At 46.5% G+C, this 60948-nt stretch overlaps 1 long non-coding RNA gene across 1 annotated transcript; it reads left to right on the forward strand.

Moving 5' to 3' along the window:
• The first annotated feature begins 36266 nt into the window (after nucleotides 1-36266).
• LOC138120852 (uncharacterized) lies at nucleotides 36267-60264 on the forward strand. Its single transcript, XR_011155981.1, has 3 exons — nucleotides 36267-36376; nucleotides 47233-51013; nucleotides 51366-60264. It is a non-coding gene; the product is annotated as an uncharacterized lncRNA (long non-coding RNA).
• Nucleotides 60265-60948: the final 684 nt, after the last annotated feature.

The raw sequence follows: 60948 nt of genomic DNA on the forward strand, positions 1-60948 counted from the left end.
GAAGCCACTTGACCAGAGATGTTGGTTGAATCGGGACCGAGACGGGGAGGGGGAAGAGCTGAGGATCCTTTTGAGGCCGCCACCTGGGACTGGCGGCACTTCTACTAATGCACAGTGAACAGCTAAATCATACATTATTGATTTGTCAGATGTATTTGCATATAAATAAGCATGATCATTCATACAAACCTTAATGTTGTTGTTCTCCCTTTAGTGTTGTGATCACAGATGAATGACTCTAGTTAGACACAATTCAGGAAAGCTTGTACCACTGCAGCAAAGTAAGCTGCTGATTTAAAACTACATTTATTGGAGCATGTAAGTGTGACAGTCTATTGGTGAATTTGGGGATAATTAGTCTAAAAGACAAGATAAATGAATCCTGAAAGTGGTATTGTGATGAAGAAATGATCCCTCCATGCTAGTAAAGCTTTGATGCCAGAAATATTGTAAATGATAATTAACTGGGAAACACAGAGGAATTATATTTCAATTGTGTTTTCAAAAGGACTTAGAATTTTACAGGCAAATTGATTCGGTTCTCCCCTTCCCCCAGCCCTGTGATTATGAAAGATTGTCTAATTTACAACATGAACTATGAAGCCTATGACAAATCACTGGCTTGCTTTTATGCATCTTGTTTGTACGTTTCTCCCTGGTAGATATCTGCTTATTGTTTTTAAGCAAACCAAGACATGTATTTTTCAATTAGTCTTTCCCTAGGCCTAATCTAGACAGATCTGCAGGCCAGCACAACACACTGACCCATGAAAATTATATCTGCTGTATTAATTCATTAAGCATTGCAGGATCGAGCTGTAAGATCTCACTCCCTGATAACATCAGCAGCGTGAGCAGGGTTAGTCTGCATCCCTCCCCTGAAAAGAAAATATTATAGATTGTGCAATGCAGGGGAAACATTGCTTGCTAACACTTCATTTTAATTGTCCTAAATTAGAGCTGAAGACTTACAAAACTGTGCGTGACAGCCAATGAATACCAAATGAATTCATTAGGATCAAGGCTGTTACAATGAATAACTAACGAATCTATAACAACAGCTATATCCTTTATGCCTCGGCTGGCGGCTGCAGCAGGGAGCCCTGGAGGGAGCTATCCTAACCCTGAGGCCAGCACACTTTGCCCCATCCCAGCCTCTAATTGCAGCTCTCAGGCAAGATGGTGTCACCTGGATTGCTCAGGGTCAGGGGAACAGTGCAGGTGGATGGAGAAGGGGAATCAAACAGGAGGTTGCAGGTGAATTGCAGGAGCAGGGCACAACCACCAACCCCTGAGCTTCAGAACATCCTGCCTGGACTCCAGAGGGCCAAGATGCAGCTTGAGCCACATCCTGCCACTTGTTCCAGGATATCCCAGCATTGCTGCTATTGAGTCCTGCCTTCCTGATGGTATTATCAGACTGAAACCCACCTATTATCACCCCTAACTGGTGCATCAAGTTCAGCACAGGCTCTCTGATCCATCCCACAGGATGCCAGCGTCCCATGATGGTTTGGACTGTCCCTGGTGAACACAGAAAGGTGTTGTTAAAGGTGGAAAAACAGGAAAAAGGTGGAAAAACTCCTTCATCTGCAAGGAGTTTGCACCTTGTGTTTCTCTGGAGGGACTCACCATAACTCATACAAGATTCCATGAGTTGGGACTCTGAATGAAGTGGGGGGAAAGGGGTTTTTATTACTATGGAGAGGTTTTATATGGTATTGTCTTCCTTAGCAGAGGATCTTAATTTTTGGGTGGCTATTCAATGAAAGAAAATACAAAAGACAATGACTCAGCTAAGTTGCCTCTCAAACCACTGCAGCTGTGTCAGGGAAGGGAGCCTTGGAGCAGGAAGGCATGAAGACCACCCTGCCAGGGAGCATCTCAGGACACTGAAGATGATACCAAACCACCACCAGGTTTCTACCAACAAGAAAGAGGAAAACACTGCACAAAAGAATTTCTGCTAATTGGATGCTCAAAGAAACACGCAGAGAACCAGGGGAACGCTTCGTTCTGCATCTCTACATCAACGCTGTTCGTCCTCCAGAGATGCCAAATGCTCCTTCTTCTGGTCAAGGTTCCCATGTTTTTTGCAGAGACACAGTGGTTGTGAGGAGGAGGGAATATTTCTGAGTTGAAGAAAGATTTCCAAGGGGCCCAGAAATTTGCCAAAGGTCACAAGCTAATGGCGTTTGTTTCTTTTGAAAGAGGTGTCCCAGAGTGAGTAGAAAGGTGCTCAGCCTCACTGCCCCTCTGGGCTTGGTGCAGCCTCACAGGTAGAGGTGATGAAAGCTGGCAGGTGAACTTGAGCTCTTGCCTCCAGCTTTCTGCCCCACTCCCTAAATGATGGTTCCCTTCCTCAAAAGGGAGCGTGCTCCTGACATGAACTCCAACATGGCTTCGCCAGCACTTTCCACTTTCCATTTGTGGGGAAGCTGCAGGGATTGGGAGACAAGTGTCTGCTGCTTGGACATGGAGCAGGATAGACTGCAAGGGGCAACTGCTTCTTAACCTCACTTCAGCAAAGCTTCCTGAGCCAGCACATCTTGGTCAATGTTTTGAAATAATTTTGAGGTCTTGAGACAAAAAGCCTGGGTTTTGTATGAAAAATTGTTTGGATTGTAAGGAAGAGACTATTGAAACCCTGGGGAATGAGTTCTAGACAGGAGACAAGCAGAGCTGGGAAAAGGAGGGACAAGCAGTAATCATACTCTGAAATCCAGATAGCAGGAGCAGGGCCCGTGCCCTTGCTGATGTGCTTTTGGGAAATGTAGCTCATCCTGGAAAAAGAAAATAAAAGCCAAGCATGTGCAGGGAGCCTCTCTGGTGTGCAGCCTCCGCCTCCGTTCAGGCTGTTTGCAAACTCTCTCTATGCTTATCATCATGTAATTGAAATAATGTGTATTGACAGAGACTTGAAAACAACTGCTCAATTTTCCTGAAAATTCAATTAAACTTCGTTTATTCTGGGGATCGATCCAATTAAAAGGGGGGAAATTTCAGATGGTCCGAGCCTTACAATCCATCTTAACACACTGTGTCTATCACCGTGATGTAATAATTCCCCCAATCAATGCTTTAAAAGCATTTAGCAGTCTTGATAATGAACTTTTGTCAAAATAGCCTTACAAAGCAATAAATGAGAGCAGATTAATATGTAGTCATAAAGCTATGAATGGTTTAACGCTTTGAAAGGTTTGCTTCATAAATTAGACTTCTTTATTTTTTTCTGTATCATAATCTCTCTCTCTGATACTATTGCCCAAGGTTTTGGTAGACAAGAGTGACCTGGGCTTGTGGGGTGAGTCCTTGTTACGAGAAGATGGATGGATATGAACTAAGGATGCCGTATCCAGGCCTGGTTTATTGACATTACAGACAACTCCCACAGCCACCATGGGCAAAACCAGAGCAACTGTAAGTAAACTTGTCATAGCACTGATTTTCAAATCCTGAACAAAGGGATCTCTGTTCAAACTTCCAGCAAGGCTGATTCCCACCCATTGAAGCAGCCCCATTTGACCGCCTTAGGACTACCATAACTGTGTGAGAGCCTTTTCACAACCACTGAGGATTGAGAAACAAGCCCCATTCTGACACTGGGAGAAGTTATGCAATAACTCTTAATTGTGGCACTTCTTCAGGAAGTGCCCAGTTTCAATGTCTGCCTTCCCTGGTACTGATTTAAGATATTAAATCATCTTCCTAATACTGTAGCTTCAGGCTGACCCCAGCAACTCCCATCCTACTTTATAACATCTGTGGATGCCATGCATTTTAATTCTCAGCTAGAATGGGTTCTTGAACAGTTTTCTTCTTCTTGCACCTAACTGTGCTTAAGAGAGTTACCCCCCTACTGCACTCTCAGTGTGCTGTTCACAACAAGCAGGTTTTCTTAAATGCCTGGTACTCACTAGAAGAACCAAAATCAGCAAAGATACAGCTTAGAAATGGGAACCTCAAAGGTTTAAATATATTACTGCTGGAGACAGGAGCAGGGAAAATGCTTCTTCTCCAAAAGAGGGCATGAGGTCCTAGTTTAGAAATGCAGATTTCCGTTTTAATATTAATTTTTAGTGCCCTGGCTAAAACTCTCTCCTGGTAAAGTCTAATAGAGAGTAACCTGGGTGGAAGACCATGCTGCTGGAGAGGGAAGATGGTTTCAATCATTTTTATTCTATTCAAATGCCATGAAAAGTTGCCTGCAGTGTGTATGTGGTGTTGGAGGGTGACAGTTTACAGGAGACAGGCAGAGAACAGCTTTGCCCCTTCCTCCTCAGGCTCTTTAGCACATTGTTGATGCCCTGGGCAAGCTGCCAGCTTCTGCAGAAGAACCCATGTGTCACAGACCTTCAGCTGCACCAAGGGTATCACCATGCTGGGGTTCAGAGTCCCTCTGGAGCTGAAAACACTGTGAGGAGAACCGGTCTGCAGGATCTTCACCAAATTTTAACAGCATCCCACCTTTGTGAGAGAACTGATCTGGCTTTCTAGGATGCTGTGGGCACTCTGCTCTCCCTGTGCTTGCTGTGCAAAGACAACTCTCTGCCTCTCATGAAATGTGCCCTTCTCTGCAGGGGCACAGCAGCCCTTCAGCATCTCAGAGCAGCAGCCTGGTATTTTTGGAGACACCAAAGGGAGGGAGAAAAACCCATTGCACTGAGTGGGAGAGCAGGGAGAGCAGAATCCGCATCCATCTCTCCTATGCTGTCAGTCAAACAGGTCCCATACTATTCCATTAATCCCTGTGACTTGCTAGCTCCTGCAAACTGGATGTATGCCGAATCCATACAGTGTTGATTTACAGACATTTTGCTGGGGCTCAATAACTGTAAAGCACACCAGCACCACATGAAAAATGCTATCTGCAAGAAACCTTTTAGCTCAGCAGAGATGGGAGTAAGTGGCAGCATTCCCTTTTTGCAAACTTCCAGTGGAAACATTTCATTTGCATATGATATTAATTGCAGAAGAAACAGGCATGCTCCTTCCCATCTAATCCACACGGTCTTTTACGTGCTGTTTTCCTACAAGAGTAAGGAGCTGGGATGGATTGTGTAGGTGCAGCCCGTTCTCTGAGCAATCTGCAAAGGAGGTGACCTGCTCAAATTGTTGCTTTCTGAAATGAAACAATGCTAATTGCACCCAGTGCCCTGCTTTTTGGCTCACTTTAGACAGCAACTTTTTTTTACTGCATCAGAAAAATGTGTGTCTTTTCCTCAGCATGACCTGGAGTTATGCAGATACTTGGTAGAACAGCTCCTGAGTACATGCCCAAAATTAATGTGGGGAAATTATAACCCAGGGAAGATCATGGCACAGATATATGGCCTGTTGACCTGGATGGATCTGACAAAATTCTGCTATGCCCTTGCTATGTGGAGGATTGATATTAATGAGGTATTTTATACTTTTTCTGACCACCCAAACCTATAGCTGGGCCCTTCATGCCAAAAAAACTACAAGACAAATATCTCCCAGATTTATCCCACCAACCAAGGCAGCCACTTCTCCCCACAGACTTGTTTTCTCTACAGCCTGGACATGCCCCATGTCATTCCCTCAAGACCTGTTTCTCTCTAGGGATTTTCAGCAGTTCCTCTTCTTTTTCTTGTGGCTGCTGCTGAGAGATCAGCCCAGTTTGGGCTCCAATGGGCACCACTACAGCAGCAGCAGGAGGGCTGGGGCAGCATCTCAGGCCAGAGCTGCCTCAGGGCTCACAGAATCCTGCCAGCAGCTCGATGCCACAGTACTGATTTTGCTCTTGGGCCCTTCCTTCCTTCACCTCAAAGAGTTTCTATTTCATGTTTTCATTTCCAGTGGCTTGGTATTTTGGGGGTGGATCAGGGAGGACTACACCCTGTTTCAGGAGTAATCTGTTCCTCAGCATTCAGTCCCTCATGTCTCTTCTGCTGGTGCTTTGAAATAAAGTATTATTCAAGCAGAAGAGAAGAAAAAAAATTATGAAAGAATCCTACTAAATCCCAGATAAACACATGTAAAAAAAATAATTCCAGGTGGAACCATTACAGGTTAAAATTAAACTTATTTCTTCTGAGTGTCACTAAAAAAATTAAGATACCTCTCCTTCCTGCCCCCCTTAATAAAAAAGAGATCATTTTGATACTAAAGGTATTGCAGCAGCTTTAAGGGACTCACAGATCAAACATTATTTGGGAAATTTCAAAGGGTTGTTTCAACAGTATCACTTTCTACCATTTCCCACTCTGAATCCCTTCTTCTTATATTTTGGTTCCTGATGAAGTTTCAGCTGCTCCTGAAGTCAGTCCTTGTGTTCTCAGCTATCAAAGAGCATTGCAACATCAACGTCAGAGTTAAACTAAAAAAAAAAAGAGCCTCTAAAAAAAAAGCATCCCTTTTCCTTTGGAGATCAGAAAGTCAAATAAAAAGGATGCTGATTTGTGGAATAAAGGGTGGGATTCCCTGCTGAGACGATAGGAATCTTCTGACTTAACTGAGTTAAGATTTGAATACATTTGGCCCAGAGAAGGAGAAAAAAAAAATCCATTAGTTTTGAGAAAAGCCTCACACAGTTTCAAAAGGAAATATGTTAATATAAAAATATTTTTTTAAAAAAGAGAGATTTGTATGTGTGTTTCAGAGGCCAGGAGTTTAATACTATCAGCCAGAAGCAAAGAGAGAAATTAAATTACATGACTAGCACGAAGTCTCATCTCCTGCTGCCAGGACATGGATGAGGGAACAAGAGACTCCTCTGCAGCCCTGCTGGATCCAGGCCATGCAGCCACTGGAAAGCCACTCCAGCCACCGTGACCTGCCATGGCCATCCCTGGGACACTGTCCAGTGCTCCATGGGGCAAAACTGACCACTGGTCCTTGCTTTGGGTTGGGGTCCGGTCCCAGGGCTGATGTCTGAGTCCCAGAACTGCCTCACACTGAGGGGCCATGAACCTCCCCCACCTCTGCCTCAGTTTCCCCCTCTCTGCAGGGACCCCAAAGCGCTGTTCTCTACTGTGAACCACCCCAGACCCCCTGATCCCAGGGGGAATCTCAGTCCCTCCTAACACATCAACGTGACTTACACCAGCCTGATGCCAGACTGCCCGTCCTTCAGAATCCCCATGGTGAATGAGCAAGAAACCCCAGATAACTGACTTCATAGAGCTTCATGAAACAAATTTCCTGATGGTCCAGGTGCTTGTTCCTCTGGCATGTTCCTGGTGAGGGCAATGGACTCTCTGTGTCCGAGGGGAACTGGCAGGACTCTTCTGCATCCCAAAACACTGCTGCTGTTGCTGCCCAGGAGCAGAGCAGGAGGCTTTCACAGCCACCAGCCACTCCTGCCTCCAAAAAATGGGATTTTTCTACTCTGCAGCAGCCCAGGAGAGCAGATGGCAACTCATGCTGGTTGTGGCTTCATAGCACTCGAGATGTGCCGTGTTCATCAGCAGCCTGGGAAAGACACGGCATATGTGTCGTGTCCTTTCTTCCCCACAGAGCTTTGCTGCTCCTCCCTGCTTGAGCAGTGCTGAGGCTTGTGAGGACTCATCCCAAAATAATTATAATAGTGTGAGACTGCCCTTCTTAATGAGGCCCTGGGAAAAGCTGGTGGCTGGGGAAAGGTTCAGTCCAGCCATGGAGTGGCTGCAGGCTGTAACGCGGGGTTGTCAGAAGAGCAGCTCAGTATTAAATCCTTTTGATGGTTCTCCTGCTGAGAGAAGAGATGATATCTCATCATTAATGGAGTTGAATTAATATAAATTAGCCGAACAGCTCCTCGCTGCTTCCGTTCAGGCAGAGAAAAGGGGTTTATTGGGGAGGCAAAAGCAACGATCCCTTTCACCTCACATTCACTCTGCCATCCATAAAGATGCTGCTGACCTCGCAGTCTCATCCCTCCTCCTCCCCTCCCCTGGCAGGGCCGAGGAGATGTAAAATAAAATGATTATGTGACATCCCAGGAACGTGGGGACTGTCCACAGCACAGACCTCTGTTGACCTTTACACAAGTGACAGGTGACCTCTCTAAATCAGCCCTGGGGAGACTTGAGATTGCCAGGAGGGCTGGAGCCATCACACACTCTGCGGCAGCAGCAGCATTGCCAGCTCAAAGGCTGTAACTTCTGGGCAGATCAGGCTGGGTTAGAGGAAACACATCTCTGGAGTCCCAGGCAGGGCTCTGAGGGCTATTTCATCTCCTCACTGCTTTGTATCCTCCTCCTGCTTCCACCTGGACTGTGAGCTTCATCCTTTTACACCCCTCACACACAGGCAGGAGCAGCACCGAGCAGTTTCTGCAGCTCTCTCTAGATTTACTCACAGGTTTCCAGCCTACATGGCCAGCAATGAACTCCAGAGAAACAGCCAGGGAAACTGCCTAACTCCGAGAAACAAAGGCTAAGAAATTATTACTGCAACGTTTTGAAGGCAAAAGGGGTTATTTCTTTACTACACAGGCGATAATTATTTAAGAGCAAACCTAAACCTTACAGAGTGTTTCAGCAAGTGCTGGAAGGTGGCAGGGTGTCTGTCCATGTGTTGGGGTGGAATGGATCCATATGTCAGAGCATATACCTGAGTCGTTTTTTAAAGCTATAAAAGGCAGACAGGACAGACAATGTATATTATATTATGCACTTTTAAAAGCTACATTAAAAGTACATCATTAAGGCTGCAGAGCCAAGCACTCAGACAGGAGCTATGTCATGCTCAAGGCTGCCTGCCCAGGTTCATTTGAATCCCTCCAGACTATGAATGTGACATGGCATAGCCTAATAGTATATTGTCCAGGTATTTTCTCCTTCTCCCCGTGCTGGATATGGGATGGATGACTTGTGCTATCTTAGAGCTTTCTCTAGCCTGTTATTGTCTTATTGCTGTAGCCATGGACTTGCTCAACCACAGCCCAGCAGCATCAGCAGCTCCAACCCTGGATGCGAATGGTGGGTTTGTGCTACCTCCACACCTGCACAGCCAGGAGCTCTCCTCTGTGAGCAACCCCACTGCCTGCTCTGAGTCCAGGCCTGGGTCCGAGTTCTCTGGGAGAGAACCCCCCCAGCCAGGCACCCACCCTGCACAGTCTCCAGAGGCAGAGAGACAAACTCTGGCTGGTACCACAAACCACCCCCACAGTACGAGAGGAGGGAGAGGCTGTTTCTGTCTGGCTTGAAGAAGGAAAAGAGAGAGAGAGGGAGAATTCAAATGAACTAATTTCTTGTTCTAAGACCTTTTTGCCCCTTTGCAGCTGCTTCTGATACAAAGGCAGAACCTTATCTCCCTGCTGCACGGATCCAGCGCTACAAACAACTGCCTTGTTGTAACGCGCAGAATGTGTGGCATCTGACAGCAGCCTACACAGAGCCAGACGTGAGCAGGAGCCACATTCCCTCACCGTTTCTGACCACCTTTTATTTCCATTCCTGCTCTCGTTTCCTCCTGGAACCTGCAGCAAGCTGGTTTGCTTTCAGCATCCTCCCCCTGCGCCCTGCTGAACCGCAGCCCCACGGTCCGTGTAGGCAGCAGCAGCGGAAGGAGCCTCATCTTTCACTCTGCCAAACCTCCTCATCCCATGCCACGCACAGCAAGTGGCCTCTTCCACCCTGATCCCAGCAGGGAACAGAATGGACATCTATTCCTGCATCACTGGCCTCAGTTCAGGCAGTGTTAGGGGAGGAGGAAGATGACAAGGTTATAATCCGTCCCAAAAAGCAGATGCTAATCAAAGATGCTGACATTTGAGCTTGGACTCTAGAGTCCTACCCTACCAGCAAGCTGTCCAGGCCTCTAGCACTATAAAGTCCCTAGGCCCCTGTCACAATCTCATCATCTTTACAATTTTTAATGTGCTTGTATTCAAGTTTCACTTCAAGGCAGAAAACTGCTAGGTTAAAAGAGAGGGGAAGAGTATTGTCAAGCCTAGATGTTCAAAGCAAAGACTGAGCCTCTCAGTATGCACCTGAGCAGAAGACAAATAGCTATTTTTGCTCTTTGTTTTTACAATCTCAGTTTTTGCCTACTATACATAATGTCCTACAAAAAACTGCTGTAGTTCTCTGAGTAAACTGTGTATTTTTTTTAAAAGAGAAGGAATAAAAGAGCCTAGACAAATATAGGAAAATTGCTGAAGTTTTGCAGTCGTGCAAGGCCTTAGAAGAAAGTTTGGAGGAGAGAATAAGTTAGTACTGGAGGTAAATGAGAAGTTCAGAGAAATTCAACATGATTTTACACTGCAATAAGAAGGAAAGGAAATGTGTTAGAATTTGGGTGGATTCCAGGACTACTAATACTGAGAGCTTCAAATTTAACCCAGCAGTTGTCCGTGGAGGAGAGAACTGGGCTCTCAAGCTGGCCCTACAGGGTAATGCAGGGACTAAATGAGAGGAATTCCCATTAGAGAAAAGCTGGAGTGTACATAATATTACAGAGCATTTCAAACCTCATCAGTTATTGCTCTTCAAGAAGAGAAACTGAAGCAGAGACAGAAGAAGAAAAGTTTACTGGGATGCTGAGGGCCATCAGGAATGTTTCTAGACAAACACAAAGAGGTTGATTTGCTCAACCAGGATTAAAGAAAAGAGACTAAGAAGTGATACAAACATCCCAGGATCTATCTGAATTAATGAAGTTGAAGGGGAAACCTGGCAAAGATCAACTCCACAGGAAGTGGATATGAATACATGTAGAGCTGGCTTCCAGCCATCAGAGCAGGGATGCTTTTGAAGACCTTTCAAACATAAATAGTGGAAGAGAGAAAACATGCTGCTCACACTCAGTTTGAAGCCAAAGCCCCTGTAATACTGGGCAGAACATCCCTGTGTGGGACCAGCAGTGCTGCAGGTCACAGCACTGCAGAGAAAACCCTGTGATCTGGCCAACGTGTGGCCCATGAATGCAATGGGATCCAAGATCTCCATGCCTGCTGAAGTCGGAAACACTCACCAGGAGGCATCTGGATGGATTCTCCTGAGGATCCTTTCATTCCTGGCAAAAGAATGGCAATTCCCTTCAGAGAATTAAATGGGAGGTTGTCACCACCATGTCCTCAATTCCATTGTCAAGCTCCCACAAAAAGCTGGTGATTCTAAGGCAAGAGGTGGGAGGCACTTTTCTCCTCAAAGGAAAGGGAACATTTTCTTGAGTTCATGTTTTCCAGGTAGTTTGACAAAATTGTCGCGTTTCCTGCCAAAATCACACAGCTGCCACAAATACTTTTCATGCCATACAAAATTCTTTCTAAATGCCCCAGGGGGGGGACAGAGAGAGAGAGAGAAGGAGACAATCATAGCTCCAACCCACTCCTCCGTGTTGCAGAAGCAGGAATTTGCTTTCCAGCTGGAATGTGGCTGCTTATTAGGGCCACAGAAGCGAAGAGGCTGCATCTGTAATGTTTCTGTCAAAGCAAATGAGGTCATTAACAGACGAGTTCAGTGATGGAATTGTCTCTTGTAGTATTTATTATATGGTCCTTTTCCTGACACCTCCCACTGAGAGAATATTAAATATTTAATGCACACCAAGGCTCTGCTCATTTTTCATTCCCACTTCAGCATTTCAAGTTGGCTCCAATCTGCTGCTAGCTATAAAGTTGACTGGACAATGGACCATAATGAATTAACTCTTTGGGAGCCATTGTAGCATTTACAGGACTGCCAAAAGACTGGGTGCTTTATCATCTCTGACTCAAGCGTGTGCTCTAGAATTCAATCCTCAATTCATTAAAACAAAGCAGGGGGAGGAGGGTGAGGGTGGAGAATTTGGGAAATAGGTTTCAGGAGCCATACATAAATAAATAATGAAGGGGGAGATGGAAATGTTAGCCTGTCAAGGTGACAGGGTTTATTTACTCATTATTTCAGGAGCTGCTATCTTCAAAAATGAAGGTTGTTCCTGTGTAACAGTCTTCAAAATCCTGAATGAACCACTGATCCTGGGATAGAGCGGAAGCAAGACCTTTGCAAAACAGCTCATGGTCATTACAAATCTAAAACAGATGATCAAGAAAAGTAGAACAGGATGTTTCCCACTGTATGGTGCTTGCTGCTCATCTGGTCAAGCAAAGACAAAGTTGGTCTTGCCTGGTAGCAGAACTCTCCCAGGATGTCTTTACCTTAAAATGTCTAAACTTCCAATTGTGTCTCCAAAAATCCATGTTAAAAAGTTTACTTGGGTGGTGCTTCAAGAGGAGAAGGTCTGTCTACTAAGGACATGTTGCTCTGTGAAGTTTTCACTGGATAGTTCTGGTAGTTACAACACCTAGAACCCTTTACCACCCCTTATCCCAAAAAGGGAAAGTCTAAGTACAAAACTATATGGACATTGTGTCTACAGGCTGCTGAAGATTCAGTTGTGTGTACAAGGGACTGCCAAGGTGGCATCTGTCAGGGCTTCAGCTGAGAGATGAGGCTTCAGCACCTCAATTCCCTCCCAGATAAAGGTATTTCCAAGCAATATTTTTCAAGAAAAAATATTGAATTAATTTACTGCTCCTCTCCCAACTTCCTACAGCATCAGCAGGTCTGCAGAAACTCTCATGCCTGTGGTACCAGGACCACACTGGGCAGGACAAGACACAGAAGCACAGTCAGGCTGTTTTCATCCACAGGGTAGAAATGTCAAAGAAATCTAACCACCGCACACTTTTCCTTGAAAAGAGATCCCCTGGCAAATTACTCCTGGTTTTAGCCTTACAAGCTCCCATTTCCTTATCTGGTTAACGCTATCTGGCACTTTTACTGAGATACCAGGAAATCTGATTCCCACTCATGGTGTGAAAGCAACCTGTATGCGCTTGACCTTTCTAATGTTTTTTAATTTGATTGGGTGGCTGTTCCCATATTTCCTTGTCACCAGCCCTAGTAATCCGAGAGGCAGAAGTGGAAAAGACAGCCAGTAAAAGTACAAGCAAACACAAGTGGGAATTACTTGAGGCCTTAGGATGCCAGAATTACTCAAAGCTACATCCTTGCTCAAAGCCAAAGCTCAGCTCAGCTCACAGCCAGGGCTCTCCACTGTGACCTTTCAGTGTCACCCCAGTCTTCATTCCAGGCTCAGTTCCTGGGTTCAGGTTGGAGCTCTTTGCTAATGAGCTTTCAGAAGTGTGATTTTTAATTCTTTTTTTTACTGTTGCTCTGCCCAGTATGAGCACAGTTACACCAGTATAACCCTGTATATCCCTTACATCAGGGATTAATCCCATAGGAACTGTGTGCTGGTAGCAGCATGTTAATACAACAAACTGCCAGTTACAGAAGTGCCTTAGGTCTGGTTTCTGACCATTCTGCTTTAAAACTGGGACTGTTTAAAGGATTAAAACAAACTTGGACAGGAACAGGTATGTCAGTAAAAACACTTCTAGGCTTCTCTTGTTCTGCCTGCAAATGCTGATGAAAGCTTGAACAAGTGCACAGTCCTTCTGCAGAAATATTGCTCTTCTCTGTGTATTTTCCCCACCTATGGAATACGAAGAGTGATGAGGGGAAAGTATAATTTGGTAGCTGAAGGCACAAATGACAGGTTCATAGGAGAGGAAAGTAAATTCAGAAAGTTCATTTCTAAACTATCTTGTCAGTGCTTTCTGCTCTCAGACTCTGAAAACTCAAATTCCCCGGGTGGCTTTATGCTGAATAAATCAGTTCTCCATAATTAACATTCTTTTATTTCCTGCACCAGGAATGCCACACATTTTCTCCTAAGCCCTTGTGCCACACAGGCATTTTGCTTCTTACAGACACAGGCTCTGGGTCTGTGTTTAACAGCATCTCCTGCTGCCCCTGGCCAAGGGAGGACACAGCCAGTTGTTCCTGACAACTGAGCAGTGTCATCCCAGAAGCAGAAGCCCCATTTGTTTTTGTTTCCTTTCAGCAAACCTATCCCCACGGATCGATTCCAGCCGGGCACAGAGTGCTGGTAAATAAGCCTGCAGTAGCTGTAGCAGTTGGCATTTTCAAATATTCATCTTTTCAGATGACGGCTTTTTCTCCCCCAGCCCCTTAGCAGAGAGCTTTACACTTCCCTGTACCCAAATTGTCTGCCATAGACACTTTTTCTGACTTAAAATATCTCCTTTTCACTCCAGTGGCTGTATATAGAGAGACAACAACACAGAACCACCCAAATTAGTGCACGTCATGGCAGCCGCTCAGTTTTATTTATTTATGTGGATTTGGCCATTTCTTTCTCCAGTCATTAATAAAGTGCAGTGATTTTGAATGTGTGCAACTGAAAATGGCTCCTAAAGGGAACCTTCTGCTGGTGGAGAGGCTGCTGGGCTTCCACTGCCCATCACACAATGCTTAGAGTGAAACAGCAGTGAAAAAGCTTCTTATCTTATGGAGACAGGATGAGACAGTTGGGATTGTTCAGCCTGGAGAAGAGAAGGCTCCAGAGAGACCTTAGAGCCCCTTCCAGTGCCTAAAGGGGCTCCAAGAGAGCTGGGGAGGGACTTTGGACAAAGACATGGAGTGACAGGACAAGGGGCAGTGACTTCAAACTGACAGAGGGCAGGTTCAGATGGGATATCAGGGAGAAATTGTTCCCTGTGAGATTGCTGAGGCACTGGAATGGGTTGTCCCAGAGAAGCTGTGGCTGCCCCATCCCTGGGAGTGTCCAAGGCCGGGCTGGACAGGGCTTGGAGCAACCTGGGATAGTGGAAGGCATCCCTGCCCATGGCAGTGGGGTGGAATGAGATGAGCTTTGATGTCTTTTCCAACCATTCTATGATTCTATGAAAAATAAGTATTCTTCTTCATTTCACTCTAAACTAGCCTCTAGATCTGTCCTGCCAATGAGGGGCAGGGAAGTGACCTGTTCTCCCTCAGATCAGCAGCACATCCTTTCTCCTCTCTTCCCCCAACTCCTTTTTTGCCTTTTTTTTCCTCTCTGGCTCTTGAGCACTGATGCAAGGATTTCAAGCAACATCAAACCTGGTGCAACTCCATTTGATTTACTGGCAGCTGGAGGCTATTCTTTGCCTGCCATCATCTGAATGGCAGATGTTATGAAGGTTCTGTTCTCGCCTTGACAAATCTCAGGTTAAAATAAAGGTAGTGGAGACCTTTAGACCCAAGAGCAAGCCACCAGGGAGGAAGAATCTGGAAAGCTCCCCTTGAATTTAAACAGTAGGGACACCGAGCACATTTACCACGGGCTGGATTTCAATAAATAACAACACTTGTTTAGTAATAAAGTTACTAAAACTTGCCATAAATTTTGACCCAAATATAAAAGTCCACATTTAAGGGGGGAAAGGAACATCCCTAATTAAAGACAAGAATATTTCCACTTGAAATACTCTCTTATTTGCTAACAGGCTTGCTCCTTGAAACTCACTTTCACAGGTAACCTTATTCATGATCAGCCCTTCCCATCTCGGTGTTCATACAGCCATTTTCCAATGGATTCTGGCAGGGTCAGAGCTGAAGTAATACAGATTTGTTACTAAATATTGTTCCTGCTTCTTTTCCCATGGAAACCTGCAAAACGCTCTGCAGGACTCATTTTCTTTGGGTGTCTGTAACAGAGACAACAACCAGGGGCTGTGATGTGGCGATTTTCGGTCCTGTTTGAGGAGTCTCAGGGTTGTCCCCACTGAGACAGTTGCATTTGGAAGCTGGCTTCTCTTTCTGTTTCATTTGGACAACACCAGGACAGCTGATGTTAATGGTCAGAGCTCCACTCCAAACCTCAGCTGGCATTGTGCTGGCTGAGGATCTGCTCCCACATCTGCTGTCTGGTTCCTCAGCATCCTAAAGCATTGCATGGAAAGGTGGCAAAGTACAGGACTTGTCACATGTGATAGAGCATTATAAAGTGATTTGTGGCTGCTGAAGAGCCCTTCCAGGATTTCAGGGCTGTGGCTGAAACCTTTGATCAGCTGTATCATTTCTCAGCAAAGAGGAACTGGTGCAGAGGTGGGGAAGGTGGCAGCTCCAGTGCTCCCAGTCCCATGGGTCCACATTGACTTTGTCTGAGTCAGATCTCGGTTGTGATGGCTGTAAAAGAGTGATAAGACAATTTACTGTAAGGTGCTTGAATATGGCAAGTGTCAAGGATCACCCTGATTAATGGCAAGGTGATGTCAGAGGGGATATCACTGCATATAATAAATCAGATTTTTTCACATAGGTTCAATTGGGTTACAAGCTGCAACCTGCCCAGAGCCCTTTTGTGATTTTACATGAATGGAAGCGCACGTTGAGCTGCTGAGCTTTATAGAACAGGTGCTCAGTCACTGCTCCATTGAATTGGAGAAAAAATATTAGGACATCAGATATGGCAGGAGACTGCCCAGGGGCTTGCACACCTAATCCCCTTTGGATCCTTGTAGAGTCAGAGGGACAGAGAACACCTTCCAGTGACTGAGAGATGAAGCTTTGGAAAACCAGGCAACCAGCTCAGCAAATGGAGGGTGGATATGAGATGTGAGTAAGGTCAAACAGCTTCTACAAAAATCAGCTGTAGTCCAGATGGAAAGCAAGCAGGGCATTACTGCTGGGAGCCCAGGCTGGCATTGGCTACAGTGCAGCTCAGCTGGGTGCTTCCTCTGTAAGAAGATTTCCAGACCTGCTCTCCCCAGCCCCAGTGAGATGTGATGTTTGGGTTGACCTTGCCTTGGTTTCCCTGCTGTTCCCACTGCCATTTGCTCCTGGACCAAGTGGAGGCAGAACACCACTGGGGGGGTGTAGCAGCATTTTGCATCCACCCCAGTGAGGATGCACAAAGTGTTTTACAATTTCACCCACCCAAACCCAAACCTTGGGACTTGTCAGAGGGGATGTGGGAGCAGTACTTGGTCAAAGCTTGCTGGAAACCAGCTAAACCCTCCAAATGTACTGGAAGGGAGGGACAGACCCACCCAGAGCATGAGCCCATAAGGGCTTGCAGGAAGAATGACTATTTTTTATAAGTCCAGCTGATATTATCAGAGAAAACTTTCAGGAACGCAACTGCTCCTATTGTGCACAAAGCAGAAAATGTGAGGCTTTAGGCTATGGAATCAAACCTTATCCTTAGGGCAGGATTGGGCCCCTGAGCATCCTGCTGTGCTCTGAACTGGCTGTGTGATGGTTCATTGTTTGCCTCAGGATCCCAGTAACTCAGGGAACCATTTGGCTTTGCGGACTGAGAAGGGAATCAAATAGTTGAACCCTTAGTAAACATGCGAACACAACTGGTTGTCTTTGATGATTTGTTAGCTTGGACCTGAGCCAGGAGACCTGGGGATTGCAGTCCAAGTTCCTAGAGCTTCACGGCTGACATGCAGAGCAGCAGATCACAGCTGGGATGTGTGAAACTTGTTATCAGTTGGAGAGGCAGCCAGCAGGTGGAATCTTCCTAAAATATCTCCTGCCCATTTCCAATCTGGCAATCTTGGCTGAACCTGGATCACCTACTTAATAAAAATTCCATATTCGGTCCATAGAAATGCTTCCAGCACAGCTAGATCAATTTCCTCTAAGTAGCAATAAATGTGTTTTCCTTTAAAAGGCCAACACAAGCACATTATCACAGCCTATAATCCCCATTCTCTGTATTAGCTCAAAGTACATCCCAGAGGCCAAGGGTCGCAGCTAAAGACTAATCAGTCTCATTAGCCTGTCTAATTTATCTTAACTAGGGGGACACAAACACAGTAAAACTGTTTGGGAGACTTTTTGATCAGGATATGGGAGTCATTCATCAGGGTCCTGCAGCTTCCAGAGACAGGAGGGAGAGAAACGACCCGGGGACAAAGCCATTCTCCAAGGAAGTCCTGCAGCAAGACACACCCAAGCAGGCAGGACGGGGCAGAAACGCTCCCAGGGGCACCTGCTGTCCTACCAGGCAACATCCCAGCAGGATAGGGGGAGAGATATGGAAAAGCATCTCCTTCTCACCCACACACCATCCAGCAGCTCAGCGTCTTCCTTGCTCGAGCTCCGCTTTGACACTGCAGGTGCTCGCTGGCCCTGCAAAGGGTTTGAGCCCAGCTGGTTAAAGTTTAACCTCTCCCCAGCTGTGTCAGCCACCGCTGTGGCTTGGGAACACGAGCTGCCCCTCCTTCTCCCATGTGCATCACTCTCCTGACAGCTCCCAGCTCACCCCCTCCCTGCTGCCCCGCCAGGAGGATGGATAAGGGTGGTAAGGGACACGGTGCTCAAATCCAGCAGGAAGCAGCATGAAAAGGAGAAAAAATGAAACAAAAAATGAACTCCGATGGAAGCAGTTTTCTCTCTGGTTATCCAGATGGGTGTTTTAGATGCTCCAGCCCAACAGCAGAGTCCTGTTCCTGAACCTCACTGTGACCATTAGCAGGCAATGTGCATGCCCTCGCAAACACTGCCCAGAATTATTGCCCAAGCTCTGGGCTTTGGTAGCCCACAGCAACAAAGCAAACCCTGAGGCTAATTTCCAGCCCCAAGACTCCAAGCCACACTTTCATCCTGGAGGCTCCTGGCTGGGAGGAATTTCAGAATTTGTGTTTCCTGAACATCTTCATCAGATATTAAAAGACAAGAAGGTTTTCTGCTATGAAAAGAAGGAAAAGTAGATTATTTAAGGACTTTCAGTAGGAGGAGGCTGACCAAGGTCTAAATCAAAGCCACCTCTTGAGACTCCCCTGAGAGAAAGGAAAAGGTTATACCTCGGATCCCTACTTCTGTCTTGGAAATAAATGCCTCCAGAACAGTCACATTTGCAGAGACAATCAGCCATAGAAAAGAAAGAATTGCTGTTCCAAACCCTTTTCCTCGTGCCCAACCCTTGTTTCCATATCCCCCGTGTGTCCTCACCCTGCCCTTTGTGTCACTGCGACGTCACAGCGCTGCGGGACGCAGGGCTGAGCTGATTAAACTCGACCCAAGTCCAGCTGCTGTGCAAACCTTCCAGCAGCCAGGCCAGGGGCTGCTGCCAAGGACAGTGGGCACGGCAGAAGCACTCCAGGGCACCCATCTCCCTCCCTCTCCATGCATGACCCGCCGTGCACGGGTCACAAGCACCGAGGATGAAGTGGTGGAGCTCAGGGGCTGCCAAAGGGTTCATGGCCTGGGATTTCACCAGGGGAGGGGAATTTTGTGGTTTATAACATCATAAAAACAGGTTAGACTTTGAAGGTGCAATGACTCCAACAAGAGGATTTAGAAAGTGTCACAACAGTTCGTGTCACCCTGTCCCATTTCTTGTCAGGCACTTTCTCACTTCCAAGATACTTGAATGGGAAATATTTATTAATGGAAAATTAGCTTTGCACTGCCTTTCACTGCAGGGAGTGTGTGTGCTTTCATTTCATGTTACCCATTGAAGCTAATCTGGGCAGAAGAGGGGTGAAGAGAGGGGAATAGGTAGTGGAGACCCCCAGTACAGCTCAAATGCTGGAGCCATCTCTAGTTTGCTGTTTCTTTAGTCCTGTTGGTGAACTGACACAGGATTTTTGTAGGACAAACTGCAGTTCATGTGCCTCAGCCCCTGTGGGTAATCTCCCCCACAGGTACAAGAGTTCCTCATTCAAATGAGTATCTTTTCCAGACTTATTTTTGGAGAAACTGGGATCACCACAATTCCTGTGCATAGAAATTTAGTAGATACTTTTTGTACAGAAAATCTTGAGAATGCCAGTCTGTCCAGATTTTGAATAATTTTAAATCACAGATTGCATAAAAGCTCCTAACACTGACTTTTTCAAACAATCTTCAACAACCCACAAGTCCTCTCCACTAGAAGGACAAGTCACGGATCTCAGATACTCACACAGCTATGTACAACTTTGAAGGTGGCAAGAAACACTGTTGTCCATCCCAGTTCATCAAAGCAATCAAACACATCCTTAGTTTTAATCACAAACATGCACCTGGTTAAAGCCCAACATTAATGAATAGTGAGATTTGAGCGGTCACCTAAATCTTTGTTTCAAATGTTCATGAGAGTTGTGTCTTTTTTGTTTTACTTAAGACCGTTGTGTGACAATAACCACAAGGTTTTGAAAAGGAAGTTTTAGGTCAGTATTACTCACAAGGCCAAGCTGCTTTGAGCAGCATCAACTCACCCCACACAACACGTCCAGGCTGGGCACCTTGTCTAAGTTTGTAGCTCCAGTTTCTTCTGTAATCAGGATCAGAAATGGGCAGCTCTGAAGGAGGATTCATCCTTTCTGTCTGGGGCAAGCATTTTAGGGCAGATGAATCAGATTGTGGAGAACCATGCCTTTTTCCCAGGACAGCTGAGGAAGTCTAGACTGTAAGCTGGGATTAGTCACTTAACTTCTCAGCAGTAAAAAACATTGCACTCTTGGCATTTCTCAGGCCATAAGGGTAGGTGAGATGAACTCTCAGGTCTCACTTTCAGAACCTTGCCAGGCAGTGAGTTATTAGACAGTTATTTCCTGGGAACAAAAATGGGAAATGCCCACTCCTGTTCCCAATCTCTGCTCACAGCCATCCACACATCACTAAAGAAGACACAGCTGTGGAATTAGAAGAAACACACAGTCAGGTCCTTGTTTCCCCCACAGGCAGAAACTAGCAGGGACAGATTTCCAGCTGAAGGTCCTGTACCCCAACTCTCAGGCAGATTTATTCCAGCATTAATCGGAAGGTTGGGTGGAAGCACTTGCAATGTCCTGGCAATAAGAAGTAGAGGAGATGGAGGGGAGGGAGGGAAATTCATTTGTAGAGATGATGGAGTGACTCCTTCAAACGAAAAATTACTAATGATTAAAACAATGCTTGAGACTGTCTGTTTACATTTTAAAGGTGCATTATCCCAACCGGAAGGGTCCAGTGCTCGGCACCTCTTCCTACTGATTATCATCTAGCTTTCCATTTTCATATAACCTTGAAGTACAATAAAGTCAATGTATGCACAAGGATTCTCTTTTTCTGATGGCTTGAGTGATGCAAATGGATTTTTTTTTTTTACCGTCCTTTACCTAGCATCTATGTCTAAGTCCCATCCTACACCATTCCCCTTTTAGAGGAATGACAGGAGGCTGTGTGTCCACCCTGCATGCTTTGTGTTTCTGGTCATCGGAGGTAAATCACAGAATTATAGAACAGTTTGGGTTGGAAGGGACATTTAAGGGTCACTCAGTCCAACCCACCTGCAGTGAGCAGCAGCTTCTCCCACCAGACCAGGCTGCTCAGAGACCCATTCAACCTGTCCTTGAATGTTCCCAGGGATGGGGCATCCACAGCTCTCTGGGAAATCAGTTCCAGTGTTCCACCAAGCTGACTGTAAAAAATTATTTCCTTGTATCTAGTCTATCTATTGGGATATCTTCCACCCCACCTTCTGATTATCCTTATATCCAGACTATCCCTATTCCTAGTCTCCCTCTAGTTTATCTCTAGTCTAAATCTAATGAGAACAGGAAAACATAAAAGAGATTCCTCTTTCTTTGATGTTGTGTCTGACTTGGTAGTCAGGAATGTGCAAAACTCTCGACTCCTTCTCTAAATGAAGATGTTTTATAGCACTGGATTCCCAGAGCAGCAACTGATGGCTCAATTCTTCCCCCTCCTCCCCCCTCTCATGGCACCCACGCTGTTCTTTCTACAGCAGCACTGCAGCATTTCCTGCGATGGAGATCACACTGGCCACTTATTTTGCAATGCAGATAAACCCTCTTTGCATTATTTCCAGGGGAGAGAAAGCGCTTAGAAGGATCCCCTTTTGGAAATCGGCTTCTTCTCTCTTTCATGCTGCTTTCCACTGTCACAAAAACATTGCACACCCTATCGTTCCATTTCAGATCTTATATCCAACAAGCTTTTGCTGACTATATAACCTTCACTAACCTGAAATTCCTGAGTAGTCCCAGGAGCTCAATGCATCTTGGAATAAAATTTTTGTAATGTCATTTAAGGGTATTCCTAATCCAGAATTATTGAGGAGGCCTGGGTCATGGGAATTGAGTTTGACACTTGACAAATACGTGGCTTTGTGTAAATGGACAGGCCACTGAAATAACTGCCTTTGGATGTCACATGAAGAGAAATTAATTCTTTATTAACTTCCACAATGATAATCTAATAAACTCATTTGGTCTACTAGTTTCAGCACTTAAAGAACTCAGTCGATTGGATGCAAATAGATTTTTTTCTTCCCTTCTGGAGCAGTGCCTCTGTGGTGTGCAAAGGGACATCAGTGTGAAAAGTCAGGCCTGGCATGTCAGGACATGGTGTTCACAACCAGATCCTGCTGCTGCTTAGTGTGAGAGAGACAGACACAGCAGAAGGACAAATAGCAGGGTCTAGAAAAATACTCTATTAGGAAAGAAAATGGGTTTTTACTAAAAATCTATATTTTAAACCAATTTTCTATAACTTGAATTCAAATCCCTTCTCTTCTTAATCAGGTATTTTAAAATAATATACAAGGAACCAAAAAAAATTAGCTGTTTCCTTTTAGAATTATAGCACAAAAAATTAGTCCGAGCCATTTTAGGACACTTTGCTGAGCACTGTACAAACACAACAAAAGCTGGAGCTCCTATCCTAAAATTTTACTGGTAAATGCTAAAATTAAAAATGGAACTATGTGGACCAAGCAAGCCTCTAATTCTAGAAGCCAAGTGTGTCCAACAAGAAAATAAGGCTGTCATATGTGACCTCAGTATTCGACCAACCCAGCCATTGCCACTTAGAGGTTGAATTTCAAATGTCAAGCCACAAGCTGCTGCAGATGGACCAGGAGCCATGTGCAAAATAAACAAACAAAAAGGCTCTACAACACAGAGCGAAACATGACCTCACTGTGCTCGTTTCAGACCTCCCCACCAAGAGCAGTGAAACAGCTGATCAGTCCAATTTCAGGGTCATATTTCTATATGCCACACTGTCCAAGGCTACTGCTCTGCCCATCACTAAGTTCATGCAACTGTGATCTTTTTCATGTTAGTGCAGACTGGAACCACCAATAAACCTGGCTTTGATCAGAATATTTCTATCACACCCCTGCTGCTCGTCCTACACGCACACAGCACATCCCACCAGCCATGCAGCCCAATGGGAGCCAGATTAAAAAGCCAAGGCAAGGCATGTTTCCTGCCAACAGGCATTTCTTACCCTGCCTGTTGGTGCAGCGCATAAAAAATGTTTCATTTGCAAAAGCCAAATATTTATTAGCATTTGCTAACTGAGTTGCTCCACAATGACATGAAAAATTGTGATGTCTAAGTCCGTCAGTTCCATGCAAATATATAATTTGCACAGGAATGTATAAATGTATGTATGCATGTTTACTTCTGATTAGTGGCAATTATCCTATGAAAGAGAGCATGGAAGTAGAGCATGGGTTTTCTAGATTGCTTTAAGTATCTGTGCCCTTTCTGCTGCTCTCTTTTCAGAGGCAATGTGGGGCAGATGACTTCAGCTCACTGTGACCTCCTCTCTGGCTTCCCTGTGGAGCTTCCAGGGAGGCCAGGTCATGGTCCATCACCAAATGGGCTGATCTCCCTGAGTGCTTACACAAGTGAAGGAAAAACAGATTCGGGAAGATTCAAAGTGCCCAGATGAGCTTCCAGCTCTGAATCAGCCTTAGCAATGTTAACATCAGCTCTCCTTCCTGAATACTTCTGAGATTTAAGTAAACAGCTCTCTCTATTTTGGATATCATTCTCACAAGTAGTCAGATGCCCTGGAGGACTTGAGCCTTGTTATCTACGTAGTTTCATACATGGGATTTTGGCTTCTTCATGGAAAAAAATCCTCTTTTTAAATCTGCACTAGTGAGTGCCATGCTGGAGATGATCCCCAGCCAGCCTTCCTGCCCTCTGTCCTCACTCCAGAGTGCAGCTTTACACCTCAGTCCCTAGGCTGGTCCCTCCCCACCTATTCCTCAGAGCTTGGCACTGAACCTAATTAATGGCTGCAAGCTGAATGGACTCCTAGAATCACAGAAAATAACCTGGAAGGTATCACCAAAGGTCCTGCAGTCCTTTCATCCATGCCACACTGTCAGTTCTGCCTCTGTTGCTCTCGGCAGACATTTGTCCAGTCTAAAATCAATGCTGCATCTGTTAATTCTCCAGAAGAATGCCCTGCAGCCCACAGCTGTGGGCTCTATCAACACCCAGAAGCCAGTTTGTGCTGCTGTCAGGGTGCAAACAAGTGTCTGTGACATGTTCCACCGTGTGCTGAGGTCTGGCTTGCTGTAACCTCAGCCAAGTGAAGAGCAGATGTTATTTATAGGCCACTCTCTGCTGCCTCCTGATGCTGGATCCAGAAGCAATAAAGAGGTAGGACCATCCCCCTGTTTATGATGTATTTTCATGTGTCTCTCCAGCAGCAGCTGATGGGGAGGGACACCTCAGACGGGAGGTGACAATCTGCTCGTCTCACTCACAGACCTGCTGTTACTGCTCCCCAGCACTGAGATATTCTTAACATCCTAACAGTGGGGATGTTGGATGCTGAGCTCTGCAAAGGCCATAAATATACTGGCAGGTTTGGGGGGTGGCTTGGGTTTTTTATCTCAGGTTGCAGAAGGTTTTTCCTCTTACAGAAGTAACAGAATGATGATGTTCCCCTCAGCTGTAGAGTTTGCTGCTCATTTCTCCTTGATAGACACCTGGTTCCAGGGACCATCTGCTGCCTTTTCCAAAGTTGATGCCAGAAATATCTCTCCAGCTGAGAAGTGGGTGGGTGTCTCAATTCAGCCTGCAGGTAAAGAGCCAGGATATGGGCCAGGTACAACTGTTGGCTGCAGTGACATCTTTGGCTGGTGTGCTAGAGCACAGTCCTGTCCTTTCCCAGAGAATTGAGGACACTCAACCTTTCTGGGGAATGGGGGGATGGCCATGGGCTCTGGAGACTCTCCAAACCAAGCTGGCACTGTGTTGCTGTGCAGACCTCCTGCTTTTGTCCACCACCTAAAGAGGATTTCAAAGAAGAGATTCCAGGCTGGGCAATACTTTTCAGAGCTCAGTTAGTTTTGCAATCCTCTAGGAAGCAGTTTAAGTGTATGAAAACCATTTTACCAAGTAAATCGGGGCACGGGCATAGCAACAGCTTAGCTTATTACCTATGTAATGTGCCTGGGACAGTGCAGATTTACAACATTGCTGTGAAAGCATTCTCCACTTCCATGAAAGCAGCCAGAGCTCTTTCCAGTTCAAGAGGCAGCACCCCAGCACCTCCCCTGTGGCTGGACAGTGTGACAAACCTGCTCCATTACCGGAACACTCTTGTTGTCACAAAGAAAAATGAGAATCAGAATAGCATTCAAATCAAGAGCAAAATTCTCTTGCATTAGTAAAATAAACTGCTTCCTCCAGGCCCAGAGAACACCCATTCATTACTGGGTCTTGTTTGCGAAGAAATTCTAAGCAAATGTTGGTAATAACAGGACACAATGGGAAATGATGGTCCTGCATGGTTTTCATATTGCATTAGTTCAGATCTACTTGCAACACCTGCTTCATTTCACCTCTCTCCCACTGATATCTCCTGGAGATTTCAGGACTACCTCCCTACATCTATTTTTGGGTATAATTTGAGTGTAATTTGATACGTAATTAGGGTAGAATAGAAGACCGAGTATTTAACTACCCATATATCTCTCCCTAATTTAAATAATTCCTGATATATCTAACTAGTTTGCCTCATCCTGCACTGATGTATATTGAACTGAGGATAATGAAATAAGAAATGTGAGGGGGAAAAAATGTTATTCCAGAGTCAGAAGATCACCAATTAATGACATGAAAAGCCTGGTGGGAATATCTGTACACTTAATGCCCCTTCTGCTTCCAGCTCTCTGTGGTCACTGTCTGTGGCGTGAGGGCTCTCAGAATAGTTCTTAGAACAACCTGGGTTTCTTTGAGCTGTGTCAAAGTAATCAACAGCTTTTGGACAGGACTTAAACACACAGAGGGTAAGAAATGAGATTAATTTAATTCTCAGCTAGCTTCAGCCGTGCCTTAGACCTTGCGTTTCAGAGGGGAAGAAAGTCTCTTTTGCAGTCATATCTCCCTCTTTCCCTCTCTTATGTCCAGGGAGAAATCAGATTGCTGGCTTAAAAAAGAAGCTTAAATTTGTAATGGTTGAAGATAGGTCAGTTCAGCTCTTTGGTGTGTGACTACACATCCCTGACAACTCAGTGTGCCGTGTCACACTCAGGGAATTGTTCAGCTGTCAAACAGGGGTGGCTGGATTTTGTTTGGGTGAAACAGCACTGCTGGATATTGTCCTGAAACTTGGGAAATATTTAGCACATTCCTCTTTTTAATAATACAGATTGTCCCACTTGTGCTTCAACAGGAATAAGTGCTGATGGATGCACAAGCAGGGAAAAGTCAGATCTGGCTGCTCATCTGAGATTTCAAAATATCATCCTATCTTCATCAAGGAAAGGGGGGAAATGGGAAATCCTGAAGTTTTTGATGGGTAAGAAAAAGTTTTATTATGATATTGGTTGGCTTCTTTCACACAATGTAAGATACAGCCACTTTATTAGCATAATTTAGCACATAAAACATTGAAAATACAGTACAATTTAGCCTAATACCAGCTGGCTATTGAAAAAAAAGCATGGCTGTGGAAGTTGTTAACCAGTCCATTGAAAATTTCAATGAAATCCACTCTTTGTGGTGGAATGCATTAATTTTGATGGATCATTATTCTCAGCAGAAAATAATTTTTTCAGGGAATTGTCAATCCACACAGGAATACAGCAAACAGCCAGTGCACAGGATCCCAGCCAGCCTGGGCTTCTGCCTGCCATGAGCTGTTGCAGAACCAACACCTTTCCCCATGAAAAACCATGGGACAAAAGAATATCTCAGCTGAATATCGTTGGGGGATATTTTTACGGTTTTTTTCCTTATCATAATCTCTCCTGTATCTTCCAAACAATTTCTAGGGATGCCAGCACCCCCTCTGGCTGTGTCCTGCACCCCAGCACTGCGCTTTCCACTTCTTCTCCTCCACTGCTGCCCACCCACCACGCACATCCCAAAATGCCAGGCCACCTTTCTGTCCAGCTTGAGAGCATTGCTGCACGGACTTTCATACTCCTAGGGCAGCTAAGTGGGGGTGGTGAGATCCTCAGTGCTAATTTGCAGCATCTCCTGGGGGGCAGCTCCCAGCCTTGCTCCCATCCCATCGCCGCATTCCCGACGCGACGCGGGCATCCGGAAGCCCCCGGCTTGCTGGCTCACACGCTCCCTCCCCTTTCCTTGTCAGGGTTTCTTTCTGTGCAGAACAGATGGGCACGAGCTGTTTGGGAAGCACGTCCCTTCCCTCCCCCAGCCCCACGGACAGATGCATCACCGGAGCAGGGAGCAGTCCCCTCCCGGCTGCGGCGCAGCTCCCTTTTCAGAGGGGCAGGTAAAAGTTTAACCAGGCTGTCTTTCAGCGCTGGAGGCAGAGCCGCCTTTCATAGCCATGATAAATTGCTCCTGTCAAAACTACATGAATGCTCATATTGAAAAGCTCTTCTTTCTTTCTTTTTAACTTTCCCCCCTCTCCAGTCTCACGGTGTCTCTCGGTTGTTAGCCAACATTTAATGCCCGCTTAGTCAAAGGGCACTTCCACTCCTCATCTCTCTGTCCTGTCCCCTGGGGCTGCTGGGGCTGAGTTGTCACAGAAATACTGATGGTGAAGAAAATAAAAAAAAAAAAAAAAAAAAAAAAAAAAAGACAGGGTGAGGAAGAAACCCTTTAATGTTTTTTAGGGGTTTTGATTTCAGTCAGGTTGTTCTACCAGTAGTTCCTAACCAAAGCAATTGTAGGATGGAGGTGGACAGACAGATGCCTCCCAAGAAAGTTTCCTTTGTTGTTATGTTCTAAGTTGATAGATTAGCTATAGTTTGTAATATTTTCCAAAGGTGACAATGAACACAAAACAATCCACTCCACCCCTCTCCAGCAGTTGAGCAGCAAGGCCAAAACCTGTTGTAGATGTTCCAGGGAGACAGAACCTGCCCAGCTCTTAACACAGTCTGAGACCACTTCCCCACCTGTCAGAGAGCGCTTTCACTCCGTGGGTGCTCCAGAGCAGGAGCCACAGCTGGTAAAATCAGGGCCAGGTACTTTGGCCATGGAATTGCCCCTGCTTCATCCAAATTGCCTGGTTTTGTCAGTCTCCCAGCCCTGCTGCAGGACTGCTCTGCTGGGGCTGGTCCCATGACTGCAAAAGTCTTGGAGCCCCTAAACCAGGTACACTGGTCACAGAGGAATGGATGGGACCATGGGCTGGTTGTCACCATAAAATCTTGGGAACAAATTGTCTATTCTTGGGCTTGAGATTAATGGGAAAGATGAGTTTAGTGTGCCTGGTAAGCCCCAAGCCAGCTCAGCCCAGCCTGGCCAGTCACTCAACTCCCTCAGGGCTGCATCTCCAGGACAGGCATTGAAGTCCAATATGAGGAAAATTGATCTGAGCATCCACCCAGAGCACCATGAGCTTGTGTTGGTGCCATATTTGCACATGTTATAGTCACAAGCTCCTCATCCCCTCCCTATAAGCTCACCATAAGGAGCGGGCCTGGCAGGACACTGTCCTGTCCCCAGCTGTGCTGCTCTGATGCCCGTCCCTGGCCAAAGCCCACCGTCTGAGGGGATGGGGACACTCACAACACACCCAGCTCCCTGCGTACTGTGCTTCACCCAACCTGGCTGCAGGAAATACCCAAAACTTGGAGTGCTGCTCTCATTTCAGGATATCTCCCCCTCCTCCACAGCACTACATGGCAAAAGCTACCCACAAATCAGCTGCAGGCATTCAACGTACGTCTCCTAAGAAGAGACCTGTTCCCACACTCCGTTCTGATTCCTCCCTCTCCTGTTTTTCTGTCCATGCTGATATCTAGCCACCGCCCAGCACTCCCAATATATCTTCCAGACTGTAAATATCAGTGCTGCTGCCCTGCTACAGCAGCCAGTGACAGCAATATCTGGCACTCACACACAGAGCTTCCCTGGGTGCATCTTCCCTGTGACAAATATTTCTGCTACGGCCCTTGTAGCTGGCTGCAGTGTCACTGCCCTTATCACTATCAGCCTCCCGTAGGGTTCAGCACTATCCACATCTATATATGTATTTTGGGATATTAATACCATCAGGACACTCTTGTTATCCCAGCTGGCTTGCTCATTAACCCTTGTTACACCTGTACACACCCAGTATACAGGCAATATACAGGAAGACTGCACAGCTCTAACTCTGTTCCCACCTATCCATTATTCCCAGATATTTTAATAAAGCTGCATGGCTGAAGAAGATTGATATTTGCCCATATGTGCAAATCATTTTAAGAGCTGCATTTCTTCTGACTGCAACAGACTTTCTGGGAAAGATTTACCCTCCTATGAGCAAAAGGAAGGGGATGTTCAAAGAACAAACTGAGTATTCTCCAGAGGCTCCTGCTTAAGTACCATGTCAGCACAGGCTGAAAGTCAGGCCTGATCCTTCCTCCTGTCAGCTGTCCTCTCTTTCCCTGGCTCTGGAAGTGGTCTGCTGACATGCCATAAACCATTTTCTCTCTCACTGCCTCAGTTTCTCCTACCCATGTGCTGGGGAGCTTGCTGATGATCCTCCTTTGGAGAGGGCTTCCCAATCCACAATCAGGAGTGTTGGACGGACTAAGCATTCATGCTACCAGCTTTGCTGATGCTGTGTGTGCTGGTCCCTGCTTGTGCAGAGCCTCTGCAGAGCTGCCTGGGGGGCCCTAGCACTGCTTCAGCTTGCAGGGGTCAAGCCCAGCAGCTTTGCTGCTGTCGGCTCCTCTCCCCTCCATGTAGCACTTCAAATCAGCCACGTTGCACCACAGTTATTAACTGGTTTTGACTGACTTCTTAAGTTAATTATAATTTCACAGTGTAATATCAAGCATGATTAAAACAATTAGGTTTTCCACCCCCTTGCAATGCCTCCCTCCCTCTGCTTTCCTTTCTTCTTTCCCCTCCTTCCCCTGCCTCCCTTCACCCTGGAAGTTTTTAGATATGCTTCTGCATCACTGCAACAAATTGTATAGTAGGATCTGAAATTATTACCCTCTTAAATGCATTAAACTGTTCATAAAGCAATTTGCAATGCCAGTTACCAAACTGTAGTGAGCCTCCCAGCCTGACACCTCCCAAGTGCAGGAGGATTCTTGGCAGCTATGCCCTGCTGCAATGCTCTCTCACTCACCAGAGTCAATGCCTGAAACTTAGGAGAAATCAATGCAATTATAGATATGAAGGTCCAATTACTGTGTAATGTGATCAGTCTTTATCTCTGAGTCCCTTCAAGAAAATCAGGGAGGCCTTTTCTTTTTTCCCTTGTGAAAGGAGTTGCAATATAATGCAAAATGATCTTTAAAGAGAGGACCAAAAGTGAGAGACGTCCATCACTCAGCAGGTCAATTCCAGTGTTAACTGGTACTGATTTCCCCTTCATACTGGTGAGGTTTTTCCTGACTTACACCTCGGTGCATCCATTGTGTCTGATGAAATCAGTCCCTGTTGATGCTACTATCAGGTTCCCAGCCCAGTATCATGCATGTGGCCACTCCAGATTCCTTGGGTAATTGTGCTCCTCTGGAATTTTTTCATTGGCTGCCAATTGTGTTCCCCCTTACTCCTCCCTGTGGATCTGAGGGAGGGAGAAGGATGTGAAGCTGCCTGGCTGGCCCCCGTCAACATCTAGAGCTCATCCCTGCAGCTGGGCTCATGCCCCAACATGGAAAAGTAACTGGGCTCCTAAAGGGATTGAAACAGCCTTCCTAAGAAATAATTTGCAATCCCTTCTGGGCAGGACTTGATCCTTGTACATGCCCAGATGGACTGATAAATGCCTGGAGGGGCCAGGCCCAAGGAATCCTCATTTTCTTGGCACATATAGGCTGGTTTCAACATCCCCAACAACCAAAGAGGATGGGCTGCAGTGACCATGTCTGGGCTAGTGGAAGGTGTCCCTGTCCATGGCAAGGGATTGGAAACAGAAGAGCTTTAAGGTCCCTCCCAGCCCAAAGCATTCTGTGACTCTGCAATAAGGACAGGTTCTGCTCAGTCACACACACCCCAATAAGGTGATTTTAACAGAGAAATTATCACTCCTAAGCACTGAGTTCTGTGCACGGGAGATCAGTGAGAGGGACTTGGGTTTCTCTGTGCTTTACCTCTTTACCTTTTATCAACAGAGCAGGATCCAGATCAAAGCCAGGACGTGACTGTAATTATACAAGTAGAAATAAGTAACCATCTGCACTAATAAGGAATACAATCCTTTATCTATGTTAATTAGAAATAAATTAGAGAGAAAAAAGATATACACGTTAGCTACTAGTTAATTACTGCAAATATATTGAGAAATATATGCATATATAAAGTAAAAACTCTATTCCAAATTAACAAAATATTGAGGTTTATTTCTAGAACTTCAGAACAGGAACATGTTTGAGACCACATCTCAGTGTGAGGAAGGCCATTTATCACAAGCCTCAGAGCACCTTCTTCAAGGATCCCAAAGCTCTCAGCAAACATTGATAAATAGACCTCAATGTATTCCCAAAGGGAACCATTATCATCATCATGATATAGCAGTGCTCAGGAGTCTCATTCTCCGTTCCTGCCTGCACAGCTCCAGTTTGATTCCCACTTCTCTTATGGAGAGCACCCATCCACTTTCCCAAACTAGTTTGCAGCCAAAATCTGTAGGAGCCAGGTTGTCACCAAGCTAAGATTTGGGAACAGCAGGGTTGTCACAGAATCGTTAAGGCTGGAAAAGAACTCTAAGATCATCAAGTTCATCAGGGCTGGCTTCAAGCTGTTCAGCAGAGTTGACCCTCAGCACTTTGACTCACGCCTTTGCCCTCCAACATCCCCCACCATAAGCACACAGACACATCAGGGTCCCCAGGACAGCACCAAATGGAGGAGAAAACGATGGGAACATGGTGGTTTGACGTCCATGTGGTCCTTGGATGTTTGCTGCCCTCTCCCTCCTCTGTCATTTGAAGAGAGAGGATCCCTGAGTGAGCAGCAGAGGGCTGATGGCACTGTGGAGCTGCTTGCTCCCATTGCACTCAGGTGGTCAACCCCCTCCAGCTGCCCCACTTTAATAGGGAATCTTAAATGGGCTCTGTCATCTTTTAAACAGAATCCCTGCTGCATCTCACCTGGGGAGAGGACAGCACAGAGCCGAACAGGTGGCTGAAATGTGCTGGTGTGAGCAGGAGGCGTCTCCGTGCTGGTGTTTCCAGGTGCTGCTGCGTCGTGGCGGGGACGGAGGTGGCTGAACACGTGCAGCCTGTCAGCACTCGCTGCTGCCAGCCCAACACGGCTCCTCACGGCCCAAAACGTGTGATGAAATCCCAAGAATGCTCTGCACACACTGAGACATGGGCTTCAGAGGCCTGAGAAAATAAATAATCACACTATATCTGAAAGTGGGTTTGTTTTCTTTCCATGTTCTGGACCCAACTTCACATTCCCAAGGGCTCCCACCTCTAGTTCCTTCTCTTACCTTTGGTTTTCCACCTGAATTTCACACGTATTTTCTTTTCTCACTCTGCCACAAGAATTGCAATATGTAATTTGCTTATCTGGGGGTACAAAAATTGCATTACTGTACAGACTGGTTTTGCAACACAGAATGAGTGTTGCCTGCTAGGGATGTAAACACAGAGTTAATCCAGCCTTTCATGGCCTGCACTTTCCCTGTACTTGTTTATTCCATGTTTTGTGTCTGCTCCAGAAAGGATCAAACTGTTTAACCTTTGACAGCAAAGTCAGAAGAATGATTCACTTGGAAGCTAAAATGTAAATAAATATATGCATTGCTAAATAAATCAACTGCTAATGCCCTAATGCAAGGCTGATAAATATCCTGATTGAAATCATACTTAAATAAATGGGGCAAATTATCAGATGGGGGGTTTAAAAGTTATAATTTCAGGGTATAACTCAGCACAGCACTAGCCATAATTAGCAAAGTAATCTTTGATTTTTCTGATTTTTTTATGGAGTGAAATCTTTTCTCCTACAGCTGTTAAGTGAACCCTGGTATTATCACAGGTGTTACAAAAGGAGACTGAATATGGTTGATTGTGTGATAAATGAAAAAATCTTTTCTTGCTTACATTGACTGAAAGATGCTCCAAAGCTCTTAAACCTTCCACAGCACAGGAAACTGGGGAACTGGTAAGTGATTTCCCCTTTTGCCTCTATTCCTGCCATAATTCTTTGTGCCCATAGAAAAAAGTTCATCTCCCTTACAGCTACCTTCCCCTCGGGCACTGAATTTCCAAGCACTACCCCCAGTTACAGTCTCTAAATCCATTAGCAGTTAAGAGAAAATAATCCCTGCAATTTGTGCAGCAATAAGTGTTCTGTACGACAGAGGAATATGCAAAGAGCAGCACGTGGATGTGCTGGAGGACAAGCCTCAGCTCAGGACTGCCACCTCCCTGCTCTTCACAACGCAGAGAGCTGCTCCCCAGCAGTCTTTTTATTTAATTGATTTCTTTTCCGTTTTCTCCCCTCTTGTCCTTACTGAACGGCTCCAGCATGGAGAGCTTGTCTGCAAGGACTCGCATGCTAGCACATGTCATTTTTTTGGCTCCCTGAAGGAAAAGGTAGTGTTTGCCTCCCACGTTGGATCGAGCCCTCTGAACCCGGTGTTTCCACATTCTTGATTGCCCTGCTGTGTGTGAATTGCATAACAACTAAGGAGTCCTTTAGATCACCTTCCGAGCTCAATTTTTTTTCCCCCCACATGCTGATTGAAAAGCAAATGAAATACTTTTTCTACCACCAATTTCCTCTCTTCATGTACCTCCACTTATTATTTCTGAAGAATCTTATCAAAGAAGCAACAGGTTGCTAGAGTGGTGGCTTGGCCCCCAGGTGATACCCTGGGCTGATAATTTATTAAGGGTTGTCTGTTAGAGGAAGATTGCTCTGAAGTGCTTGGAGCTGAGCACAGCGGAGGGGATGGAGCAGAGTTCATCCTCCCCTGCCAGCCCAGCCCAGGGTATCCCCAAACCAGGCATGTCTCAGAGGAGCAGGGTCTTCTGGAACCCCCCAGCAAGATTTTGACTTTCTCAGATCAGATATTCAGCCGACCTGCTTGTCAGCCTGGGATTCTCCAAAGAGCAGCTCTGGTTTGGTGTGTTCTCCTGGCAATGCAGCTTCTGTGTAAAACAGTCCCTGCATTTTAGACATTGTCCTCACTCATCTCACACTGACCCTTCAGACTTCCAGAGATGAGGACTGAAACTGGTAAACCAGGGTCCTAGAATTCAATCTGGACCCATCATGGAGTCATGCCAGTGATGCAAAGGCCTGAAGTGAAAAAAGGAGGATCTGTAACACCCTAAAAATTGCAAGAGGAAAGGCAAGGTTTCAGGCATATACTTGAATTTTATTGGAGTGGTGCTATCCTGGATCGAAATGCATTCTTAAGAGGAGGCTTAAATAACTTATATTTACAGATAAACCCTTCCCCTCACTGCCCTTGTACATGCAGGACGTGATCAAGGCAGCTTCCAAAATTGCAAAAGGGCTTTTAGGACTAAATCCCAAACCACACTGATGTTCTTCCCAGTGAGAACATTGGGATTTGGCAGAAGAGTTTTACTGAGTTTCCACAACCCAAATCTTGCCTTTTCAAATTCACATGAGCTCACACTGACACCTGATCTTACCAAGAGAGAACTTCATTTTGGAGATCTTCTGTTTCATCTGCTGCTACCAACCCATGAAGAGAAGATGATCCTTCAGCAGGGCAATTCCAATGGTATAAAAATGGATTTCTCTTTGTCGGCACGGTTAGCTAGAAAGCTTTACATTCCCTTTTGGAGTTATCTAGATAGAATAGATTGTGTTGCCTGTGCAATGTTATTGCCTCCCATCCAAAGCCAGCCATCCACACACTCCCCGAAGTTGAAAAAGTTTCCCCACCCTCCTCTCAGCCTCCAAACTTTGATCACAATCCCAACAGATGCAAAATATTTGCAGTAAGAGGTGCCAGTGCCGTCAGCTCGCCACAGTAACTCCCAGTCAAAATGTTTGCACGCACACTTCAGAGCATCATTTATCTTGAGGGATGTCAGCTCTAAAAATGTTAGTGCATGTCACTGTCAAAGCAAATGCCAGAAATTAGCTTTCTTTCATCTCAGAGAAGAATAATTAACTTTGCAACTGTTTCCAAAAGTGCTAATTAATGGGTTTCAACAACTTGACTTGTCAGGATACATCTTGATTGGAACAACAGCTTGCTGTTCCCCTTGAGGATTATGGCTCTTCTTTTGGGTTCTTTTCCTCATCCACCAGCTTAGTGAGTTGTGGAAAATGGATGTCATTTATAACACAAAAATAAACGTGAAAAAAAGGAAAGCCCTGGGGACTAGTTAACATTTATTAATTATTGGTGTGCTTTATTAACAATAATGTAAAAACACAACCTCCCATTGAAACGGATAATCTTTAAACAAGATGGGATTTTGTTTGCAGTTTATGTTCTTGAAAAAACAGGACAAGTCTTCAGCTTCATGTCTCTGCATGGGTATGGCTTGAACTGGGAACAGTGGATCTCCCTCTCTTGCCTTGAAAGTTTCCTTCTGGAGCCAAGTCCTCTGCCTGGAGATCCACTCTCTCTCCACTGCTTTGAGTACTTAAGCTCTTCCAGCAGTTTACACAATGTATTTTCTTCTCCCAGCTTTCCCTGAGGCGATAAGATGCCTGACTCTCAATACTGATCTCCTTCCCTGTTATGCCATGTCACTGTTTGCATGCATTCCCTCCTTGCTCCAGGATGGGATCTGCACTATAGCTGCCCATGTTGAGATGAAAAGTAAAATGCCTGTGTTTGACAATGGGATTCAGCTGTCCCCATCCCACAGCAAGTATGTGGAAGCCGTGTCACAGCCAAAACCCCTAGGACTCCTTGAAAACCCAAAGGCTTGGATGCATCTAACAATTTAAAACACTCTGGCCTGAAGATGGTCAGACTTGATATAAACAGCCTGGTGAAGTCTCAGACCCTTATATGCATTCCTGGAAATATAAAGCAAATCAGGAAATCAAGTGGAAAATCCAGGAGGTTGTTATTAAAAATCCACAGCTCAATTATCATTATAATAAACCTTACACCAGAGGTCATTTACATTCATGGTAATTAGGGAGGGAGGTTATGGTTTGAGAATAAGGGCAAATCAACTAAGGAAGAGGTTTTCGTGCAGGAAACCTGTCCCTAATGCTGCCACCTAAATTGGCCATGTCAGGCTGGAACTGTGCTCACCTGGGCTGGGGAGAGCTCCTGCAGACACCCCCACACCCCACAGCAGCTGCTCCCAGCTCTCCCAGGATGGCAACAGGTTTGCAGCCCCTTCCAGGTGGACAAAGGATAGGGATGGTATATAAAGGAGTTAGTGGAGTAAGAGGAGCTGGTTTCTCTTGGGGGGCAGCTGGAGGAAGGATAGAGCTTCAGGAGAGGTACAGTGTTTGGGGGGTGCTGCCCTCTGAAGGGGTGTGAGGGCTGTGTGTCCCCGCTGGCATGAGGTTCCTTCTCTTGTTGTCTGCAAGGAGGAAAAAGGAAAAGGGGGAGGACATGTGAGCACAGCTGCGGCCATGCTAGCTGTGTGCTTTCCCAGAGGCTTGTGGAGTCAGGGAAGGAAGTCTCCAGGCGTGCGTGCCCTCTGAGAGGTCTGGCTCAAGGAATGACCCCTGCCTTGTGTTTATGCAGGACCTGATGGTGGCATCTCTTCTAAAATTTCATTCTGAGAGTTGGGGGGAATGTAACCTGAATTCAGTAAAGAATAGTGGCCCTCCTTCATGAGCTGGTGGCCTCCCTAGCTTGGCTTTTGCTGAGCTGTACCTTACATTCAGACTCTGGCAGTACAGGGTTAATTAATTACTATCTCTAGTTACAAGCACTTTAGGACACAAGGATTAAGTGGTTATCTGTGCTTAAAAGCACACCTGATAGTAGCTGAGGTGGTTACAAACCACGTGTTAGTGCTTTAAGTTCCTAATAACTGATCGATTGGTATGTTTTAAGCAACTTCAAGTTTTTGAGCTGTTTATGATTTCTCTGTTGTTGCATCTGTAGCCTGAGCAGCGCTTTGCACTGTCTTCTTGTGGTAGTGAACCCCAGGAAAATTTTGGCCTATCATTCTTAGTCTAGGGGACTGAAAAGGGGAGAAGTGAACTTTGACAGAAGAGGACAAATAGTGTCACCTGATGGGACTAGCACCAGAAGGAAATTCATTCTAATAGTTAATCTAAGTCTTCCTGTCACTGGTCACAGAGCAGCCTGTAAGAGTTAAAGGTGAAGCAGCTTCACCTTCAGGGATGTCGGATGTCAACATTTACTAGATGGTTCTACTTAATTTGCTACTATATTTACACTTAGAGGCTAAAATGCTGTGTTGCTGCATGTTTATGTGGCATCTATTTATATCCATGAAGGAAAGGAAGAATTTAGATATTTACTGGAAGGTGTGGGGTCATCATAGCTCTGGAAGAATAAATATTCTGAAAAAATAAATCTCTCACTTACTTATTGTCACTCTTTAAGTTTCACCTGTACAGCCCAGGCAATTCACTTGATTAAATTTAGAGCAAGAAAAAAAATGTTTAGGGCATAAATTTCTATTTGTTTTCTATTTCAAATGGCCCTTTATTCTAGGAAGTTGATGGGAGCATATTTTGCTGGCTCCCTATTCACCTGGTGCTGAATATGCAAGAATTTCTACAGAAGTTGGTCAAAATTCTAGTGGGAATAGTATCTGTGCAATAAAAATGAGGAAGAAAAGGTCATCTATACAGTATACAATTCAGTATTGTGTTCAGATGCATGCCAGGGCAACTCAGGTGTTAAGGTAAGGACTAGAAATGGCAGAGAGCTGGGCTTGAGTCTGCAGTGAGGTCAAAGGAGTCCTCAAAGCAAAGCCTGTGGTGGTTTTCTACTTGTTTGTAAATATGAGGGGAGTTTTGCCAAGTTCTTTGAGGTCTGATGAGAAGAATAGCACAGAATATTTCAAAACTGGGATGTATATGGATCTTTTAGTGGTACATAATCACCAGCTCTGGCAGACTATGCTGCCAGATGCCTTTTGTCTTCAAAAGTCCAGTGTAAGGGAGAAACCCTCAAGGTTTAAAAGGAGGAGAATGGATAGGAAGGGAGTGATGTTTGGTTGCATCATTGCAGGATAAGTGTAGCAGGGGAGCTGGTACCTGGTCGTGCACACGTGGATTGGGGCCCTTGGTGTCAGACATGTGCTCCTGGCTGCTGCTGTCCTCTGGACAGGGTGAGTGAGCAGCTGGGGAAGGAAGGGACTGGTGCACAGGGAGGACAGGGACAGCAGCTCCAAGTCAGCGGGGATCTGAGTGAAGTGCAGGACTCCCTGCGGGCAGTGCCAGTCCTCACCCTGTGCATGCACACGTTGGTATGACACGAAAACCCCTCTGCTGCAGGTGGGACAGGCTGCAAGTCCTTCACCTCCTCTTTATCCCACTTTCAGGTCCCCCCACCAATGCCATGGCAGCATTTAGGGAAAAATACATGCTGGCTGCACGCAGAGGCTTGGCATCTTCTCCCAGCACCAGCTGGTGAGGCTGCCCTGGGCTCTCCTCTGCATGTCCCCAGCCCTGCTGTCCCTGTGGTGTCCTCCCCAGCTCCAGGGCAGGGCACACCAGCCCTGCTGGGTGCAGAGTGGCTCCTGTGCAGCTGCCAACAGCCAGGGTGGCAGCGTGGGCTGTGCCCAGGGGCTGCTGTGCAGATGATGGCTTTGTCTCTGTTTACTGGAGTGCATCTTGTACCCAGAGTCCTCCCCAGTGCATCTCCCCCTTCCCACCTCCCCACTGACAACCCCTCTGGATTGGGCTCCTTTACTAAAAATTGGTTGGGAATGAAGGAGGGGGGAGAAACTTTATTAGTGTTATACATTATTTTCCTTCTCTCCCGTCTCCCCCCTTCTCTTCCTGCATGATGAATTGCCTGGTACTGAGCTGGTAGCTCCAGCCCAGGCACTTTGCAATCTCCTCCTGGTCCCTTGCACAGACAGATGGGACGGCCCATGTCTTGACCGTGATTGATTAGCTGGAGAAAGCCTGTTGAGTGGAGTTCCATGAAGATTGATGCTTTATCCTTCTAACAGCATTTCCAAAAAGTTTCTATTACATTTTGATTATGTTTATAGAATCTCACTGGTCTCCAGGAAGATTCAATCTTCTTTTTCCCCTTCTCCCCTCTGTGCAATGTGTGTAACTTCCCTTCTGTGCATACGCTGTTCATCCATCTCTTACCTTTATTCCTTTAGGGGTGCCCCCAGAGGCCTCTCAGGACAGGTCCCTTCCCATGCCCCTCCTGTCCCTCTGCACAGGTACCTCCTTTCTAGCTAGTGCCCTCTGACTTGTTGAGGCCACAGGCAAAGCAGGAGCTCCCCAACACGAGGCCTCACAGAGCTGCAGAGCAGGAGGAAGCTGTGATAGCTTGGTGGAGAACTGAAAAAATGCAGAGCCTCTGTTTCCCAGTGCAGGAGGCTGTGGCTCCTACCTGCCCCCAAACACCTGCTTTGCTCTTGATTTCCTGCAGCTGGAGGGCTCTGCCTGTCCCAGCTCAGTTAGTATCCACTCGGATGAAAGTCTTTAAAAGCTTCAGGGCTCTTCAAACCTGGGGATTAGTGTGTTTGGCCATGGAGGGGGTCAGAAGGATGAGCTATTTCAGCATTGCAAACTGCCCTGTTGCAGCTGGGTATGGGGAGAGGGCAGAGCATGTGCCAGTGCTGGCTGAACTTCAGTGTCACTGTGAGAAGAGAATTTTGTTTTACAAGGGAGGCTCAAATCCTGTGCAGTGTAGTCTGGGGTTGTCCATCTAGGAAGGCTGATATATTTTTTCAGTAGCTCCACAGCATGTGTGTGTTATTTTTAAGTAATAAGTACAGTATAGTGCTGAAGAATGTGCTTGCTGCTGCACAGAAGCAAAGATAACATTGGTCCCTGACATCACACAAGTCAACTTTAAAATGCTGGGCTCCTCCAAAGTGTTAGCAAGGAACCTTTTCAGTTGGTTCCTCATTGTAGCAAATAATTATATTACCAAATCTTATTAAGAAACTGGCTCTTCTGGTCTGTCCTTCTTATTTAATTAAACATAGAGCTTTTTTTGTGGAACAAGTCACAGGCAGACACCTTGCCTTCACTCTGGTGTCCTCTCTAGGAAGCAGAGATTCTTCCCTTGGGCCAGCTCAGCAAATGAGCAGGAGTGGCACGTTGTGAGCAGTGGGAAGTCCCCTGCAGAAGCCCCAGGGCTGTGTATGTTCACCTGCGTGGGCTGAACACACCTGGGGATGGGAAACTGCTTGTGGCTGCCTGCCTGCTGCCCTCTGTGAGGAGGGGGATGTAATCTGCTGTCTGCTGTTCTCCCTCAGTCTCCAGGGACTGTGGGTCTGTGTCCCAAAACCCGGGATTTAGTGGTGAGGTAAACAGGAGTGTGTCCCAGGAGGTTCCGTGTGATGCTGTGACCACTGTCCCCTCACAGGGACCCCCTCCCCAGCTGGCACAGCACAGTCCCCTGGGGCAGGTGCACAGGCACTGGCTGTGCCCTGTGCTCAGTGGTAAATACAGATGGGGGCACCAGGCCAGCGTGTGCAGGCTGAGCCCCACTGTTTGGGGTAACCTGGGAGAGTGCAGGTGCTCTCTAAAGATCTGGGAGGGAGGGATGCAGGGGATGGGGCTGCCTAAGGCTGTGTGGCTGCTGTGATGGCAGGAATCACTAGCACAGGTGTTTATTCATGTCCTGGTGAGCTTCTCAGGGCTGGACAGGAACTGTGACCTGGTTTACACTTGAGAAATTGGGATCATAGGAATGATAAGCAGTAACTGAGGAGGCAGGCAAGAGGCAAAGACAGGATCAGTGCTGTCACAGAAGAGCCTTCCTCCTCCAAATGCCTTTCCAGGGCCTCACAAGTGATGTGGCATCTTGGTGGCTCAGCAAGGCACTCTGGAGATTCTCTCCTTCCAGTGCTGTCCCTTTGTCAGGACACTGGAGCAGCATTCCTGTTTCCAGGCATCACAACCTGCCCAGTGTTTTAGCTTTATGCTCAGCTTGGCCTCTGGTTAAACATCACCGTGCTTGAGTGTCCCTGGGTGTGTGGTGAGGTGGCAGCTCTGCTGGGCAGCCTTGTCAAGGCAATGTAGTGATTGACCTGCAGCTTGGGGGTTTTGTTCCTTCGTTGAGGTCAACTTGTCCCAGCTGAGCTTCATACCCTTGAAGTGATCCCCTTCCCACAGGCTGGAGCCTGGCCAAGGTGGCTCAGGTGTTCCCCTGCTGCTCAGCAGGATGGACATGGTCTGCAGAGGGGATGTTGTGCCCCTATCATGAGCAGGGAGGTCACAGGGCGTGCAAGACATCAGCTGGGCTCCCAGCCCCTGCATCACTGGGGGTGTGCAAACAACCAGTCTGCCTGGTGCTGGAGACTGCTTGGGGTGCCACTGTTAGTGCAAGCACTTCTGCTGTAATTTCTTGTGCCCCTTCTCCTTGTGTAAAACCCATCTGGGCAGGCAGCCCACGATTTGCATGGGAGAAGTGTGTGTGTGTGTCTTTCCCCTCCCTGTGCAGGAGAATGTGGTGCCCTGGGATGCAGCCCTCAAACCCCTGAGGGCTCTCCCTCCCCATTAGCTTGCCTGCCTGCCCCTGCCATACCAGGCTATTCTTTAAAATATAGCCCCCATTTTTTATTCCTGCATTTATTACAAATGCAAATTACAGATGAAAGCATCAACTACACAAACCATTACTCAGAGGAGCATCTTTCCAACTGCTGGACTTGGACTGAACAGCTTGTGGTTAATTTGCTATATAATCACTGCCTGCAACAGGAAAGCAAGTGCTTCAACTGTGCTAATATTATGAAAGGGGAAGTTAACCATAGAGATAAATTCTGAGGAGCTGCAGCTGGGATGAAAGAGGGAAATAAATGTAGCTGGAGTCCAGGCTTCAGGCTTGCAAAAGTGGCCGCTCGGATATTTAAAGGGATAAAAGATAAGAGTTCAGGTTAAACATGTGTTTTTTGAAGTTGCTTTTAGCCTGAATATATTTTCCCAGAGGCAGAGGATCCCTGCAGCTCCCATTGACCCGTGGTTGGAGCAGTGCCCTGGCCTGTGCAGACATGCCAATGGAGTACAGTGCCTGCCCTGCCCCACTGCTGGGAGGCTTCCCAGGGCAGCTGCAGCAGGGAGGTGGGCACTGGGATACAGAGGAGATGAACACACGGCAATTTAGCTGGCAACGATTTTTACTGGGGAGGGGGTGGTTCTTCCCCATCACTCAGGCCTGGTTTTGGCCTCTTGCACAGAAGCCAGGGATGCTCTGTGGGCTGGTAGAAGTGTGTCCCCACTGTGTGGTGCTGGGGAGAGGCGTTGGTGTTATCCCTGGAAACAGCCTGCAGTAGATAACAGGTCCACTTACCCTGGCTGAAGAAGCAGTTCTGCCCTAGGACTGAAAGTGCTCCTGTATTGTGGCAGTGCTCTGTGCACTGGCTTCACCTGAACTGGCTTAATACCCCATGCACAAGACTGAAATAATATTTAAACTTTCCCAAGTACCCAAACCTCCTCACCCTTCCATTCCAGTGCCTCCAATGTAATGGCAGTACAACACTCATGCTGCTTTGCAAAGTGCTCTAGGGATTAAAAAACGTTCCTGGAACTTATCTCCAGGGGCAAATCTGAAGTCTTGTCTAACTCTTTTCTCTGGAGGCTTGGAGAGGCAAGAGCCCTAGATTATCAGGGATAGGAGTGGGAGAGTGAATCAGGTTAGGATGGGTGAGCTGGTTCTTATGAAGCAAGAGATCCAGCAACTCTGCAAATTTACATCCACTGCAGACACCTTTTCTGACTCTGAAATGTTTGATTGCTTTTCACCATTTCCTGGGTCTGGAACAAAATCCTGGGGTTGGGGAGAGGACATGAGGTGTCAGGAGATTATTTGTACCTGGGAGAAGCTATCTGAGACCCCTGGGCTGAGGTTATTGCTGGGGGAGCTGCAGGGCTCCCTGCAGCAGACCCCATGGCACAGGGATGCTGGAGGGGTGCTCAAGCCCCCATTCAGCCCCACCACTGAGTAAATTATTCTGGCAGTGCAATGCACTTGGCAGTGGCAAGAGCTGGCCCTTGCCCGAAATTTGGCTAAGCAACACCAGTAGAAATTGCCACTTAGCTTCCCTGTGCTGGGAATTGATTTTCATGGGATTTTCAGACCATGAGGGTGTGTCCCAAAGGTATGACACTCAGTGTAGGTGGTGTTAGCCCCACAAACTGGAGTTTTAAATGACCATAACAGGGCTTTTATTCCAGAGCTCAGTTTGACTCCTGGACCTTCTTAATCTTAGGGCAGTATCTGCTGGCCTCTTATTTTTAAATTCACAACATTTTATCCAGTCTTGAAAGATGAGTATTTCTCTTAAGCTGATGGCTAAAAGCATTTTCTTCACCTCCTGGTTATTTACTACAGGACAGGGGTAACTCCCAGCCCTAACAACTGCATCTCCAGGAGTTAATCATTGAACAGGCAGGATGGAGATGCTCGGGGTGCACATGTGAAGAGCAACAGGGCCAGAGGCCCTGTGTGGGCAGGGGAGTGGGAAGGAGGTGCTCTTTGGGGAGAGGGGGAAGAGAGAGAGCGGGTGTCTGGACAATGGTGGGACTGTTGCGTCAGTGCTGGCCTTGCAGTTTGACTCCCCAGTCAAAACAGATGAGCCATGAAGCTTTGTGCTCAGTCAGGGGAGGATGCTAGGAGGGGATATCATAGCAGGGATCATCAAGGCTCAGTCTAGCAGAGACCATTCTGAGACGTGTGTCATGGTACATGGTGTGCAGCAGAGTTACCTGCTTGGGTTAGGTTATGCCAGCTCAGCTTGACACAGCAAAAATTGTAGGGGAAAGGCACTCCCAGGAATGAAGCCCACTTCCCCCTGAGAGCATCACTCAATGCAGAGAACAAGGATGGGGTGCATTTCTTGAAGGGAGCATTCCTGGAATTACTTATTAGCCTGGCACTCAAAGAGCTACAGCTGGAAAGAGCAGGGGTTGGACCATGGTCCCTCTGCTCAGACCCCCGTGGCTTGTTCCCTTCCCTTGCCACGGCTGGAAAACCTCCTGCACAAATAGGTGTTTCTCACTGTGGGCATCCCTGTGCAGGGGGAGCCTGCTGGGCACAGGGAGGTGCAACCCTGCCTGGTGTGGGTGTGACTGTGGCAAGCAGGAGCAAGAAGCCAGAGTTTTCAGGCAGCTCACCCTGGGTCTTCACATCCAGAAGACAGGAATGGGGCAGAGATGCTCTGAGGAAGGTGCTGGAGGAGGCTGCTGGCTGGTGGAGCAGCCACGTGTTGTTAACTTCTGCAAAAAGCTGCCCAAAGCTGCAACCGAGGAAATTCCCAGAGCAGCTGTCAGCAAACCACAGCTTTGCACAGGCTGATCCCTGAGCATCCTGCTGTGAGGGGAAAGGAAGGAGCTTCAGACAAAGCAAAGCAGCTGAGAGGCTGTGGGCAATGCCAGAGCCTCCAGAGCTGTTGGTGTAACTTGGGTTACAGCAAGGGTGGTGGCCTGGTCCAGGTGGTGTTTTCAGTGCTGGGGTTTGGGGCACAGATCTCCAAATGGTTTCAGAGAAACTTCAGTGCAGAGCAAAGATGCTCCAGGCTACCCTTGCAGTACCACAGCAGGAGGATATCTGCCTTCTCCAGCATGGGAAGCAAATGCAGAGGCACTTGCAACACAGAACTTTTTCTTGGAGGGTGAACTAGAAGTGCTTTTAAGCTTAAAGCTTCTTTTCCTTCAGCCCTGGTGGAGCTAAAATTCTTAGGACAGACAGAAAAAGACTGCAAATACCTCAAAGATTGGAACAGGCAGGAACATGTGAAGAGAGGGATAGTTTATTTAAAACTAGTCACTTCTGCAGTCCTGTAATGGGCAACTGCACAATCTGGCTGCATTGAATAGTAAGTTTTTGTTGGCTTTCCTAGGTATTTGTTTTGCTCTAGTTTTTCAGAGGTGCTAATTTCCTTGGTCACCAGGCCCTTTGATTAAAGCAGCTTGTTACCTGCCAAAACTGTCTTCCAGGAGGAGAAATGAGTCGTGGTTAGGGCATGGGCTCTTCTGTGTGCAGCTCTAAGTGCTTGGGTGCTAGCATTAGAAAATTCAATAGTGTTCTAGTGAATAAAAGGGAAAACACAATAAGCCATTCAATAACTTGCTAATGTTTCAAGAGAGATGGAAAGCCCATTGTTCACAAGGTTCTTCCATCATCTTTACATATAAGGTGAATTTACAATCAGACTCCAAAAAAGGGAAGATTAATCAATGTATGGGACATGTAAGGGACAATTTCTAAAAGCAGTTTAAATTTCCTGGAATTTTTGCATGTAAAAATTGCTTTTACTGGTGTAGACAAAAGGCAGGGGTTGTTCAGACTATGAATTGCTGAAGCAAAAATTGCAGCCATAAATTGAGAAGCTGCTTTTGGTACCTCTGCCCAAAGACTAAATGCTTCAGAGCAAAATCAAAATAAGTGATTTAAAGAATAATCAATAACATTAAAATGAACTGGCAAAGAAAAGACCATGCATCTATAATGTATTTTCTAGATATTTTTAAATAATACATCACAAGCAAACTCCTGAGTGATGAATTTGGCAGCTGTTTGCAAAAGATGGTAAACCCAGGTGCTATCCAGCCTCTGCCCCCCTCCTGGGAAGGCAATTAGCATCCCTGTGGAATGAGTCTCCTTCACCATGGAAAATGGTTGTTAGGTAGACCCTAAAGGTGTTTTGTTGCCATAGGCACATCTTTCAAATGTGACTGAGCCTTGGGGTCATGCTGGTCTGCAGGAAGACACTCCAATCAGGCAGACAAGATTTTCTTATCTCGATGGGCTCTGCCTGTGGGGTGTTTGGTGCCTCCTCATCAGCTCTGCTCTGGAGGGGCTCAGTTGGATATTGGGGAGCAATAAGCCCCTGCCTGAGAAATCAAGGGGGCTCGAACAGTGCTCCTGGGCATGGATGGCTGGTGGGGCTCAGAGCCTGGCCTGGTGCTGGAGGAGCAGGGTGCAGGTTTGTGGCTGCAGCAGCTCAGCCCTGTGCTTGTCCCAGTGCTCTGCTCTGTGCTGGTTCAGAGATGGGGCTCTTGACACCACCAAAGGGTGTGCTGAGACCTTCGTCTTCCTGAGCACACAGATTCTGCTACATCCTCTGCCCCTTGTTCGAGTGGAATAGGATCTTTGAAAAATTACAGTTTCAAGTTGTCGCCTTAAAAGTTGGAGTAGTGGTATCCAGACAGGCAGAGCTCCTGTTAGTCACTCTGCCAGGGGACAGCCTGGCAGTGAGGGGAGAAGGAAAGGCATTTGTCTGGTTATTCACTCTTATCTGGTTACACTTTTACCTCTCAAAGAAAAGCCTTTGAAAGTAAGAATTCACCAGTGACTCACAATTTTGTGCCTTTGTTTTAAAATGAAGGCAAATTTTTGTAGCCTAGGGATGTAACTGATCTTTTACCTTTGGTTGGGCTGTTTGTTAAAAGGAAGATAAAAACATGCTGTCCATTGATCTGTCCTGTCCCTGAATTGCAGAGCTGGTGAGTAGGGCAGGATTCACTGTTGGGGAGCAGCATTTCCAATCCCAGCGAGTGGAATGTTTTTTCCAAGCACCACGCAGCTCTTGCAAAGCAATTCCTGTGCTAGACCTGGCAGCTCTGGCACCCTCTTAACCTGCAGTAGGTGACCTGAAGGTTCCAGCCATGTCCCCAGCCCCTGTGTGTTGAGGGGATGATGTGTGGGGTGCTGCCTCCCAACAAGGACTGAGCTGGGGCTGGTGGAGCTCATCCCAGCTCAGCTCTGTAACCACAGTGGCCGCCTAGGAAGCTTCCAAATGCAATTAGACAAATGCATGGGAGAAATGGCCGGACATGTCCATTAAACAAAATGATCCTTTCTGGCTCAGGGAGGAGTCCCTGTGCTGCAGAGCTGGAGTCTGGAAGGATTGCTAACTTTATGTTCTATAAGCAACTTCTGCTTGTCACAGTTGTGGAAGGAGCACTGGTGAGATGTAATGCATTTGAACTGTTTCTGTCCTTATGGCAGACTTTGAAGCTTTGGTGTTTGTAACCGATAATCAAAAGTTGCAAGGCTCTGTAAATTGTCATAAATCAGCTTTACTCTGATGGACTCAAAGACATACTTCCATTCTGATTTTGAGTGAGCTGCATTAACAGAGTGTAGTTTGGGTTTGGTAGATGCTTGTGTGGTTAAAATCTGGTTGACAAGTTTGCTCAAACTTAACTGTGTGTGCTCTTTGCAGTTCAGCCTCCCTTTCCAGCACACCTGGAGAGGAGTCAGCAAAATAGAGATGCTGGCAGAGGTAGGATCAAAGCCAGGCTGTTTCAAAGGAAAGAAAAATTGCAAATAAGGAGGTGAAGATACACAGCAACTTCCTTCCTTTTAACAGAGGAAAGCACATGACTGTCTCGATGGGCTGTCAGGGTCCAGCCACTGCTCTTCTATTGAGAAATTATTGTATCTGCCCTTAAGACAAGACATATTTGAAATAACCACCAAATGATACATGATAGCATCAGTGTCTTGCATGAATAATGACTGATCACTATTTCAACTGTTCCTGCCTTGATTTGAAATATCCTGGATTTACAGGCAGCAGGAAAAGCCCAAGACCCATTTCAGTTTTTGCACTTGAGGATACCTTGGATACCTTAGTACCACCATCTTTGTTATGCTTAGAAACTGTGCAGTTATGCCACTGGACCCCTAAACTTTAAGACTTTGGTTTGCTGTTCATTTTAGCAGCTTTTTGCTACTTCCTTTCAGTTTTCAATTTCTTGGTCTTTAGCAGTAGAATCTGACTCCAACTGGACTCCACAGGAATGACAAATTCAGGTGATGGGTAAAGCATGACTTGCTTCACATGTGTTTCTGCAGAAGGACATCACCAAGAGCTTCATGTAGAACTGTCCCTGCAACACCTAAGGATGCTTTCTCATACAAGAGTAAAGGATACACTTCAGCTGGATGTGACCCTGAATAAAATACAAAGGTGTCTTAACACTCCTGAACAGAACCATGGGCTGTGGCACTTCCTGTTAGGTGCTACCTGGGTTACTCTGAGCAACTCCCTGGATACAGACAGGAAAGATGGGAAAAGAGCATGGTTTAGAGAATGGGGTTGGATCCTTTTCTCCAGGAAAATAATCACAGCTGTGGTCTGCAAAACCAAAGCACTGCAGGCACTTCTCCTGCACACGCTCTGCTAGGTTTAGCTGGTGGCTGCAGAGGGAGCAGAGCTGGCTGGTGAGTACATCACTATGAGCGGGCTGTGTGCCCAGACACCACGCACCCATCTGACAGATCCTGCATGGAGAATAGACCTAATCTGTGTCCTCAGGGTACTCGTGGAACAGAAGCTGAAGTGCTCCTCAGTGTGGTCACTCCAGCTTGTGCATTGCATGATCTATATTGGAGACCTGCTGTTCAGCTCTGCAATAAATTTGTGGCTAGAGATACACTGGACACTCTGGGAACTGGTTAGATTCCACCAGTGTCAAGTTTTATATCACACCAGAACCTCACTTGGCCTATAGGAAAAGAATGACAATTGGTGGCTTGTGGGTTCATGACTTGCTAACAAGACAGCTCTCTCCTGTGCTGGGACCATCCTGAAAGCTGCTTCTTATGTGGTCACCTTGGTTTTCTAATATTTCATAGAGAAACATGGCGAAGTGGTAGCAGCAGCTGGTGAGGGAGCAGATGGTGCCACCTGCATCATCAGCTGTTTTATCACATTCTCTGTTTTATCCCACAAAGAGTGACTGGAAAGTAGAGGAGAGTGTGGGAGCTGGTGTAGGTTGTGAAGGTGTGAAAAATCACAGGTAGCAGCACTGCTTCCCTGCCAGGCTGCTGTTTCCCCCAGCACTGGGTTAAGAAAGTGCTTGTGCTTATGGGGAGGTCTGTGTCCACCTGTTCTTGAGTCTGCAAGGCTGCATTTGGGAAGCACAAGGCTTTGGAGCCATCTGGCTATCCCTGCTGCCAGCCAGGGATCAGGATCCACAGTAAACCTTCAGGCAGGTTTGGATCACAGACAAACTCATAGCTTCACCTCTGCCATGACCAGCCTGGCTGCCACTTCCTAATCAGATCCCAAAGAAAGCTGAGAACTGTGATTAAACTTGTGAAGAAGTCCAACCTACGAGCAGCACAAGGGCTGGGTCTTGTGTCTGAAGGAGGCAGAGGATTTATTCTCTTGATATGTGCACTGTACAAACCCAAAGAGCAAACCAGTCCAACAGAGCAGCTTTTAAAGTCTTCCCTGTGAAAGACCTGCACCAGAGCCCAGCAGCAGCAGCTGTGAGTAGAATAAATACTAAAGTATAATAACCCCTATCTGATGTACTCAAGGGAGCACAGCTGGTGGGGGGGCAGTAGTTTGTAGGGAAGATGGGAACAGGAGCCCATAATGATGTTTCATCCGGTAGAAATGACGGGGCAGTAAATGCAGTAGCAGGGTGGGCTGCTGGAAACAGGCTGCCCGTGGCCATTTCCTCCCCTCAGCTTTGCTTCAGCTCCTGTTCTTAATTTTGCTCCTCTTCCTTGGCAGTTCTGTCTGTCCACTTCCCTGCTGTCCCAGCGATCTCTGAGGGGGGGATAACATTCAGATGTAAACAGGGCTGAGGCTGTGGCGGACCGGTAGCTACATGACACTTGTTTATGTATCAGTCAGCAAAGCCATTCACCACCCTGGGTTAATATTTCAACGGGGTGGATGGATGGGAGGGTGGGATGGCAGGAGAGTGGGTGAGGAGGCTGGAAGTCGCCAAGCCCAGGAGGAAGAGGAACGTGTGTGACGACAAAAGGGGAGGAAGCCCATTGTGTGGGAAACAAGATGGAAGATGCTGCCCAAAGACGCCGGGTAACTGGTGATTAATTAGAGGCACGCTTTGAATTCTGAGCCTGGTTTAGCATTAACAGCATTTCCTTGTCATGCAGTGAGTTGTCTTGCTTGGTGGTTTCATTGTCTGGGCCTATGTGGGGCAGGGAGTGGTTTTCCCCCAAAAAAACTTTGGGAATTGAGAGAATACATGCAAATATTGGCTTCCGTTTGAGGCAAAAAAATAAAGGAAAAATCCCAAAAAGCAGAACAAATTCCTGAACAGATGAAAAGGAAATGAATAGACAATAAGCCTGGCTTTGTTTGAGGTACGGAGGAGACTCATGGTTTTGAATGCTGTAGTAGTTGTATCGCATTAGTCTGGACTTTCTGAGCCCAGCCCAGCCCCTGGCAGTGTCTGTGAGGTGTGGGTTGTATTCCAGGCATGTCTGCAGGTCTGTGGCTCTGTATTAGTGTTTATAGGAAGTCAATGAGATGGAACTCAATAGAGAAAAGGAAGACTTAAGAGTCACTGGAAGACAAATGTGAAGGCCTGGCACTCAATAACTTTACTGAATCATATCGTTTGTTGCTGTATGTTTCTGGGCAGCAGCAATACAAGGAAGGAGAGTGGGGCTGTGTGTTTCAATAGGCTGTTCACCTTCCCCTTTGGAGAGAGGTTTATTTCTCTTGATAAAGAGATATCCATCCTCTGCTTGATATGAAGTCAAGCAGCACCATGAATCAGGAGGAAGGTGCCAATGGAGATGAAGTCTGGACTGCTGGAGGCAGAGGAGGGAAAAGGGGACATCACAAATAAACCGTGTGAGCTGTGAGAGCACAAGTGCCTGTGTGCAGCTCCAACAGGGATGCTGGAGCAGAGCCTAAAGGATTGGTCCAGGCTGACTCAACTTGAAGCTGTGGTCTAAGGGGAAAATGTTTCATCTGAATGATCTGAGCATCCCCATGAGTGTGTCCTCGGCAGGTAGAGGCCAGGCAGGGCTTGGACAATTCTGCAGGGAAGGCACAGTGCAGGCTGAGCTTCCAGCTGAAGTTGTGAAGCCTTTCCCACCCGTTCTGCCTTGTGAAAAGGGTGACAAGATGGACATGGCTGTGGCGACAAGTATGGGATTCAGTAGCCAAAGACTTTGTCACACCAGAGGTGGATGGGGCCTGTTCAGCTGCAAAGTTGTGCAAAATTCAGGTAACTTCATTTTTTTTAAGTAGGAAAGCACTTTTCAAGTGGTTTCAGTTGCCAAAATAAGCTTGAATGTACAAGTGCAAATGTAAAAAAAAGTGCAAAGTAAAAAACTTAGGGATAGCTATCCAGCCTGGGATGGATTCCTGGAAGAGCACAGGTGCCTTTCTGAATTTTCAAAGATTTTCACTGAAACTTGTCACCAGCTAAATGTATGAAAACATGGAAAATGGCAATACTAGAAAGCTGCTTTGTTAATTGGTAAATATAATTAAGGGTACCGCATTAGTATGAATTTATATGGCTAATTAACTGAAGCAATTTATACTAATGCATAGTTTTGTTATAACCCTGGTAGTTCTGCTTCCTGGACAGTACATTTTTGGATACTAACCCTGTGTGGATTAAGCAAACACTTTTGAACAGCTAAGCACCAAGTCTCTTGGAACTGCAAGACAGGTCAGCAAAGATGATCTGGGGACATTTGGGTGTCACAGCTGTGTGGGCAGGACAATGTGGCTCCAGCCTGAGGATCTGGGCTGTTCCCCTGCTGAGGGGGGAGGATGGATGGCTGCTCTTCTCCAAATCCAGCAGCTTAATCCAGGAGGAGATGTGTGAGCGCTCTGACCTCTTGTTGTAGATGCTTTGAAGAACAAGAGCTCTGTGCTTGGGAAAGCCCAGATTGCAGAGAGTGCTCACCAACAACTTCCTCCCATGTAGGCTGTGGCAGTGGCACTTTGCCACTGAATTCCCAGAGCGAGCAGATCTCGGCTGCCTTCCCTCCTGCCGGAGGAAACACAAGCTGCATTGCTTCCGCCTGCAGCCTGGCTCTCTCCCAGCCTCAGAGCCCTCCTCTGCCTGCCTCACAGGCACTTGGGTGTAGTCACAAGGGGATCAGTCCCTCAGGGAGTGGGTTTTGTTGAATCCTGCATTTCACGCTGAACCCAGCCACAGTTCAGGTTTGAGTATGGTCACCTTCACACTGATGTGGCCAAAGTCCCAGAGCAGGAGACTCATCCCATGTCCCCACAGAGGCTGTGGCACCAGCCCAAAGCCCCTGCTACAAACCCTAGACCTTCATCCCAATGGTCCAAAGGGACCCTCTCTCTCCACACCCCTGGTGGTAGGTGCTGAGCTGGCACTAATTACAACTTTGCTAATTGCTCCAAGGTCCATTGCCTTGCTGCTTTCCACAGGCAACGTTTGGCCACAGATTTTGCTGAAGTGGGGGCTCTGCTTGGAAGCTTGGTAAAATCTGCAGGGAGACACCTGCCAATCTTCACACACAACATCTTTATTTTAATTTATTGGCAGCATTTAGAGAAATTGGCTTCTATGCAGCATCAGTTGAACTTCATTAAAATAATAAGAGAGCTAAGTTAGTAAAAACAAACCTGGCCAGTTGGCAACCTCAGACTTTTGTCAGGACTGATCTATGCTGGAAGATATAGATTTAGTCCATCTACAGTAATAAAGTCCCATGATCCCATGGTTAAAATGTCTTTTTCCCTGATAGCTGATGCAATTCATTAATTATATGACATTTCCACAATGATTTCTCCAGAAGACAACGTTGGATGCCAAGGTTTACATTACATTTTCAATTACAAAGATATCCATATGGTGACTCTGCAGTATGTACAACTGCTTAACATGCATCCAAAGCCCTGCTGCAATGCTAGAAGGGCTTGTGATCTGCTGGAAAATGCCTTTTGGGATATGGGGCTCTTGCTGGGTTCCCACACTGATTGTGGGATGGAGGTGGCATTTCCCCACAGGAAAATTCCTGGAAACTGAAACACAAATCCTTTTTTGTTTGTTTTTAGGCTACCAGACTTTTTTAGTAATATCTTGAGATGTGAGGATGAGTTTAAATCAGCACTAGAGATCATCAATGAACTGAAATCCAGCAGTGACGTGGGCAAGATTTTAGACTAAGCTGAAAGGGCTCAGCCCAGGCACAGATTTCCCAGGCAGGCTCTAAGGAGCTGGTGAAGAGTCAGAGCCCATCTCCTGCTCCCTGGTGGGATATGTGTTGTCACTGTGACTTTTGCCCTAGACAGCAGAACCAGGCACACAGACACCCAAACGAGGGGCAAAGCTGCAGGGTGAGGTGCTGCTGTGGTCACACAGGAAGGGGATCCAGTGTTGCACTGGAGTTTTTCCGTAGCAGGGATGGTCCTGCCCACACAGAACCAGCTGGCACTGTAGAAGCTGCTTATCCAACTCCAAATCCAACCAAGTTTGAAAGGTACGAGTTGTGATCCAAGTACTACATGGGCTGAGGGAATGTAGTCATTTTCTCCAAGGAACAGAATCCTTGGAGAAAGCCTCACTCGCAGTTCTCAGATGGTTCTCAGAGGTTTGAAGTTCAGCCAGCACCACATCAACCATCCTTGGTTGTCCTCAGCAGCTCCTGCCTGCCCCAAACATTGTGATAACACAAGTGGGCCCAGAAAGGAAAGCACAGGTTTTCCTTTGGCAGCACTGCTGTGTGGACTGTCAAACAGCAGAATTTCAGGTTTATTTTTCCTAGCTTTGGACAGGGGATGGGTCCATGGCTTGTGCTTTGTTTCTCCCAGCTGCAGGGCCTCCCTGCTCTGAGGATGCTCCCTGTAGCACCAGAGTCAGGAGTCAATGCTGTTTGCACAGCTCCCTCAGATTATCTCTGCAGCGCCTGTAACCTCAGAGCAGTAAACCAGTGGCATATATATAGTTGAACAATTATATGTATTGTGACTAAATTTCCCCCAAAGATCTCATTCAGGATGTTAGAGTGAAAGGATCATAAAATGAATTAATAGCTGATTCACTGTATAATTTCCTAGTTCAATATACTTTAGTGTACCAGCTAAATGAGCCATACACAGCATTCAGCTCAGCCAGTTAACAGCTTTATCATTGAGATCTCAGGCTTAGAAATAAAAGCAATTCTTCTGAAGTAATTGCGTCTAATTAAAAGAAACATTTAAAAAGTGTAACCAAAAGGAATTCATTTCAAATGGAAAATTAATGCTGAAAAATAGCCCTGAGCTCCCTTGTCTTTGCTAATAGCTAAGCATTCTCAGAATAATTAAACTGTTTTGAGATGTTGATACCTTTCCCTGTTTGAAATTATAGCCATGGTGTGGCACTGAGCAAACCCTGAGCATGGCCCTGGCTGGGGATGAGTGTGGGGTTGGGGTGGGCAGGGGAGGAGGATTCCCACCCTGGGGCTGCTTTGCCCTGCCATGAAGCAGGGTCTTTGCAGCCTCCTTTGAAAAAGCAGGATTGCCCAGCCAGAGGAGCTGAACTCAGCGGGGCACAGGGCTGGGGGGCTCTGCCAGATGCTGGGACTCCCCATAAAAGCAGAGGGGTTATCTGAAACCAGCTCTCTTTAAAAGTGTATGGATTTTGTTAGGATATTTGCTCATCTCTGCATCACCCAGATGAAGGGTCAGGATGTATTCCCAGGTGAAACCTGTTCACTGCTTTTCTGTCACTTTTTTTTCCATGAGCAGAAAGTGCAGCATTTTAACTGCACCCAGAAAGGTCCCAGAGGAAACATCCAGACCTAGTGGCCCTGGCGGGTGTCTGTGCCATGTGTGTGCCAGCCTGGCTGCTCTTGACAGAGAGGATCCTAACTCCTGCAGGTTCCTCGTCTGCTTCTTCATCACTTGCTCCTTTCCCTGGGCTCATTTTGGCAGGCAACATCTCAAAGGTGGGTGTGCAGTAAAACCCCTCTTCAGGTACACCTGCAGCTGCCCCTTCCCATGCCTCCACCCAAGGATTTGCTGGTGTTGGAACAAAATGTGCCTCCTGTGAAACTCTGAGGATGTGAGCACAAATCCCCCACTTTGAGCTGGAGCTGTTTTTAATCGGCTGGGCTGGGAGTGCTGCTCTCATTAATAGCCTGTATCTGGGTGCACCAGGAGACCTGAAGGGTGGCTGTTGGGGTGACAAGGAGGTTTGGGGCCTGAAATAGTTGTTATAATACCTCATCTGCATGGATTGAATGGCCACCAGCATAAGGGACCTGCTGCAGCTGGTGCTGCCAAAACAGCCTGTCATCCACAGTGGGCAAGAAGTCGACAACATTGTTATAGGGCCCAGAGACCCCTTTGGGAAGGGATCCCAAAAGCCACTGCTTTGTCAGGAAACAGATTCCCCAGATGTGCATCTTTTTCTGGAATCTCTTCTTTTTCTTGAGACGTGAATGCAAAGGCAGAAAGGAGTTGTACAAATGTCAGTGTTTGGTTTCAGCATCTCTGTTAGTGTTTGACTCTCATATTGAAGCAACTTCTCATTGGGAAGCAAACATTGACAGAATTGATTCATTTAAAATGTTACAAAGGTCAAACCCAAACTCTTCTGACCCCAGCAACTTTTTTTGCTGGGTAACCAGGACATAAGTGCTTTTGAGACTTCAACTTTGTACTAGTTGAGGGAGGGAATTTGTTCCCTTAAAATCCTTGTGGGATGGGAATGTAGTTTCTCATGCTGCTGCAAGTGGGAAGCTCAGGGAATCTTTGGGGGCTGTTGCTCATTACAGCCAGTACCCACTGAATTTGCTTTCGTTATGTTATTTGGTAACTATGACAGAACCAAGCATTTTCCATCTGAGACTTGTTTAAAATATTCCCAGCAAATTCTGTGAATGTACAGTAATGTGCTATGCAAATACACAGTTATAGCAGTGACCCTACAAAATAACCTTTGTCTCTGCTGCCTTGTTTCTCTTTCCACAATGCTGTGCTGTTTCCTTCATGTTTCTCTTCAGATTGTAGAAAATCAAAGTTTTCTCCCTTTTATTGCGGAGGCAGAGCAGAAGAGTAACATCTGAAGACAGGATTCTGTAACACATACTGCCACATGTTTTTCTTTTATGAATAATACTGAGAACATCACAGTTTCTCAGGGAATGGGTAAAACCGGTCCCTGGTCTTGGCAGCAAGTCAGTGAAGGCCCTTCTCTGGTCCACTTGCTCAAAATTTTGCCTCTATTTTCTGGACGATCCAGAACTTTCTCTTTTTTTGTTTTTCCTTTTTTTTTTTTTAAATTCCTGAGTGTTTCTAATTGAGCTAACATTATTAGAAGGGTGGGTTTTTTTTAAAAAAAAGCCCTTTCCCAAATTCCCTTTGCGTTTCAGTAGCTCTTTAATATGCAAGGCAGCAAGAGATGAACTGGGTCTAATTACGAGTCCCTGGAGTAGCCAGTCAGAAAATGAATTGATGCCTTTTTCCTTATGAACAATGCATGTACCACAAATTAGAGGCGCCATCACCAGAGATTTAATTACAAAATATCATTACTTTCACACATCATTTCAGATTTGGCCTGATCAAATCAAAGTTGGGGGAGAGAGAGACGGGGGGAGGCGGGCGCAGGGAAAAACTGCACCACTAGCAGGGTCATTCGTTCAGGGGTACTTGAATGCAGGAGGGAATTGGTGTTATTGAAGCTTCCCAAAAGGCAATTCTGCAGAGAAGTGGTGGCTGGGAGGAAATTCATTTCCTTTTCCAAGGAAGGCTCCAGGCAGTTCAGCTGTCCAGGGAAAACATGGCATGAGCACAGCAGCCAGGGCAGGGTGGGCTTCACTGGGAGGTGCTGCCTGAAGACCACGGGCATGTCCAGCTCCAGGGCGAGTCTGACCCTGCCTGGGGAGAGGGGAATCTTTTGTCAAGTAGGACAAATGTGATGAAAACAGCATTTAAACTGCTATCACTTGGCTTTAGTTGGGCTTCCTCTGCCTCTGGCAGCAAAAGATGTGTATGGAAAAAGAAGGGATTTAATACCAAGATGTATCTAAGTGTACCCCAGGCATATACAGTGGGCATTATCCGGTGTCATTCCTGACAAGCCTCCCCAAAACCAAATGCTGGAATGAGCTGTTCAGGCCAAAGTGCATGATGGATTTTGTCAAGGGGAATGGCTGCCAAGGGAGGCCTGGAAACTCATTTGCTGCAGCATTCAGCCCGCAATTGTGGTTTAAAGGTCACAGTGGCTACCAGAAGAAAAAGGGTCTGGTGTGAGCTGGGAAGGGGGGGTTGGCTGCTTTTGCGTCCCTGGTCTCTGTTCAGTCCTGAACAATACCAGAGTGAGCAGATTACCTGCTTAATTTTAATAAGACAAGTCTATTCCTGTGACTGGGCATCTCTATAGCTTGTGGTGCTTCCTGCACAGAGCAGGTAAAATGGTCAGTGGTCCCTGTCCTGTGAGTAAATTCAAATCTCCTTCAAGCTGAGCATCCCGAGTAAGAGTCCTCGCTTTTGGTCCCTGCCCACTGAAAAGGGGGGTAGCACAGTTTGCAGCTTGGAGTGTGACTCTGGGCTGCAGGAAGGTCTCTGGGCTCCACGGGCCCATGACAAAATGGAAAATCTGGTCAGCATTCAGAAATTGAGTGGTTCCAGTGCTGTCTGCTCAGCACTGCAGAAGGGGAAGTGTCAGAAATAACCCAGTAAAATAAAAAGTAATAGGCTGTTAGCGTCTAATGTGTGCCTGAGTGCTGATTGCTGTGAGTGGATCAATGCTGCAGCATCAGAAATCTTCTTTTTCCATCCCACGGAAAAAGTGAGGCTCTTCTCCATATGGAGTGACACCTGTCTGGGGCTGATTTAAGGGCTAGCAGTTGAGCAGGGTCACTCGTGCTGAGCTGATGCCATAAAGCCAATCAGCAGCACTTGGGTGCTCGAGAGAGGAGGGCAGGATGGCTGCTCAGCCCTGGGATGATTTACAGCCCCTGCAGCCAGCCCAGGCCATGGGCTGTGATTATTTCCCGGCCGGACGCACAAGCCAATTGTTTCAAGAAGGTAAAATGCTCCTCAAAATTTATGAGGAAAATGATGGCTTGTTGAGTACATGATGTAGCGAGATGTAGTTTCACATTAACTTAAGAGGCATTTATGGGGCAATATTCATCTTCCCTGTATTATGGCAAGTATAATATGAGGGGATGCTATGTCATGGGGATATGAGACCTGACAGATACGACGTACACAGAGGAGAGACTATGATGAAACAGAAAAAGGCAGGAAGAGCCAGAGGCAGGCTGAATGTGGATAGGGCAGGAGAAGAGGCTTTTGTGAGAGTGGGAAATGCCACCCCTCTCCTCCACTTGTGGAAGCTGAAGTTGCTGCATCACTCCCGTGGGGCCATGTGGACACCCACCAGCTGAGGACATGATCTGGTGATTTCAGCCCTGAAGATCTGCTTGTGACTTGAGGTCAAGCCCCACTCCCCACAACCTCCATTGTAAGGGCTGCTCAGCTTTGATTTTTGTTCAGTGGACAGGTGAAATCCAGGGCATTAATGTGCCTGGTAATTCCAGTGGAGTTGTTGTACATGTGGCATCAAGGGCTTTGACCACCACGAATGACATGTGAATGTGTGGCCACGTTGTAAAGAGAAAAATGATTGCTTCCAACCATGTTCTGCCTATTAGCTGGACTGTGCCATGCAAGCACATGGGCTATAAAACGTGCTGTGGTGTTATGGAGGAAGTAGCAGACTCCCTTGGGAACAGGGCAGAAAGGCACATATTTCACTGCTGGCTAAATATAGCTGGGTCCTCGCACAGCTCTCTCCAGCTGGCAAAGCACACAGCTCCTGTCTGCTGCACGTCTGACTCCTTGGAACCTGCAGCACAGGCCAGGCTCTCAGCCTGCTCCAAGTAAGCTTCCCTGTTTGAGTCTGGCAAGACTGTAGCTGAAAGTAATTCCTAAGCACTTTTTTCCCACCTCTGCATGGGGCTGCAGGCAGAATTTTGCACTAGAAACTGCTTCACTCAGTAAAGGGCATCAAACCACTATCTAATTGGAGCTGTGGGTTAGAGCAGCATCCTTGGTGCAAGCCCTGTCCCTGTGGTGTCTGACCCCAAGCACTCAGGGGAGGTCCCTGGGCTGTCTCCTGTTCCTGCCTTACTTTGTTTGAGCACAGGCTGTAGCAACAGGAGACACTGGTGCTGCCAAATCCTACAGTAAGTGATGCAGGAGAAAGCCCTTTCCCTGATGCCAGCAATGCAACAACTTGCAGAGGTGTCTCAATCTCTGCAGATAATCCTTCCTGGTGATTATGTGCAGGAAAAGGGGTTAAATTCTGGGTTTTCTCCTTTGGTGTATTGAAAACACCAACCAGAGCTGTGAGCCCTGCCTTATGGGAATAACAATTTACTTTTTAAAGCAGTGGCTAATCAGCAAGAGACCAAGAAAGCTTGTGCAAAGCCAAAGGTTTGACTGCATCTCTGGTTCAGCCCCTTCCTCTGAGAGCTGCAGTGCTTCCCCCCCGAGGCCTGACCCGTCTGTTCCTTGGGGATGTTGCCCCCTTATTGCCATCATTTTACATAAAACAGGTCAAAGCTGCTAGACATTGATTCAACCTGGGGTGAGCACCTGGATGGATGGCAGGGCCCAACTTAATCTGTTACCATCACTTCTCCCCAGCCTCTGCCTTTTGAAGTTTTACCCAACCTTTATTAGCCAGGCTTGTAGCTCTGACAGAGTGATGTTATTAGCAAAAATAAAACCAGAAAGTTGTGTGGGGGCTGTGTTGGCCTTTTCTTATATCAGGTGGGGTCAGAGCCCAAAAATCCAAGAGCAATTCAGGGTTAGTGGAAGGCTGAAAGGCCTTGCAGGAGCTGCAGCAGCCAGGCACAGGAGATGGGCTGAGGCTAGAGGAGATGCCTGCAGAGGTGCCTGGGTGTGGAGGAAAGGTTGCAAAAACCATGGTGAAGAGGCAGGAGAGCAGGATGATGTATAACACCCATTACATCGGAGAGAAATTAAAAGGATTGATTGATATCAATTATCAGGTGCAATTTGTTGCTGCACAATTGACACGTTAATCACCTCCCTGCTGCATTTCAGCATTGCAAGATTTTTGACCAATTTGAAAGGTTTACAGCAACAATATGATGCTGATTTATCTCTCCTTAATAAAAAAGTGATCAACTGAAACCTGCATCCATCATTCTGTTTATCACTCATGGTGATTTATTAACTAATTATACTTACAGTGGGTCTTTTTCTATAAGTATGGATAACAGAGTGATGCTGTGTCAGTGCAAGTCATAAATAATGCCACAGTACAGTATGTTTAATACTCACTCCTACGACCAGCCCATAACAAGATGCCTTGATTAAGGTAAGCAGATGGCTTCGTTTGTCAGGAGCAGTCCTGAAATTGCACATCGAGGAAACAAGACCATTTCTCATGCTTTCAGCACTGGACATCACACAAATGTCTCAACCAGGTAATCCAGATCAGGAGAAACACTCCTAAACTGGCTGTTTTTTCCACAGGCACCTGCTCTCACCAGACCTCACAGCACCCTGAGACTGAGCAGCAGTGTGGTGTTCAGGGTTGAGCTGTACAGAGTAAGAAGCAACCACAAATGCAAGAAAAAGGGGTTCCACTGTGATTTTAAAACCGAGGTGGGAAGCTGACAAAAATCAGAACTTCTCCAGCTATCATACAGGGGAAATTTTTTGTTTGTTTGTTTTGAAGTGACAAGTTATCAGGCCCCTAAATCAGTTTCATCCATCAAAAGTACCTTGTATAACACTTGTAGGTTATGGTAATTGGCTAATCTAGACTCCCAGGATTTCTGCCTTGACAAAGAGATGTGGTCAGTTCCCTTGCCTTGCACAGGAGGACGATGATGTGACTCTATTAAACAATTACACCCAGTAATTGTGTGATCTCAAGGAGAAAGCAGAGTCTCAAATGACACATCGGACTGCTCAGTGCTGCCTTGCCAGGCTGTGCAGCTGAGAAGCTCTGTACAATCCCCTCTCCCTGCAGAGAAAGAGTCACTGAGGTGATGGCACTGCCAAAGCAGCCCTGCAGTGACTGGACTGGCTGTGTATTTTGGGGTCTTTCCCTAAGAAATCCTACAGAGCCAACTGGCATTTTCACACTTGCATTAAAGAGCAATGCCAGACACTGTAGGGCTGCTCAGCTTCAAT

This window comes from Aphelocoma coerulescens, chromosome 20, assembly GCF_041296385.1.
Source record: "Aphelocoma coerulescens isolate FSJ_1873_10779 chromosome 20, UR_Acoe_1.0, whole genome shotgun sequence".
NCBI lineage: Eukaryota > Metazoa > Chordata > Aves > Passeriformes > Corvidae > Aphelocoma > Aphelocoma coerulescens.